General features: G+C 39.6%; 3 protein-coding genes and 1 long non-coding RNA gene across 8 annotated transcripts; 3 read left to right on the forward strand and 1 right to left on the reverse strand.

Moving 5' to 3' along the window:
* Nucleotides 1–410: 410 nt before the first annotated feature.
* Nucleotides 411–37,262, forward strand: grik1a (glutamate receptor, ionotropic, kainate 1a). Of its 3 annotated transcripts, XM_022209658.2 has the most exons (17): nt 411–838; nt 12,125–12,292; nt 12,967–13,224; nt 15,268–15,449; nt 16,197–16,250; nt 16,449–16,619; nt 16,977–17,120; nt 20,146–20,253; nt 24,089–24,205; nt 24,990–25,193; nt 25,585–25,808; nt 26,397–26,515; nt 29,500–29,717; nt 31,071–31,296; nt 33,470–33,720; nt 34,481–34,652; nt 36,728–36,847. In XM_022209658.2, the coding sequence occupies exons 1-16, from the start codon at nt 757–759 to the stop codon at nt 34,604–34,606; spliced, it is 2,652 nt and encodes an 883-aa protein (XP_022065350.1). In that variant the 5' UTR covers nt 411–756; the 3' UTR covers nt 34,607–34,652; nt 36,728–36,847. The 3 variants fall into 3 exon arrangements, with proteins under 3 accessions (XP_022065350.1, XP_022065341.1, XP_022065331.1); XM_022209649.2 differs by having other exon boundaries at nt 34,481–36,846; XM_022209639.2 differs by lacking the exon at nt 34,481–34,652 and having other exon boundaries at nt 412–838; nt 36,728–37,262.
* An 11,801-nt stretch (nt 37,263–49,063) lies between these two features.
* map3k7cl (map3k7 C-terminal like) lies at nt 49,064–60,659 on the forward strand. Its single transcript, XM_022209628.2, has 5 exons — nt 49,064–49,414; nt 50,338–50,419; nt 53,145–53,203; nt 54,640–54,755; nt 58,915–60,659. Exons 2-5 carry the CDS (start codon nt 50,344–50,346, stop codon nt 59,093–59,095), a joined length of 432 nt encoding a protein of 143 aa, XP_022065320.1. The 5' UTR covers nt 49,064–49,414; nt 50,338–50,343; the 3' UTR covers nt 59,096–60,659.
* On the reverse strand, nt 57,951–60,751 carry LOC127530559 (uncharacterized). The gene is made up of 2 exons (XR_007937131.1): nt 60,672–60,751; nt 57,951–59,622 (listed from the first exon to the last, which is right to left on the reverse strand). It is a non-coding gene; the product is annotated as an uncharacterized LOC127530559 (long non-coding RNA).
* A 160-nt stretch (nt 60,752–60,911) lies between these two features.
* On the forward strand, nt 60,912–67,605 carry bach1b (BTB and CNC homology 1, basic leucine zipper transcription factor 1 b). Of its 3 annotated transcripts, none has more exons than XM_022209608.2 (6): nt 60,912–61,080; nt 61,194–61,445; nt 62,134–63,531; nt 65,260–65,466; nt 65,556–65,687; nt 65,763–67,605. In XM_022209608.2, the coding sequence occupies exons 2-6, from the start codon at nt 61,194–61,196 to the stop codon at nt 65,889–65,891; spliced, it is 2,118 nt and encodes a 705-aa protein (XP_022065300.2). In that variant the 5' UTR covers nt 60,912–61,080; the 3' UTR covers nt 65,892–67,605. The 3 variants fall into 3 exon arrangements, with proteins under 3 accessions (XP_022065300.2, XP_051793597.1, XP_022065292.2); XM_051937637.1 differs by having other exon boundaries at nt 65,556–65,648; XM_022209600.2 differs by having other exon boundaries at nt 65,556–67,605.
* Nucleotides 67,606–72,089: the final 4,484 nt, after the last annotated feature.

Here is a 72,089-nt window from a genome sequence, read left to right on the forward strand (position 1 = left end):
GATAACTGGAATTAGACCGTGCGTACCTTCAGCGTAAAAGCTGGTCTGTTTGGGTCAACTTTGGCAAAACAGGTTCCCATTGTTTTGAGATTTTTTAAAAATTATTTTTAAAATATTTTATTATTTAATGTATTCCTAAATAGGTAACGTAGTTTCTGTTCTAGGTGAAGTGTAAGAAAAGTCAAAGTAGTGTTAAAATAATTAGGATGGACAGTGTAAACCTATCTGTGTGCATATGAGCCTATACCTGTTACAAATATTTTTCTGGCAGCAGGCTCGTGAAGAAAAAGGAATTTCATATATAAAGTAGCACATCTGTTCACGATGCTTTAAAAGTTAGTTGGACGCTCTTGCGCAAATGGATTTTATTTTGAAAATACGTCCTGGACGTTGATTCAATTTCGGTTTGTTTGACACCAACTCCTGCGCTTTCACTCCCTCCAGTTTCTGCCTCCTTGGAGGCGCACAGGCTGGTGGTCACTCTGGCTCACTCCTTTCCCCGCAACCAGTTTTTGTTTATTTAGAAGATGTAACCTCGATTAATTTTGCACAGCAAAACTGGATACGCGTGACTCGCAGTCAACATTTTTCGTTTCTTTTGCGCTACGGAGTGATGCGAAGTGGATGGAACGCACTGGGAATAAAACTTGGGTTGCGCACTGGCGTGGCACGTCAGTTGTGTCCGCGCTTGGATAGATAGAGGCTGTTTCTTTCTGTCATGGTCTCAACATTCGCGGTGAGTTCGTCTGGAGCACTATGGAGGGAAGAAAGAGACTTTTCTGCTGTATTCTCTTCGCGGCGCAGCTTTGCCTGAGCTCGGCACAGGTCCTCAGAATCGGTAAGCGCAACAGCTGTTTACGCACGTGTTGTTGGCGTTTCCTTGCGTGTCTGTGTTGGCTGGACGGAGTCGGAACCGAGAGTGTAGCTGTATGAGCGTGGGCCACATCTTCAGTAACACATAGGAGAACATCTTAGTTGTGTAAATGCATAATATAACCTATTCTGAATCTGTGGGAAGCAACCTACAGTTGAGCTTTAAATTTCGTCTCCCCTTAGTGGGATTTTGTGCCTTTACATCATGTGAGAGTGATTGGGGGATTATTCTTCTTATTAAGTCTGTCAGTGAGGTTCAGTCAGCACAGAGGAAAAGATTACTTCCATCTAATGACAAAATAGACTTTGACAACTTCTGTCATTTAGCTTAAGAGATAAATTTGCCATCTGTCAGCTCTTTCTGAGTCCACACATTCAGAGTTGTGAGGTTTTACCACTATGCAGAAAGCAAAGGTAGTTAAAAGAATTTAATGATTCAAGTTCAGTGTTCCCTCTGAGTCAATAATTAAAACTCTCACCTCCATCAATTCATCATCCTGAACATGGGCTTGCTGGTAATCACAATTATATTAAAATGTCTTGAAAGATGCTGTTGATAAAGGGAAAGTTAAATTAGTTTGAATATTATAATTTGGGCCAAAACCATCCTGTGAACTTTCCCGATATTGTGCCATTAAATGATTTGTTTGGAGCTGTTTAAAAAAATCCCTAAAAGTAATAGATTATTGATTCCTCCCTGTATACTCTTTCGACCCCCACACAATCCTGTCGGGGGCATTTCCATTCAAAATATGCGCCCCGATCATCTTCAATCCCACTGTCATCGGCCCGGTGGAGGTAAGAGGAGTCAGAGAGCTCCACCTAGATTTGATTAGACAGGAGGAGGCTGGTGAGCACTGAGGGCTGTGTTCATTATCTGAGCATCTTACTTTCAGGCTTTCAAAGAGACCAGAGTCGAACAGTAATATGTGGATCTAATTGACTGAATAAATTGAGAAATGGTGTCAGTGCTACCTGCTCTCAACTTGGAAAATGTAGGCAGTAGGCTACAGTAGGTCTACATATGGTTCTCATCCTGGATTGGATGAGCAACACTTTGTACATCTGGGAATATACTTCATATTACTTGCAGTTATATTTCAAAATGTGACGCCTTTTTGCAGTAGAAGACTTGATTTTGTGTTTGTGATTTCAATTTATTTTACTCTTTCCATGTTACATACAGTAATACATGTGATAAGGTGTCATGTGTCACTTACAAAACCATCAGTGTATTTATAAAATGCTCAATTATGTTGTATCTCACCGCTTCACAAGTCAATATGAAGCCATTATGAATCTATAAAAAACTGTTGAATATTGGAAGTGTTTTTTCAAAGCTGTTATATAGCCCTGAAATTACATTTCCTCCTTCTCTATTATTCAGAATCCAGAATCTATGAGTCTATAAATATTGTTCATTTCACATTTTAACTGCCGGACACCAGATGTCTCCTGCTTCACTGAAATATCCACTCTTGTATGTGCTCTGATGTTGGAAGTTTCCTCATGCCGCTTGTGTAAGTTACATATTGGATTCCGACTTGCTTTCGAACCAGAATCCTGCTTGTAGGTTACAATCAATTTCAATTTGACACGAGCACAGAGAAACTTTCGTCCCCTTCTGAAGATGACAGTGAAAACAGCGTTTCTAATGTCAAAACTCCACACAGCGTACATCGGTCTACAAAGTAAAGGTCACACACTTTAAAAAAGGTGAAGAAACAATAAATAACACACATTTTTGAGTGAAGTGGAGGTTTAAAGAGCTTGCTACAAGGACAAGGAGTGGATATACATTAGCCAAAGGAATTATAACTGTTGACTCCAAATATTTTTAAATAAGAATGTTACAATGGAGACTTATTACTCCACCAAGGAGTTATGTCAGCATTGGCGTATGCTTGTCCGTCTGTTTGTCTGTTAGCAACAATACTCAAAAACAGACTAACTTATTTGGATGAAATTTTCAGGGAAGGTCAGAAACGACACAAGGACCAACTGATTAGATTTTGGCAGTGATGCGGCTTATAGTCTGGATATACGGATTTGTTAAAGATTTCTGTATCATTGCGAGATAGCAATATGCCATCACTGTAACCATGACTACAAGTGAACACTACGTCAGCTGCCTGCTGGCGCTCATATGATTATGATCCAACTACAACGACGTCAAACGTTATATTGTTATCCATCATAAACGATACAAGGAACAACTGATCAAATTGTGGGAGTCTTTCAAAAGCCCATCAATTCCCGCCGCCGCTACATATTTAAGCCACGTGAATTGGTATCTGTACATAATGTGCACATGCATAACATACGCCTGTGCTCAGCCCAAAGCTATTCTGTTTGTGGTTGCATCTATATTAAATGGCCACATTCTATGTTGCCGTGATTTCTGCCACAAATATTTAAAAGACTGCGCTCAGAGTACTTTTTTTTGTATAAAAAGTGTTATTTTTCACAGTTGTGCTGCACATCATTTGAATAAGCTAATAAAAATAAATCTTTAGGCACTGATTTTAGATATCAGTATTGGAGGGTGGACAGTTTTGATGAAGATGACACAAAATGTGAACAAAAAATGTATGAAAAAGATATTTTAAAAAAAGCCAAATACTAAATTGTGCCCAGTTAATATTGATATTTTCAATGCTAACCTAAAATCCTGTGTCTGTATGCAAACTGCACATTTTTAGGGATTCTGAATATCGCTCCTATAGTGATCGAGTCAAATTTGACACAAAATTTGACTCGAACACAATAGATGGAGAGAGTTAAAGGTTGTATTTTGTATATTATCCACAAAGTCTTCATGTATACTGACCTATGTAGCATTTATTCATTTTATGCACATGTAGCGGTTTTATGATATGGAGTTTAACCCTGGGTCTCACATTAATATGCAGCACCATTCAATACCAGTACTTCAGCTCGGACACCTTGAACAACACAAATCTGGAAATTCACAATTTAAAAGGATTTACATGCAGAGGAGACGCTATCAAAGTGTGCGTTTGTGTGTCCATGTAGCTGCATGTGTGTATGCAAGAGACAGAGTAATCTGAAAACCGCAAAGTTTGGCTCCAGGTGTTGCTTTCTGTTAAATCGATTTGCTTAAGTTAAGCTGGAGCTGTAATCTAGGTTTATTCAAAAAAAAAAAAAAAAAAGGATATCTGTGTAATTTTATTCATTAGTTCCTTTTTCTCTGAGAAATTAGGTGAGCTATTAGGAAAATGAATGAATCTCTCCTCTGCTAAAATTGCCAGAGTTTTGGAAAGTTAGTTTCACTTTTGTGGAAGATATATACACGGATATACTGTGGAATTGCCTTCTTCGGGAGCGTAATCGTTTATCATGCTGGCAGAAACCCAGCACTTTTGGCTGGCAGAAGGAAGGGGGAGCTGGTGCTTGTCATGGAATTACATGACTGACCTTATTTATTTGTAAGTATTGATCCCACAGTCTCATGAGGCTCTTCTTGTGATGTGCAGACTGAGTTCAGAATGGACCTTTCTTTCCAGTCCTTTCTTTGTTCATAGTGGCACCTGTGTCTGCACCATTTGTGAGCACAAAACAAGCAATTTTGGAACCTGAGAGAGACTCAACCTGAAAGGAAGCTGCTGTTGGTATGAGTGCAAAGTGCTTTTGTTACAAAAACTTGTGTCAAAAATGTCAAAGTACAACCAAGGTTTTCTCTTTTTATGTCATTTTAGGGACTATTCAAAAAGCATCTGGTTCTTGTATAGTAATGTGCTATAAATGTGTCAAACAGTGTCGGCTAAGCATCTTATAATCTCTGCTTGCTGCGTTAGTGTTGCTATTGATTTCCGACCTGAATGCATGATATGTTTAAAATGATTGGAGTTTTAAAACTGCTTCCTTCTTCGCATCGCTACTTATGCGAGTGCACATTGAGAGGCTCTTGATGTAGTACATGATAACTTTCATCAGCTCCTTGTCCTTTTGCTGCCCTTGCAGTCATTTCCAGTTTTTCCTATCTGTCCTTGTCTCCGTCTCAACACCCTTGATTGCATTTTTGCCTTGTTTGGCCACTCCTCCTTTGATTTTTCTACACAGAACAAATTGTTTCCTATGCATTTTCCCAGCTGGAACAACAGTGTGCAGTGAAATGTTTGACACCTGGAACCCTTTTCTGCTCTCCCAGATGCATTTCCTCCAGCTTGTTGCTACATAACCTGTCCAAAATGCTCAGCAATCCCTGTTTTCAGAAATGCACTAATGGCAGTAGTTTCTGTCACTGTGAGGAAAAAACAAAGAACACTCCTGCTTGTACAATTTGGCGATCTCTCAGAGCTTTTAGAAAGATCCACAGTGCTTCTATCTCAGGTACTGAGTGGCAGTTTGATGTGTAACTGTCTTTGGCTGAAAAGTAGTGCTAAATAATGGATGACTCAGTCTGCTTTTTGGGTGATAAACATCCAAAAGTCAAAGTTGAAAGTGTGAAAACCAGTTAAACATGGCGGTATGGTAATTAGTAACTGCCTGTTAATGTACCCTTATCATCAATTAATTATTACACTTTGAATAAGTTATGCTGAAATGTAGCATTTTGTGGAAATGTGGCAGCAAAGGCAATGTGTGACTTTGATGTCCTGCAGCACAGCAAAATTATATCCCCTTTGTGCTTTACAGACAGATTATGCATTAAATCTTGCATAGCTTTACACAAACATCACAGAGGTCATGTTGTCAACAGATCAGAAGTCTCTATGAGAAATGCATAATGTTGTGGGAATTAACCAAACCATAGATAGATAGATAGATAGATAGATAGATAGATAGATAGATAGATAGATAGATAGATAGATAGATAGATAGATGCTAGATCTATGCTATTATACAGCAGAAATATCACATTTTCACCACTTTTAAATAATACAAATCTTACCCAACCATTAATTACCTCTAAAGACATTGGAAAAACTTACATTTTAGATTTCCAGCCATCCTCAATTTGGTCATAATGAGCTGCCTTGTGTATTAAGCAGTCTCAGTGCATCTTGAGTGCGATTGAATTTTATGCAGATAAAATCTACCTGCAAACCCCTGAAACATATTAAATGGCATCCATTTGCAGTGTCTTACATGCCAGATGGATGTGCTTTCCTGGGGCAAATTATTCCTCATTATTTGGGGGCTAAATGAATGCTTTTAGTACCCTGAGGTACATTAATTCATTTGCGAGGAAAAACATCTTGTTAAAAGAAAATACAATTTTTATGACTGCACCAGTAGAGTTCAAGCTGCTCCGAAAGAAAGGATGACAAATGACTAATGTAAAACATAATTATTTGTAATTAAATAGTGAAGTGAAGGATGGATGGTGTGAAGCTCTCTGTGCACACACAGAAACGCGGATATCTTCATCCCTACGGTGGGTTGTTGAAGAGATTGATCAGGTCTGCGTCGCAGGGTGGCACAAAGCTCAGATTGATTCTTTAACTTATTGTTTTCCTCCATCTGGAGGCAGATGAATCTCTTATCCATCCATCATACCGCACCAAAGATATACATTTTCATGGTAAACTTTTTTCATTCACAGCTGATGAAACTTTAATATTAAGGCCCTGATGGTTCTTTGATTACTGTTTTGCTTCACTGGTAGTAAGGATGTTTTGTCTGTGTGTGTGTGCGCTTGAATGTTAATATGTAGTGTGAATGCATGGAAATGTGGTGTAGACAAATTATTATCCCTTTAGCAAGCATAGAATACCAATCGTGGCTTTACAGATACTTCCCTATGAGAAATCAGAGGGAGTGGCATGTATCAGCCATTGATCATGATAGCCGACTTACACAGCCAGGTATTAAGGTTCATTTACATTGTGCACACGATCTGCTAATCTTTACACACTTTACACAGCTTCTCAGGCTACGATAATCTGACCTGCACTTAGGACCGAGTGCATATAAAGTCTTGATACATTTTCTCCCCGGCTTCCCATATTATATGTAAGGAACTATAAAATATCATCGTCCAGCTGCCTTGATGAGCCAATAATTCAGGATCCCTCAAACAACTCCCTGAACTTTTATCACTGCCTGTTTGAGGAATGACCAAATGCAATTTACTTCAAAGAGCTTATTCATACAACTCAAAGAATATGTAAGTAGGCCTTTCACTGAATTTGCTGACTTTCCGTGGTATGCATTGAAACCAACGGCTGGAATGGAACAACAAAATTGCCAAATAAATGATTGTCTAGACAGTTTTATTGCTGCTTGTGTTCCAGCAGTGTTTTAGGGCTCTGGCACATTTGGAAAAGAACGCTCATTGGCTTTTTGGATGAAATTTAGATTTAGACGATTAATGAGACGAGAGGTGGCACAACCGACCATTCTGCCAAACATTTGCATCTTTCAATAATCCAACTCGTCTCCACATGAGGAAATGGATTTAACGCTCCAATGATTTGGCTGTTGTTGTTGTTTTTTTATTCATTATTTATTTTGAAAACAAGGTTTCAAATATTTTAGGGCATTCTCAACTTCATCGTCAACATCATCTTAATTGTCTTTGGTCAAGGACGAACTTCCAGAGCTTTTGTTGCGAGTATCTCCAAACTAGGCTCTAAATTGTATTTATACTGAAAGTAAAAAGTCTGAGGGAAAAGACCACCCCTCACAACCAGTAGTGAAGTCCATTGGAGTGGTATGCATGCATGTATTCATTGAACTGGAGTTATATCCAGTAACTTTTATTTTCTTTGCTGTTTTTTTTCCTTTTTTTTTTGATAAATGATATATATATATATATATATATATATATGCATTTTAACAGTTCAGCTCTTTCCTATTCAACCAAGTAGTTCTGACCCACAGAAAATGTTTACACTGACTTTGTAGGAGTTTGAAGATTTTCTATTGTTGTCATTGAAAGGTGTTTTGATTGTATCAACATGCATATTTTAAAAACACAAACTAAGTGGATGTCCTGAGCAGCCAACAACAATATCAAGCTCAGCTGCTTCCGACAGGCACAGAGTCACAAGGCCCTGTTCTGTCCAATCATTTACTTCTTACTAAGTCCAGCCCACTTGGCATGCTTTATAAATGAGGCAGCGTTCATTCATTCTGCCCAATTCACCGGCCTCTACAGATCAGCAGATCATCTCCTCCTCCGAGAGCCCTCATGCAGGTTAAGAAACTCAGGAGATTTGTTCTTACCTTCTGACTGTGTCTGGACCGACCCATCCATCTTTAAAATAGGATTGTCGCGTTTAAAATCAAAGCGGGCCAGTCTTCCTGAAGGTGACAGTGCCAATCAGACCGGTGTTACTCAGAAAAAAAGTCCCGTTCGTCCTCTTTAGACAATTTTAAAATCCAGCAAGAGCTTCTAGCAGTCAAATCCAACCTCCAAGCATCACGGAATCCCAAATCCAGGTTTTCTCTGTTTGTTACCTGCTGTACAACTTCCGGGTTCAAGTCCGCTGTGGCCTCCCACCTGTGTGATGTCATAGCCGAGCCACCGTGACTCCTGCAGCTCCAACGTCCTCTGCTGCCACATCTGTAGCCACAAATTGGCAAGTAATGATATCAATCTATTTCTCTGAGTCAGGCTAGAAAGGAAAAGTCTTGGTGATGTTTAAGGTAGCTTTTGAAACTCATTTATAAAACTTCTGGCAAAGTAAAGTTGATCATCGACTTGTCACCTCCTCATGACCAAGAGACTCAGAGCACCAGCAGACCACTGACAATTCTTATTTATCTATTCATTTTGAGTGTGCTAGTTAAAGTTTTAAGCAGTCATAAACCTTGTTTTGGTGTCTTTCTAACCTCACAGAAGTGGGCAGCTATTGCATTCGCTGTGTTGGTGGAAAGCAGTACTTTTATAACTTCAGTGGGTCCCTGCTGTCAAACAAACTATTTAGCTGTTGTGTGTTCCAAAGACAAGGGCAGCTGGTTGGTCATCTTGGATAATTCTGACATTAGAGCACTCTTTTTCACACTTTTCAAAATAAGTTTTGGTCACACCTTTCTGAGCACACTGCAGCTACCACAGCCTGCACATTGAGGCATTTAGGGAACGTCGGTAAATTTAGTGTCTATCGATAAATAGATGTTCAGCAAGTGAGGTGGGAGTGCTACCAGTGGAAAAAGTTAGTCTGGAACCCTGCCATGTGCCATCTTTCTTCACCTGTGCAACCACACATCACACCTTGTGTTAATTAGAAAAGCAGGTTCAAGTGGCCGAGTGGTGCAGTGGCTTGCTCTGCCGCCTCACAGCTTGAAGGTCTTTGAGCATTCTGTGTGGAGTTCAGTGTGTGTCTATGAGCAGTTTGCATGCTCTCCCCATGCCTGAGTGAGTTTTACTGAGTGCTTGTGAATGTGAGTGTCACAATGGAAGTAATGGTCTTAACAGGGTCACACCTAGGTTACAGCCTGTCCTCAAACCAAAAACGACCACATAGGTCATCTGTACACGCCCGTATTACGACCGAGTGTTACGTTTTGACTATGCGACCTCTGGCAGTTGAGTAAATATCGACACTCCGGTGTCGCAGGTGAAACGTCACCATGAACAAACTTTTATCTTAACACTATCCCTATCCCTTTCCCTCACCCTAACCCTAACCATAACCCTAAACTCGTGCTGGGAAAGTGAGGGAAAAGCCGTTTCTCGAATTAAATCCCGTAATGCGTTCCTTTTCCCCGTAGGGGTGCTAACATAAATACGCTCTCATGGGTCGTATTCCGGTGCACGTTACATACGACCGATGCGGTCGTATGAATTTGAGGACTTGTTGCTAGGTTAACTAGGCTACTGTGGAAAAAAAAAAAATTTTCTTTCCACCTTAATTTGTCAGAGAGCAAGGCTATTGTGAGGCTCATTTTCATCCTTTGTGCTAAGCCACGCTTTTTCACTACGAACTGTAGCTTCACATAAAAAACTAATTAAATTGCTGATACAGTGTGGTTTATTATGTACTCGTTACAGTTCGGGTTGTTTTACAACATGCAAAACTATGTATTTGAACTTGATGATCTCTGCACATGTAGAAAAAATTTGGCATACATTCATTAAATCAAAGGTAGTTGCTAGAGGTACGGACCCGTACTTTCCATTTGCTAATCAGATACGCGAGATCTGGTCACGTGACTCCCGGTAGACGCTGGAGGTACGGACCCGTAGCATCGGTACTACAGGTACAGACCCTAAACCTGACCCTAACACTAACCCTAACCTTAACCTTTGCTTACCTTTCAACAGTTTGCAGTGGTTAGCAGCTTCTTGAATCGCGACACTCGCGTACGGGTCCGTGTCTGTCTGGCAAATGGAAAGTGCGGTACAGGTCCGTATCTGTAGACACTACCTAAATCAAATTCCAGTGTATCCCTCTCGTGACAGACTATTTTACTGCATCACGCTTCATTCACAGCAAATCCCAACATCTGAACCAGAAGTGGGACAAGAGTGAATGAATCCACAACTGCTGCACTTCTTCAGAGCAAACCAAAATAATCACAACCAGCGACCAGGATTTCCTGCTCTGCTGCTGTCAACATTTCAGAGTTGGTGAAAACTGTGGTATTTTTGAAAGACCATTTTGCTGGTGAAGTTTGTCCACTGCAATAAATCAGAGCCTGGAAAAAGACAGGAACACTTTGCTGGAACTGGACAAATAGTCCAAGAAAGTGAGCAAATTGTTTGAAATTACAGCTTCAGAAAGAAACCTTTTTCTGACCGCTCAGGAAAGTCTCCTGAAAAATGCTAGCTACAGGACTGACAATTACTTGTTCAATTAATTTTTTCTTTTGTCCCTGTCGTGACTGATGTGCCTTGACTCATCTTACAAAAGCCTGTTTTGAACTTCCACAAGGAGCTCAAAAGCCTTTTTATTTCCTGCCCTTTCACACTGTGGGAGCAATTATGCTACTTCCATTTCATCTGGCCTTTGAATCCACACTTCACATCTTCTGCGCCCAGATGACAGGATGTTGATGAGGAGTTTGAGGGCAATTTCAGAAGTCTGTCTGAACAGTATTGTTTCCTGAAAGATTGCTGACAGCTGGTCCATGCAGCGAGTTCTATGTGGCCTTGGGTCCCCACACTGTAAAAGTGAGAGCAGTGGAGGAACAGTTTGCTTCAGAAACTTCTTCCATCTGGGGAAGCAAAGTCTTGAGAATATATATATATATATATATATATATATATATATATATAAAAAACAAGTGATTGTTCATCCTCAAACACTTAATATTCATCTTCATTTGCATTCTTCTGTGAGATTTTTAAATTAATTATCTTCTTGGCATTGAAGTGACAAATATTATCTTTATTGTGGACATAACATATTTATGGCACTGTTTATGACAGAGAGGTTTGGCTGGAATAAAAACAACTATTATCATCCTCATTAAATCAGACTGCACAGAATATTGGGCGTAATTTCAGAATGTGCACACTGTTATGTGCTTTTGTACAACAAATATCCAATGTGTGCATGTTGCAGACCTCATGCCCATGCACAGCTTCTGTTATGTAAATTAAATCTGTTTTATCTGCTCTAATATCTTCTGCCTGTTTCCAGTTGCATAATATGACACCACCACTATCAAAAGATGGCATTATAAAAGGCATTATAGCTTGTATTACATGATTTCTTAGTGGCGGGTAAGCCTTTTCTCTAATAACTTTAGGCTTTCCAGGTTGTGAAAAATACTTTTAAATAGTTTTACCATCTATTAATTATAATTATTAGATGTTATTAACTGTTACCGATGCAGATCTGATGAATAAAGCCCTTAATTATAGCTTATTAACAAATGAGCATGCAGTAGCTTGAAAATGTGAGAATGTATTACTGAGAATATAATTATTCACATTAAATAAAAAGGATATTTCAACAAATGGGGTTTTCTAACAGTAACCCAGAATTTGTGTCGTACTGATGGCTTTTAGCTGATCTATACAGCATTATGAAGTTATCTCAGAAGCATTAATGAAGCTATTAGTGAGAACAAGCCCTTCACAAAGGGTACTTTTTATGAATTGGTGGCTATGATGTTAAATGAATAACATCCATAACACCTCATTGATTCCATTACGTTTGCTGCTCTGTTGGTAATTTCATGTATTTGATGAAGTGAAATTAAACAGTACAAGTTTCTTGGTGCAGTGTGGTTTGCATATGCGTCAGGATGATTTTAGTTAGTGCCATTTTTGAACTTTTGAAGCTTTCTGCTGATGGCCTTTGCATTTCTCCCCCATCTCCATGCTCAGGTGGCATCTTTGAGACCCGAGAGAGCGAGTTGGTGAGCATGGACGAGCTCGCTTTCAAATTTGCTGTGAATAACATAAACCGCAACAAGACCCTGATGCCCAACACCACTCTGACCTACGACATTCAGAGGATCAACCTCTTTGATGGATTCGAGGCTTCCAGGAGAGGTAGGAAATGATTGTAAGGTGGCTGTGTTTGTGCTATTATCGCAAGTGATGACATAATAATGCTCTAGCTGCAGCACTAATATGTCCATGTTAGGGTTTTTGGGTCCAGTAAGCATGACCGGTATACAGTCAGTCTGTGTTAAGTTCTTCAGTATTTCATGCATTTCTATTAAATTTCTGACCATTTGATTTTGTTTTAGTTTGAGGATTATTTTGTGATCTTTCTTTTCTTGTTAATGACAAATCAATTGATGCTATTGATGCCCCTTTCCCAATCATGGCCCAAGAATTGACCAGCCACTTTTCTAACGCTGAAAGCAACCATAGATCAAGCATAAATAAATTGTCACCATTTATCATACCGTAGTTTAACTTCACATGCCTTTTCTATAACAGCATACAGATCACAGAGTTAATCATTTGTTTTTGGTTAAATTAACCAATGATTTCCATTTGAAACTCTGTATTTACTGTTGTTTTGAGACTGTTCTAACCATCCCAATAAAAACAATCATATCATGCTTTTCTATCCAGTTACTCATCTTTGTTTTTAATCAGAAGCGGAAATGCAAAATGTTGCTTTCAGTTCCCCAAAGCAATGGAATTTGATTAAGAAACAATTTCACATCTACTGTCCTTCAACCATCTGTCTCTGTGCTCTTCATTTTCTCCAGTGTGTGACCAGCTCGCTCTCGGGGTGGTCGCAGTGTTCGGCCCTTCTCACAGCTCCTCGGTCAGTGCTGTTCAGTCCATCTGCAATGCTCTGGAAGTCCCTCACATACAGACACGCTGGAAACATCCGTCAGTGGACAACAAAGACACCTTCTTCATCAATCTGTACCCTGAGTACACCGCCATCGCCAGGGCCATCCTGGACGTAGTCACATTCTTCAAATGGAGGAAGCTGACGGTGGTGTATGAGGACAGCACAGGTAGAGCCCATTGATTGCATTAATCTGGCTGCCATTGTAACCTTTAAAGCTCATTCACAAATACTTAAAGGTGGAGTAAGCCATTTCTGAGGAGGTTTGTTGATATTTGAGAATGATTGATAACAGCCAAACAAACACACCCCTCCTTTTAGTGCTCCTTCAGAAGAGCCCCGTATTAATGGATGCGCACTGGCATAGCAACAAGGCGAGCAAAAAAGGATTGTTCCAGCCTCATGGGGATGAACAGGATGTCTCTTTCTCATCGCTGAGACAAAAACAAGCATTCTATTAACAAAAGCCATGAAACCAATCAGGATCTGAATCAGAAATACTTTATTGATCCCAGAGGGGAAATTGCTTATTTAGCTGTTGCTAACATTCAAAATCAGAAATATAAACAATACCAAATGTATAGAGAAAAAATGTACAAATGCGAAATGAAAATATAAACATAAATAGAAAAATATGACCTCAAATGTAAACATGAGTAGAAAAATATGTCTCAAAAATATAAACATAAGTAGAAACAGTATAAGCATAAATGTAAAATGTGATTTTCCTAAGAAAACAAAGGGCATTGTAGGGGGTAATAAATAGTGTGTTCTTGCACAGAAATACAGTTTTGTACCAAGTTATTGTACATCATTAGATATTAACTTAAACTGAGAGATGAGTTAACTCTGCATTTAAACATGATGAGTCCAGTCTATTGACTCAGAGAGTTTGACCCTCTGAGTGTGGGGTTATACAGTTAATAATAATATAATAATAATAACTTTATTTGTATAGCACCTTTCAGGAGAACATTCACAAAGTGCTTTGACAGATAGAACATAGTGATAAAAGAGAACTTTACTGGAAGCGCTTGTAATCAGAGCAGACAACCAGTGGACCAAGATAAGATATTCACTGAATGTGACTAAAACTGCATTGGATCAGAATGGCTTACTCCACCTTTAATTACTTACACACCTAATACATAGAAATGGACACAATAGAAGCAAGAATTGCTTGATTAGTCCCTCCTTCATGAGGATATAAAACAAATATGCACAAGGAAAGTAGTGTTACATTATAGTAGGATAGTTTTGGATTACAAAAATATTTCACCAAATATATTGGTATTGGTACAATTTATTTTATCCTTCACAAAATAGTTGACACAGGAAACTTTTCAGGAAGTTCAGGTGCAACAGAACAATTCAGTTCTAAAATATGTCACAGATTGTGTCATATTGTCTTTAAGAGAAAGAAAAAGCATTGTAAACCTTACCATTACATTACAATCACTAAAATAACACGTAATATTATGCTTCATATCCGTGTTATAATAGTGTATCATCCATCTTTCCAACTGAATAAGTTTAACATTTAAAAAAAACACTACTTTTTCCTCAATATCTTTTTGTTTTTCACTGCATTGCTGGTTATCAGCCTTCAAACTGCATGGCATTTGAAATGAAGAAGTGAGAGGGAGGAGAGGTCAAAAGTGCTGCCTTTTGTTTTCTGGACTATATTTTCATATGTCATGGTTGTAATTACAAAATACAGTTCTGTCTACCCGAGTCGCCTCCTTTGTGCTGGCCAGTGAACCCAATCTGTGACCGGGCATCAGTGGCTCATATCAAACAGCTGCCAATATTCATGTCCTCTGACTTCACACTGGGAAGAGCCAAACCAAAACACTGATGGCATCAAATCCTGTGGTTCCCCATATCGAGTTCCTGCCCATGACCCAGAGAATGTGAAATTCTGTTGTTAAAATGTCACAGATTATAGATTTTTTTTTACCGGTTATTTTCTGTCAGAAATGTACTTTCCTAAAATGTCACAAACACATTCGCACAATTACGTAACGTTGTGCACGCACATGCACAGGATACAGGAACGTGTTTGTGACAGAAGAATGACTCTTGTTTGAAAACAAAGACAAATCTTGTTCTGTATCTGACCTTGACCTCTGGCCTTTGCTTGGGGGAGGAGGAAATTAAAACATTTGTAGAACGGAAAATATGGTTTAATTTGCTTTTTTTTTTTTTTTAGGTCTGATGCGGATGCAGGAGCTGATCAAGGCTCCAGCAAAGTTCAACTTGAAGATCAAGATCCGCCAGCTCACCCCGGGTAACCAGGACGCTCGACCGCTGCTTAAGGAACTGAAAAAAGACAGAGAGTTCTTTATTATCTTTGACTGCTCCTATCGCATGGCTGCAGAGCTCCTGAAGCAGGTCTGTACTGGGATTCATCGAAGTTTCTGTGCAACAGTTTGCTCTTTTGTTCGAGAGATTTCACAGAACGTTTATGCATCCTGTGGGGGTAGAGCATTTGTTGAGACTTCTCCAAACAATGTCTTTTTATGTTGTGGAAAATAAATACTAGTTCATTTGTTTGCTAAGGATTCTATCATGTTTGAAAGTACGGCCATTAAAAGATATAATAAAGAGTTGAGTTTTTCTACCAGAAAGCATAAAACTTTCCTTATTATTCTAAATGACCTGCAACTTATTGTCTATCATGTTTTTTGTTTGTTTGTTTGTTTTTTGCAATTTGGACAAAGCCTATTTAGCTATGATGCTGTTGTACATTGATTCCAAAAATGGCTGATGAACTGAACAGATGAGAAAGTCTTGCACCATTAAAGAAGAAGAAAAATAATCTACAATATCCATTTCTGTTGTACCTGATACTTCACACTAAATTGATATTATTACCTAAATGATATTAAAGATACTGTACATGACCATTTTTTTCAACCTATAATTTGCCTTTATTCATATCTGAAGTAATCTTATTTGTTTATGACACCCTCAGTATAGAATATCATAGTAGAACTGTTTGACATATTAGATACACCAGACACGCTGTATTTTATCATATGAAACAAGCTGTAGCACTGAATAATTTGTCATATTTAAGATGAGTAATATGGCCTGGCATTTTAGTGTATTACTGTATTTCTTCTTTTGATGTTGCAGCTTTCATCGATGGGGATGATGACCGAGTACTACCATTTTTTCTTCACGACTTTGGTGAGTTTGAAAAATGCGCAGCTGAAATTGCAACGTAAAACTGGCTTTGTAAATTTACTGTGTATGTTAAATCATTTTTTTTATGAGAAAGTTGCACAATGAACTCCGGCTTAAACATCCAGGCTGCACATACTCACACACAAACACATTCTTCTCTCCGTCCTGCTGCTCATCTCCGTCTCGTCTCTCCTCTTGCAGGATTTGTTTGCGCTGGATTTGGAGCCGTACCGCTACAGCGGGGTCAACATGACGGGCTTCAGGTTGTTGAACATTGATGACCCGTGGGTGACCTCTACGATGGACAAATGGGCCATGGAGAGACTGCAAGGTCCCAAACAAGAGATGGGCCTGATGGACGGAGTCATGACTGTAAGCAGACAGACATCAGAGAGGCAGCGATGGCTATTTGTATGCTGCTTCCATCCAAGTGTAAACCACAAACATCTGGCAACCTGTAAATCTCTGGTGAACTTATATTGCAGCATAGTAAAAATGTAAATCCTTGGTTATTTTTATTCAGCTGTCATATCTGCATGATATGTTGTTTACTTGTTTGAGGGCAACATTTTCTTGGATTAACCATCATAGTTTCAACTTATTGCATTTCCATCTACAAAACATGCTCCCTCAGTTTCATAACTCAGCTGTTTACAGCCAATGTTTATTTGCTTTTGAGTGTAGCGTTCGGAAAAAAAAAAAAACCTCTTCTCGCTGCCTCTTCTGCAGACAGACGCAGCCTTGATGTATGACGCAGTGTTTATGGTCGCTGTTGCGTCTCAGCGAGCCACTCAGATGACCGTCAGCTCCCTGCAGTGCCATCGTCACAAACCGTGGCGTTTTGGACCGCGCTTCATGAACCTTTTCAAAGAGGTCAGTGTCATAAGTTGTTGTATTATATAGTTGTATATAAAAAACCTTGCAAAATGCCCAGCACGACCTGAGAAGCTCCTGTTGCGTTCAGCTTGACCACCATACATTCTTGATGATGCGTTTTGAAGGGAGCCTTTTTGAGCGCGAGATCCCTAAAATCTGTAATGCCTCTTTCGCAGACATGAAATTCACCAAAGCTGGATGTCAGATCATTTCATGTGATACGATCTTTTATGGGTCCCTACTGACGGGCCAGGCTCTGCCTCTGAAAGTGCACAACATGAAAATACATGGTATTTATGTACTTATAAGTTGAAAGGATGTGGCCCAGCCTGACTGTCAGACCAGATGCCTACAGACAGAAATGAGGCCTTTGATGCATGAGTGTTTTGATCTCTTAAGTCTTAAATCCAGCAGAGGACTGTTGCCTGCCATGGAGAAGGAACATTATCATTCAGTCCCCTCACTCATATTTTCATCTTCATGCCCCAACCCAACCCCCATCTTCTTGCCTTTTTCGGTTTCTTTGCATCTTAGTGTCTCTCTCCTCCTCAGCTTTTGGCTTTGTTTGCCGGTGCTCTTCCTTTGAAGCATCTGTCCTCCTGCGCTATTCATCACTCGATAATAGCCTTTTTGATTGCAAGAACCTGTAATATGTCTCACACAACACTCAATTAAAAATCATTTCTTACAACAGAGCGCAGACTATGAGGACACATCTTTCATTTCGGTGGCTGAAATTAAATCCCGGCCACTGTAACCTGCGTGTTCTCTCTCTCGCTCTCCCTCTGGCTATATTCATTGTGTTCCTGTGGACAAAACTAACTGATTTCTATTTTACATGTGCGGACACGCTTTTGTTATTCAGTGTGTACCATTTCCTGACACAGAAAGAAGGCAATATCCTGGATTTTAAATGTTAACATTGCGTGTAAATGCTCATTCCTACAACCGCAAAAAAGTTATTTCTCAAATTCAACTCATGAGTTAATAATGACTGCAGAAGATTTCTCTTCACTGAGATTATTATGCATGAAGAATTCCCAGTCATCAGGAACTTTTCTTACTTCTTGCTCTTCGTAGCGAGACAAAGATGTTATATTTTTTTTCCATTTTCACAGGAGAAATAAAACTTGGCATTGTTTGTGCTGCAGTATGACTGTGCTCACATTACTGCCCTCCAATTTTAGCATTTTAACAAACTCCTCTTCAGGACTTGTTTGCTCCAAAGAGGAGATCTGGCTTGCAGTTCTTCACAAATGTGTTTAAAGGCAGCTACTCTGTCTCAGCTAAACAACAACCCCAGTAATACCAATACCTAGCCTACAGCTCCAGTTTATATGAAATGTTCGCATACGTCTCCAAACCTTCCTAAAATAGGGTAGCTGCAAAATTATTGCGTGGTCTGATGAGCTATACATAATGCGGTTGCCCCACTGGGTCCATCGCTGGCTGAAGACTCCCCCTAGGCGCTACAGTCGAACCACAAAACACAGAAATGGAAAATTAGAATATTAACATTTTTATTTCCATTTGAACTCTAATTCTGAAGCAGCAACCCAAACATAATTAAAAATGTAATCAATAGAAAGCTTGCCTTTTGTGAAGTAATCTCCAAAAATGGATAATGAAAGTTTTCAATCCATTTTTTTTTATTTGATTCATTTTGGTGGTATCAACTGGACAAAGAACAGCAAAGCATTACACAGACCCATTTAAGAATTGTCAGCTGATGACTGATGCCACAGAGGGAAACCTTTTCCTCCCAGCAGATCACAAAAGTCAACATCCGAAGCACTTTGGACAGATAAAGTTGAAATTGAGCTCCGTGGAGCAGCATTTGTCAAGCATATAAGACTGCCTGTGGTACAGAAAACATTGCAAAGATAGAGGGAAGGACGGATTTCATGAAATATCAGCAATTTCTGGATGTAAATGTCATGCAGTCAATCAGGAAAGGGGAACAGAAAATAGTCTGGCTAAGAAATATAAGCTAAAGCTTTTGGAATGGCTCTCACAGTTTCCTGACTTGGAGAAAATAAAAATCTGTGGGTAGATCTTCCACATGCTGTGCCCACAAGACACACGAAAAATATCTCAGAACTTGAAATGATCTGCAAGAAAGAGTGTCTGGAGTACTAATTGCTGGCTCACTGACTGTCCAAATGATTGCAAATGCTGTAATTACAAAATAAAATAGAGATTAAAAAAAACAGCATTAACATTTGAGGTTGAGCTTATTTTGTGTGTTTACTGCAGGCGTTGTATTTACTTCTTATCCCTTCAAAAAGCAATAAAATACAGAGTTTGCCTCAAGGTGCAAACTACTTTATTTTCAGGTATACATCCTTTGCTTTCTCTCAGCAGCAGAACAAACAAGAAAACAATTAGTTTTTTTATTCATGCATGCTTAGGATATTTGAAATGAACCTTCTCTTTTTGTATTTCACATACAAATTTTAAGTTTTGTACTGTTGTGTAATTATTGTTCTACTTAGGGACAATTGATCCAAATTAGCTGATAGCTATCTCTGATGTGATTACTTCTGATCATGCACTGTCCCTGCAAAAAACAAATGATAAAATTGTCCAAAAATCTGGAGTGTTTTAAACAGTAGAGGAAAAAGAAAAGTACTGACGTTATTTTGTGCAGGATATTAAACTTTAAAATCCTTAGAGAAGCCTTTTTAAAAGCATTATTTGATGAAAAACATAGCATATGACGCATAGAAGAACAACTGTATAGACAGTATGAATCATCATGTAAATATAGTTACTTTAGCTGCTATGAACATATCAAAACTTTACCAAAGAACAACCTGTAGACACTCTCTATTATTTCCCCCGATGTCATCAAGCGAGTCTTTTAGCCGCCTGTCAACATGGACTTCCTCTCGCTGCCTGGATCTCCTTCGCTTCTCCTCCTGGGAGTCTGTTCTGGCGCTTCAATAATTCTTCGCCTATATACACGAAACTCAGATGGCCTCCCGCTTGTCTCTCTTTCTCTGCGTCTCCCTTTTTGTAGGCACAGTGGGATGGACTGACGGGGCACATTGTCCTTAATAAGACAGATGGCCTGAGGAGAGACTTTGATTTGGACATCATCAGCCTCAAAGAGGACGGCACTGCCAGGGTGAGCACAGAGGCCTGGAACAGCCAATTACACCACTCTCATGCTGCTTCCACGCCGCCTGATTTATTCCATTAAGGCGTGTCTGTGTCTGTGTGTGTGTGTGTGTGTGTGGAAAACAGAGAGAGAGCTACTTTAGAGATTTTGTTTCCTATAACCCATTCACACATTTATTATTTAGCTCAGATTTGTCCCGTCATGAATATTAACAATGCTGCAACAAGTGTTTGTTTCTCTCCACACTGTGCTTCTTGTTGCCCTCTTTGCAATTTCTGAAGGGTGTAGTGGAGGGCGGAAGTCGCCTCACGAAAAGGTGGATCAAGGTTTGTGCCAGCACCTTGTTTGGTCGAAGCGTTTGCTGTTTGCCCCTCCTTGACCTGTTCTCACTCTATATGCCGTGCACCTCCCTGCTCCTTGCCTTGTCAACCTTGTTTCCCTTCACTGATTTTGTGTACAGCAATGCCATGTATTTGACGTTTCAGTTTCCACCCTGTAAGGGTATTGCCACTCTTCTGACAGTTGTCAGAACTTTTTCAGGGGTAGCAGAAAAAAACCTTGAATTCCTTTGTTGAAACAGACGTAGCAGCGCCTCTATTAGAAATAAGACGTAAATCTCGCAATTTTACTTAATTTAATGTCACTCCATTTCCACAGCTGGAGGTTGTGAGTAGTTGGGAAGAAATAAGCAAACAGATCCTTCACTTTTGCAGAGACATGTCCGCTACTTAGCAGCTATTAGACTGCTGTCATGCTTTCACGGAAATCATACAGGATAGCAGGATTTAATTGCAGCCAAGAGGGATCCAGTGAGCGGAAGAGATGACAGCTTAAGTTGTGTTTGAAGACTTGCTACAAGGCAGGCAGACTTCCTTTGCTGGTGTTTGGCCCATGGGCCAGTGCACAAGCTAAATCTCACTCTAGTGGAGTTTTTAAAGATGTGCATCAAATCATCTTCGCCAAGCAAGTAAATCAAAATAACTTAAATGAAGCTGAATGTTTAGAGCAAAATTCGTGTCAAGTGGGTTCGCTTTTAAAGTTTTTTGAGTTTCACAACTCTTCGTTTAGTCTCACAACATATAGCCCCTGTAAATACTTAAATAACACTCCTTTGCCTCATACCTTTGCTTCTCAGCGTAAAACCGATCATTTGATGAGTGAAAGAACAAATGTTGAATTAATTCATCACCTCAAACGCAGTTTTTTTGTCAGAAGCTGGCAAACTTCTTTCTCTTCGTCTGCCTCAGTTGTCAGACAGACAGGTGTGTAGGCAGACAGCAGCTGTCAAGGTGCAGAAGCAGTGATTTCTGCTGTAATTTTAATTCTATTCAGTGCTTTTAGCCCTCAAAAGCCTCTCCTCAGTGGAAATACCACTATATGGTAAGCACATCACAAAAAACGCCTGACTTTATGGTCATGAAAAATGAATTATCAGTCCGTTGCAGTCGTGTTAGTTCTTGGGCACTGGAGTGTTAAATACACTCTGAAGAGGAGGATGAGACTAAACAAAGTAAAAGTCTCCTGAGAAATAAAGTATTTTCTCTTGAAGTTGTTGACTTCTCTGGAAATAACGTGGTTTTTTCCCCGTCAGCTCTCTTGGCCTGGCTTAGTAACGTCTCAGGCTCTGTGGTAACGGTTTTCCAGTCTGATTTGGTTCTGGGTGAGGATGAGCTTTTGGATTCACAGATAACATTTCACTCACAGCATATGAGAGAGAATTCCTGTCAGTTTTTATAGCACACTGTGTTGTTGGGAAGTGCTCTGGTACGCGTGATAAATTTGCAGGGTTATACACAGTAAATCCATGACTTAGGGGTTTAAAAGATGATGACTGTATGTGTTATGGTCGTCCCAGGCTATATATTCTAGCATAAATTTCATTGACTTTGTCAGATTACCTTATTACTTAAACTTCAAGCTGACTAATCATGCAGCTGATGTTCATAGTTCACAGTTCAACTACATGAGCCAGTTTCTGTGAAGTCACACAATCTGAGCCCAAAACGCTCTCCACACGTCCAAAAATATTGTTCTTACTCCGTCCATTAATCTTTGAGATTGAGGACAATACAATTAATTAAATCCAACCCCTTTCACAGAGTTCTTCATCTGCTCTGTCCAGAGATAAGACAGATTTATGGACTCCAGCACAGAGTGGACTCTTGCAAAAGTGCCACGGTGGAGATACAGAGTGCTTTTAGCAAGGTTATAAGTGAGCACATTTTCCATCTGCCTGACGGTGTTAGGGAATAATAAGGATGGAGCGTAATGAAGAGTGAAAAGCATGTTATCTTTTGGAATAGGTAATGCCACATAACCCTTCTCTGCGAAATACATTGTGAAAAATAAGGCTGTACCTTCTGTAGAGCTCGGTTTAATAAGAGGTACTGATGCGTTCACTACTACTCATCCTCTTATACACGGAATGAATGAACAGGCTATTGTTTCTGAATAGAAACACCAAAATGCATTACTTTTTGTTCGCAGAGTGAATTTGCCACAGAAGGAAAAGCTCGTCTCTGTCACTTGCATTAGCTCTATTAACAGTGAAGCGTAACAATTTAATGTCTTTAGCTTGATTGCATCACTGTCGCGAACTCTCCTGACCTTTGGTTGGCTCTTTTAACACTGAGTGGATTTGAAGGGTCATAATCCAGCTGCCAGGCGTCTGTCCTAATCTGATAACTGTCTGGATTATACCGCCTGCTCTGACAAATCAGACAGTCTCATTCACACCATGCTGTCCCCTGTCCTCCCTACACTCTCTGATTCCTTCCCTCTTCATTCATGCTCTCCCTGCTGATGTGATTTCCCTTTCTTCACCTTTGTATTCAAGTAGAGCTGTAACTAACAATTATTTTTATTGCGATTCAGTCTGAATTGTTGTGATACTATTACCTTACCTATAAAATGTCAGCAAATATACAAATACAAAATAATGACCAACTGTGACCAACAGGCAAAGAACCAACTATTTTTAGTTTATGAGCAATAAACCAACAAATCCTAATGTTTAATGTGGCTCCTGGGGGAAAAAAAAAGAATGTTAAAAAAAAGAAGTAAGTATTGCAGCTGTACTATTTTAGATACATCTGAAAATGAACTTCTTTCTGCTGCCACTAGTCTTTATTTCAGCTTTAAATGATGAGTAAATGCAAAGAGATCCAATCCAAAGCAGTAATTTATTATAATGAAATTCCTGGCTTCACATTTGTTGTGAAAAACAGCTTTTTTTTTCAGGCTGTACATTAAGTTCAATACCTGCGAGTTAGAAAAATTGCTGCACACAACAGGAACGATATTGGCTTCCTCCAGAGTGACTGCAAACATTTGCTTGATGCACAGAGTCTGTTTGGAACAAAACTCTTCTTCGTTTTCATATTCACTGTACATTACAGTTTTCAACACTTTGCCCAGAATCATCAGAGCAAAGCCTGAGCCAAGAGAAATGTCTTAGAGTAGTGAATAGAGCAAAAGGTTGAAAAGCAGCCAGGAGCGTCAGGTCTTTTAACCTTATACTTACTTCTTTTTCATTTTACTGTTCGCCGAATCAGAAAATGTGATTAATATGCAGCGTGTTGGAGCAGGTTCTAGTTTCCTGTTATGACTTGGAGACTAAATAAGCTTCTTTATTTGTTTTCTGAGATTAAAGAAATAATCAATGAGCTTATTTCCTTTCACAGCACAGGTGGCAGCGATCACAAACGATACATACATGGCCTTATTCAGAGCTTTCGCAGACGTAAACACTGCAATTTTGTTGGTCTGACTCCATCATGTGATTTTGGATCAAAGCAGCAAATGTGGTTCTCTAAATCTGAAGCCCTGTTTGCCTCTACAGATTGCTGTGTGGAACTCGTACAAGGGGATGAACCTGACGGAGAAGTCCAATCGAGACAAGAATAACAATGTGACAGACTCTCTGGCTAACAGGACTCTTATTGTCACCACAATACTGGTGAGGAGGAGGAAGGAGGAAGGTTAAACAGAGGACAGCATAGGGAGAAGGAGGGGAGTACATATGAGATGTGTAGAGCACAGATAGAGGGGACAATAAAAGGAAAACAGAATGAATGAATACAATGGTGTTCAGGAGAGGCTAGTGAGTTGAATAGTATTTTCTCTTATTGTCACACACAAAGTAGATCCACATTCATCCTCTTCTTAGAATACCTACATGTATACAATCAAAGAAAATTAAATTTACTTTGTATACTTACTCTCTACCAAGAGTCACCAGATTGAAAGTAAAAATCCTGCTTTTTTTATCCTCGCAGTTCCTTATTGTGCCTCTTTTCAGCAAATAAATTAAAGTCTTAGATATTCCCAGTGGGTCTTTCAGTTAGTTCCCCTCAAAATACCGCAAAGATGATTCATTCCACCATGACTGTATAACCCCTGGCTTTATTGACTGTTCTAAACTGGCTTTTTTGCTCTGAAAGCCAGTTAGCTGCTGTTGTTCTCGCCCCCTTCAGGAAGAAAACTTGCTGTCTGTGTCTATAATTGACAGTTTGGAGCTACCGATCACAATTTCAAATTCACAAAGCTGGACAGTTGTTGACTAGTTATGTGTGGCATCGTAGTTGGAAGTTTTCAGGAATGACAGATGTAAACATATTTATATCTTACCAACTTTCATTTTACACCCCTCAGTGGGACCTTAAATACTAAGAAAACATAATATAGTATGTCTTGAAAGCAAAAAATTATATGTTTTTTTTCTTTTTTTTCCCCTTACGCAGGAAAATCCTTATGTGATGGTAAAGAAGTCAGACAAGGAGCTGGTCGGTAATGACCGTTATGAGGGCTACTGTCTGGATCTTTTAAAAGAGCTCTCCAACATTTTGGGTTTTACGTATGAAGTCAGGCTGGTGGGGGATGGCAAATACGGAGCCCAGAATGACAAGGGGGAGTGGAACGGGATGGTCCGGGAGCTGATCGACCATGTGAGTTAACAGTTGAAAATATGCAACAAAAAAACAAAAAACACAACATGTTGTCCGCAAATTATTCAAGGCTCAATACTTTATCTATATATCCTCATTGTATTATTCACTTGTAGATTTCCACTGTTATTGTTCTGTACTGCTCAATTTTAACAGTTTATTTTCATAATGAGAAACAACGGTGAACGTTTATCTTTTATATTTCCGGAGATGTTGTCATCCAAGCATAGCATTAAAATTTAATGTATGAAAAGTGAGCAATATCCATCGATTGTGACTATAAGTTTCAAGCAAATCAGAGATTGTTGAGTAGACGTCGTCTGATGATTTGAGAGTGAAATAACCCAGTGCACCTGAAGTGTCTTCCTGTGTTTTGGGGTTTCTTTTTCAGGTTGCAGACCTTGCTGTAGCTCCTCTGACCATCACCTACGTTAGAGAGAAGGTCATCGACTTCTCCAAGCCCTTCATGACTTTAGGTATCAGCATCCTGTACCGGAAACCTAACGGCACCAACCCGGGCGTGTTCTCCTTTCTTAATCCTCTGTCTCCTGACATCTGGATGTATGTGCTGCTAGCCTGCACAGGAGTCAGCTGTGTGCTCTTTGTGATTGCCAGGTAAGAGGACGGATTGATGCTTGTGACAATGAGATGATATGTGATGTAATGAAGGAATATAATATAGGATATGTAGTAGACAATGACCTCCTACGCAACGATCCATTGGCCTGGTCAGCCAATGCAAGATTATGCTACCATTGCGCATTTTAAAACAAAGAATCATCACTGATGGATGAAATTCACTCGACAAGAGTCACAAATTGGCATAACTGCACTTCATCAACTCTCTGCTGCTCTAAAATAACCAAAATACATGCTTTTAGCTGTCAGCTGCCACATTGGATTTCACTGTGCTTGTTGAGTAGCTGGGAGTAATTGCAAACTCTCTTCACCTTTCTCTCAAGTAGTGTGTAATACCTCTGCCAACATGTTGCACCTAGCAACCCGTTAGTGAAATAGGTGTGTTGTGAGAGTCAAAATGCAAATCACAATAGAGTGTAGATTGCAGTGGAGAAGAACTGGAGGCATTCACTGATGTCAAGTGCATGACTAGTGTTCGCCAGTGCCTCAAGATTAGCTACAGTGCCATCCTTATTTGAATTTCCTTTCATCTCCCTTTCTTTCTGTTCTTGTATTGTCTTGCAGGTTTACTCCGTACGAGTGGTACAACCCACATCCATGCAATCCTTCCTCAACTCTGATACAAAACAATTTCACTTTACTCAACAGTTTCTGGTTTGGCGTTGGAGCTCTCATGCGGCAAGGTATTTCACCGACTGTCAAAGTAACTGCATCATCTATATTTTTATATTTGCAGTGAATACATTTACTAGTAGTATGAAAGAGAGTGAAGGTCCACCAAATTAGCAAAGTACTTGATTTATCCATGAGCCCAGCATTGATAGCTAGAGCTGTTTTTTGAGCTGATTCCTGTACTGTCAGGTCAACATCATTTGCCTGTGCCTCAGAAAACCATGAAGAATCACAGTTGAGAGATACTAGAACTATTTCATGATGCTAAAATACAACTTTTCAGATTTGGTCTGTTAGAGAAATAACTTCATTGCATTTTAAAAAGATCAGTGTTTGGCATAAGTCAGATTTTAGAAACATTATTGGTTTGTGTAATAATGACTGCTTAGGCAAAGGGATATTTGTTGCTGCAATTATAAACATGCCTTAAAAACACAATGCTAACTCTCAATTTGAAACAAAAAATCAGGAAAACAAGCAGTCTGTTTTCTTAAACTCAGACGTGTAAAGTCCAGACTTGGTTGTTCTGCAACCAGAGATCCTCCTTTGCTGATATTGTAACTACTCTGACTTTTAGAGGGCATTTTCACCTAACACGATGAATGTCATTTTGTGGCACTTGGTGAAACAAGAGAGCTGAAAAGCCTCGATAACATCCACTCCATGCTGTCTACCCAGCACGTAAACAGCAGGCAGAAGAGGTTGCCATTGAGCTGGTGAACACAGCTTGACAAATACTGGTTTTCATTGTGTTAGATGTCTTGACAAAACTTAACCATGACCAGAGATACACTTGATGGCTACAAATCAATGCTTTTCTTCTATATGTTGCTGTTTTAGCCTTGTTTTTGCACTAAAGAACCTTGTCAAATCCCTCTTATGTATGAACCTACTTTGCAATAAATTGTTCTGATTCTGATAATGCATATCATGATAGTGGTTATCAACTTTCTTCAAGTTTTCTCCACCATGTTCGGAGCTGTGTGAATTTATATGTTGAGGGATCGATAAAATTTTCCTCTCTTACTTTATGCAGAGTCCCATAAAAGAGGGCATCTGGTGCATCATTTGATACTTCTTCAGCACAAATGCGCCCAATAGTGTGACACCTGCTTTAGTATAAGGAGGCACAGATTGCTATAATAGAAAGCTATGAATAATAATGAGAAAAATAGTACAGTATTAAGTGTCATTACTGCAAATGATGTAGGAGAGGAATGCTGTTAGAGAATTGTTTAGAATAAAAGTTAATACATGTATTTTTACCGCTCAGTGCACTCTAAATGCAGCTGTCTATTTTAATATTAGAACTCTTTAACTTGAGACTTCAGACATTCAAATGTTCTACCCAAGAAGTGCTTTCAGGTTTGACAATAGTGCCTTAGTAAATGATACATGGAAATCAATTCAATTTTTGGCCAAATCAAAGTGAAATGAGTGTTATTGATTGAATATTCTCTGTGATAAATACCAACAGGCTAATCGATTTTCTAATCTGTGTTTTTTGAGCTACAGGACTTGGCAGAGAAGTGGAACCAAACATTAAAAAATATATTTTTTGTGTTTTCTGCATCACCAACTAGATGCATGCAGTTGTAATGTGATAGATACCCTTTGCCTGCTGTAACTGCACAGTTTTGTTGAGTGGAGTTATTAACATATAGCTAAACAGGTTTGCAGACATAACCGCAGCTGAGTCTGTATCACTCAGAAAAGTAAAAGAACTGGTGAACAAACTGTGAATATCATCTCCACCGGAGCTCATCAGCAGCACAGCATCAGTTATCATGGTGATCTAGAAGGTTCAAAGAGAGCCACCCTCATGACACTGAAAACTCACCTTACTGACCCATTAATCTCACTTTGTCGTACCCTGCCCTACACTATTGTAGGTTTAAAGGGCTGCTAATAACAAACACCACCAACTCTACACTGCAGCACTATCCAGTCCAGTCCATGCACAGCAACGACTTTACTGACACTGTTCACTCTGCTCTAAGCTGTTCAATTCAAAACATCAATATTCACCTCTTATTTTCTCTGAATGCCCTTTCCGTGTAGCCTGGATCCACTCCCTATAAACTGCAGCCAAACCCTGTTATAAGAATTATGTTTGACTTCATGGAGACTTGATCTCCCACAAGGCAGGAGATTTGGGCAGGATAAGTCGGACATGCCTGATTGGATGACCGGCAAACCTACTCACAATATCCGTCCACAGCAAAATGCCAACAGCACACTATATTTGTCAGATTTATTCGCTGCTCAGAAAGACGACTGAATTCATAAACAAAGGGACAAGAAATTGAAGCTTTCATTATGAATGGATACAAATTCTAATTTGACTTCTAACCTGTAAACCGTTTTGTTGAATAGTAGCTTTGTGTGTCCTGCTGCTCCTGTTTCACTTTCCATCATGTTATCAAAAACAAGCTCTGACTGATTTTATAGTTTTTGCACCGTAGGCTGTCACCATGTCATATTCTGCTTAATTGTGGCACATAACCTAGCTGGTTGGTGGTTTACAGTAAACATGACCAAGTTATGGTGCAAATTTGATTAATATTTCATTTTGTTTTTAGCATGATGTGCTGCTTCATTTTCTTGTCATTTAGCTTTCTTCAGTCTTTCAGATTTGTCTCTTCTAATTTGCAGTGTTATGTTTGCTTTTCACACCAATATATAGATATGTTTTAGCAACTTTCTGTGAGAAAAACAGCAGCGGTCTAGGAGAAAATAACGATGCTGCTTGAAGAGATGTACGCTTTATGATTTGGGGCAGAAGTCCATTTGGAGCTCTGGTGTGAATCACTCTTTTAAGATAACTCTTTGTGAACTGGAGCACCTTGCTTTAGAAGAATATAGTTGTTTTTTTTCCAGTTTTTTAAAAGAGGTTTTACACTTTGTACAAATACAAAAAGACACTTATCACGTTAGCTTATTCATTTCTGCATTATTACCAAACCTTCCATCATATCTGTCCCTTTGCTTTCAGGCTCAGAGCTGATGCCTAAGGCCCTGTCTACCCGTATAGTTGGGGGTATCTGGTGGTTCTTTACTTTGATCATCATCTCCTCCTATACGGCCAACTTAGCAGCCTTTCTGACTGTGGAACGAATGGACGCGCCCATCGACTCGGCAGACGACTTGGCCAAACAGACGAGGATTGAATATGGAGCTGTAAGAGACGGATCCACAATGACCTTCTTCAAGGTAAAGCCGATACAAAGTCCTGTATGTTCCGTTCAATTTAGCTGCAAATGAATAAAGTTCATGTCAAGTTGTTGATCCTATAGTGGCATGTTGTACACAATGGTAAGCTGAATAAGTATGAATTCTGTTGCAGATGTCAAGTGGAGGGCATTGCCAATATATTGTATCATTTTCTATACTAAAAACACACCTTTTCTGTGATTCATTTTTCAAGAAAGTGGTCTTCTTTTATTCAAGCCAACATCATAAAAATCATAAAAATGGATTCATCATCAGCAAAGCTGTAAAATTGTAAAATGTTTGCAGGCTGTAAATCCCCAAAAATCTGCATCTAATTATGCCATTTTAAATGCAACCCAAGTTGTTTTTTTAAACAGTCTTTCAAATAAAAAATGTTCTTCTTCTTTAATGGCTGTAATTATCAGTTTAAAAGTCAGAATATGCTGTGTTTCCGTACAGGTTTCTGAGTAAATAAATTGGGCGCAGTACTCGCAGTGTTGTGTGCTCAGTTCTGGAAAAAAAATGTAGTTTTCCCCCCATCTGGCCATCAGATTGAATTCAGAATAACACAACAGCTTATTTGTATTCTGTATTCTATGTCATGCTTTTAGATGTGAGCGTGAGCCAGTGATGCAGCACCTCCACTTCATAAAATCATGGCTATATTCCCTCAGCTGCTATCCCCTATCATCCTGTGTTTTTGCCAGGAATCCAATTTTTAAAAAGACAAAAAAACAAAGAAACAGAGAGAGGTAGAAGCAATTACTCTGATTGCAGGAATTGCAGGATGCATCAAGATTTAAGTATATGATTGGATGTGGAGAAGATGTATACCAGGACGACTTGTGTTTGTGTTTGGGGATGTCTGTGCTGAAGTTAGACATATGTTAACTTGTTAGTCCTCATTATATAATGCATCAGTGTGCCGGTGTCTTCAGACAGGGCTGTCACTTCCTGCGCCTCACAGCTACACGCTCTCCTTGCATCCTGTGGCTCAGCAGGGGTGATCCATGCAGGGCTTTATCCTCCCAGATTGCAGCCAGTGATTACGCTGCCTGGATAGGAGGAAGCAGGCTGTGTTGATGGCTTGAACAAATTGAATCAGCTGGAGGAGATTTAGAACACAGCTGTCCCATTTTCTCTGACTGAGCAAGGAGAAACAAACACACACATACACCGAGACACACTCTGAAAGATACATCCTGCTGTATATGTGTGCATGATAGTATTTCGAATCCAGTTAAGTACATCTATGGTGTGTAAATCTGCAGCCTCAGACACGCACAGCCTATAATATCCACACAAGTGCATTAAACTTCTGACAAACTTTTGCCTGTTTGGATCCTCCTTCAGAAATCAAAGATCTCCACCTATGAGAAGATGTGGGCCTTCATGAGCAGCAGGAAGAACACGGCTTTAGTCAAGAATAACAGGGAAGGCATCACTCGGGTCTTGACAACAGACTACGCCATGCTGATGGAGTCCACCAGCATCGAGTACATCAGCCAGAGGAACTGCAACCTCACACAGATCGGAGGCCTCATAGACTCCAAGGGCTATGGAGTGGGAACACCTATTGGTAAGAAAAATGACTTTCCTCCCACTGCCTTCATTGTAATTTAATAAAGAATGAAAAGCCCCAAAGAAAAGCCAGTCAAGACAAAAGGAAAATACATGTCTTTTTACTGTAATGGAACACAGATTTTTTTTTAAAAAAAAGCCTCTTATTTTATACCTAAAATGGGCCCAGAACTCTTCTATTTTTTGACTGGTACTTTTAACACAGAAAACCCATGCAAGCTTTCACACATTCATGACTCGTTCTCTATGATTGACTGCACACATTTAACCTTAGTGTTGGTCAAAACAAGCCCCAGAGAAGTAAATACTACGCAAATCACATTTACACAAGCACTGTTAGAAATGCACTGAAGGTCTTGTGTTGCTAGAATAGAATTTTAATAGAACCTTTCTAAATGGAGGCTTTTGATACCAATTTTATTTTATTTGGATTTTGAAACTTTAAGTGCAGAGCTGTGATCCTGTGTCCTCAGCATGCAAATGCATTTTCATCAAAAAGCTCTGCCAGCTGTTCAAATGGCAAATGCTCCTTTACGGTTTTCAGCCAGTTTTGTTGGACTGAGTACTTAAACTGGAAGCAAGTCAACCTGCTGGACCGTGTTTGTAGTCGGGCACCGTTGGATGTTTACTCAAGCAATACTTAACATCTTGCATCTCTCTGCTTTCTCTTTTCCTCTCAAGGTGTTCTTTACTCTTTTATCTTAATATATTCGACTTTTTATGTTTTACCATATCAAGAACATGCCTCACACCTGCATACGTTGCACATATACATGAGGGAAAGTTGCTTAAGACATACATTTAAATGTATGGGCCCAACAGCAGGATTAATGAAGGTATTCACCAGCAGAAGCTGCAGTGATTTCAAATTAAAGACTAAAATTATGTGCAAGGAAGCAAACAAATTCCAAAGTTCAAAGGTTCTTCAGCTGAGAGGCTCTTCTCTCCACAGACATTAGGAAGACATACAAATCTCTGTACTTTGCCTGCATTATAGGTTTCTATTTGTCATCCATCCCTTTTTACGGTATATTTTTAACAATATGTCCTTAGATATCTTGTTCCCTCTGGCTGTCTTACCCTGCCATTCTTGGCATGTTTTTTATGGCTGCACCACGGGTGGAAGGCAGATCCAAAATTCCTGCAATGCGAGACAATAAAGTGAAGCTTGAATCTTGACACACCTCCACCAGAGACTCAAGACTCCTTCATGTCAGCAGGACAACCTGATGAGCCTGTTGTCAGCTGCTCTCACTCTGCTGCCTTTAGAAAAGATCCTGCATTGTTGAAAATAATAACGCCCACTACAGGATGGAGGAACATCGGCTGCATAGATGATTAAGATAGATATATGGTAAAGTGGCACTTACCTGTGCTAGTACAGTCCAGTCTGACATTGTCTGTATTCAACCTCTTTTCCCTTCAGGTAAAAGCCACTAAAACTAGCAAGTCTGAACTAAATGCAGACATATAAAGGGTACCTGCACCTCTTAGATACTGTCGCTGAAAATTGTGATTATCCTTAATTTCGGACGCAAAGAGATGTTTTTTCCTGTGTCTCCATGGTTTCAATCTAGAGCAATTTATGTGATATAGCATTAAGACTGCTGAATAGATGTGAAGCAGGAAAAAATGATGCCATCCTCCACTCCAATATCTAGCTGCTAGACAAACTGTTTGGGACTGAATGTGCATCAGGACCATTTCTACCAATTACTGACTCATTTATCAGTTTGGCAGGATGTGTAGGGACTCGGTACAGGTTCAGGTTTAAGGTTAAACACATCCTTAAGAACTAATACACAGCCGAGTGGCACACCGCTTTAGGAGCCTTAGGCTGATAGCCTCAGGGCAGATGCAGCTGTGACTGGGCTGAGCTGACAAGCGAGTCTGTTCAGCTCCTTCCTCACCTGATCAACAGACTTCAATGCACTGCTGGATATTGTGTGTTTGTGCATGTGTGTTTGTGTGTGTGGTGGGGGGTGAAGTCAAAGCAATACCATTTAAAGAAAAGAATATGAATTGATGTGCATATCAAAGCCTAACTTGAAATGCATTTTAAATCAACACGTATTGCCTCATCAGGGCTGCATTGCCTTTTTTTTTTTTAATTCAGGCATTAAAAAGTAATTGCTCTGTGAGTGTACTGTGTTTCTATTCACCCTCACCAGGTTCCCCATACAGGGATAAAGTCACCATCGCCATCCTTCAGCTGCAGGAGGAAGGGAAGCTGCACATGATGAAGGAGAAGTGGTGGAGAGGAAACGGCTGTCCAGAGGAGGACAACAAGGAGGCCAATGCCTTGGGCGTGGAAAACATTGGTGGCATCTTCATCGTCCTGGCAGCCGGTCTGGTTCTCTCCGTCTTCGTGGCTATAGGAGAGTTCATCTACAAGGCCCGCAGGAACGCTGACATAGAGGAGGTGAGTGAGCCTGCTGCTCCTGCACTGTGTGAAGATGACAAATGACTGGAATAAAGGCTGCATTTGGCTCACAGCAGACTCTAAAATGAGCTCTGCGCATGAAAGTATCATTTAAAAAAGAATTACAGTCTAATTGTAGGTTGCTACAAGCAAGAGTTTTATAGGAATTTAGAGTGTTCATTCTTTTGTCCATTTTCAGAATGAGGAATGTCGTGTTCAGCTTTTCTTTACTAGTTACAGAGTCGGGTTTTTTTTTAAGAATAGAAGTTATTGTTCAACTGTATTTGCTCAGTTTTAATTAATTTGCTCAAAATAATACTTGCACTTGCAGGCGGTGTGTTTGCGAGAAAATCATTGCTTGGATTTATAACTTATCAGTGTCTCCCAGTCCTCAGCAGTAAACAATGAGCTCAACAGAGTAAAGAAGTGCTGAATTGTCAGCTCCAGACGACAGACAACTGAACCATTCATTCGCTGTTGCTGGTGTAACTCAATTATTTCTTATATCCCAGAATATGTCATCAGTACTGGATAATCCCTGAACATACATGCTTTGGTTCTTGTTTTTAGCGACAAAAAGACAACGCCATGAAAGAGGAACAATATCACATGCATGATTACTTTGTTTACTTTTGTCTTATTTTTGAGTTCTTCACATTTCTCTTTTTCACGTTTTCATTCAGTTATCAGATTTTCTTTCTAGTCTGTTTATTTCTTTTGTGTTTTCTCTTCTATCCCCCCCCTTTTTTCTTTGCATCAGGCCTTTTGTTTCTTTTATGGGGTTCAATCCCGTCAGTTTCAGCGTCGCGGCTCCACCTCCTCCTCTGGCACCTCTTTGTCTACCGATCTGGAGAGCGGCAGGCTGCTGGGGGATGACACAGAGTAGCCGTGGCAGCACATTTACTACATCACATACTCACTCTAGATGATAGGTTTGTAACCAGTCATCCCTCCCACTGCCCTTGTTGAAAATATCCCAGCATACCTTGCACCTTCACCTGCAGTTTCACCCAATCCCAATTACTCGACTTTCAAAGCTTGACCCTCTGGATTTACCTGACAAATGTCTGTTTTGTCTTGTGGTTGTGTTCAGCTGCGATGTCAGTGAACTTTCCGGTACAACTTCAGGCCACAATAGACTGCCAGCTTTATTCTTGTTATTGTGAAACCACTGATACATTCAGGCAATGTGGTTTCACACAGAGTTCCTCTTAACACTCAGCCATAGAGTTTCAATAACTGGGTCTTTTTCTTCAGTAAAACAGAAAATTTTTGGGACTGGCAAGCTTGAATACATCTTATCTTAATTATAAGTGACCTCTCATTTGCGTGCTCTCATATGTGAGGAGCACTTATCTGATTGAAGCCTACAAATATGGACTTTTATGATAGAAACACTTAAGACATTAGGAAAGTGTGAGTGGTGTATTCTTGTCCAAAATTATGAAATTCTGTGTAATTTTCAAATTGCAGCATCTTATTTCACTCTGTATAAAAAGTTATGTGTGGTGTTAAGCTGTTTTCTTGCATCTGGTTAAGTAGTTTTCCAATAGAAGTTTTGGTCTCAGCAGACAAGTGTGTGTGTTCTTAGGATGCCTTTTGGGAAATCAAAAGATAGGAAAAGTTATTTGAATATTTTCCTTCTCATTAACCTCGTTGGTGGACTGGTTTGGTTGACTGAAATTCGATTAACAGTGATTGAACAACGTGTCGAGTTAAGATGTCCCCTGACACGAACCGAGGGCCAAAAGTAAAGTTGTAGCATCATAAATAACCTTTGGTGACTGCAGAACATTTTAACTGAAGTAATGATGGATGGGACCACAGAGGAATATACATTTCAAGGGCTTTTCTGCTCCCCTGCACTGACCTTGTCATCTAGATCCATCTGTCTCTGAAGTACAACCCAAGAAATATTAGGAAATATTCAGTTAGGTATGGCAATTATTAGGTACAAAAAATAACCGATGCCACTTGCACTGAAGGGCATAAAATCAGTTCACATAACGAATGCATATTATATAAACCCTTTAGTAAAGATACCTGATTTTGTGTTGTGTGTCTATGTCTGTGTGTGCAAAGGTGAAATACACTCAGAGTGCTACGTGACAGGAGTCTGTAACTCTGCGATATGACAAGTAAATTAATTTCAACTTCATACTTGATTTAGTTCCAGTCAGGCATGGTTATATTTTTACAATGTCCTACTAAGTCCAAAGCATATATAACTTCAGTCTGTGGTTTTTCGCAGCCTGTAAGGGCAGAATTGGGAACACGGTAGGCTTTTTCCACTGATGCTGAGTGTTACTGGTATTCGTGGGAAACCCTGCATGAAGCCACATTTGGTTGAGAAGTCTTAGGTAAAGTCTAAAGATAAAAGGAGGCGATCTTCGGGTGTCTTTGGCTCTAAAGACCCAACAGATAAACCGAAAACTTTGTGCTGCAAATGATGATTTGCAAAATAAATTTTGTGAAACACACCATCCAAAGGGGAGCAAAAATAAACGGCAAATAAGCATGATTGAAGATTAATGTGTTCAATGCAATGTAATATTCAGCAAATTTCCTGGGGCTTTTCATTTCAGACGGCCTTCTCTTTGATAATTTCAAATTATTACTATATTATGAATTCATAGCTTCCTGCAGTAGGATTCTGCACAGCAGACCCTGCCCTTCATCTCTTGTCTGTGTAATTGGATTTTATGATGAGACAACAGGGTCTTTTACAACTCCTTTAGATACATTTACACTTCATGTGTGGTTTGTCATTTCTGCCCAGCTAACTTGAGGTTATTGGCTGCTTTCAGCTGCACCCAAACTCCCAGAAGCTGATTCCAGTAATTCCATAACCAGTGCAGTTACATAGCAGAGATATATTATTTTTATGTTAATACATTCACAGCCTTTAAACTCATTGCCAAAGTTCATAGCGATTGTACTGAATTTATTGGAAATAATCTTTATTGGTGTCTTAAACCAGGCTTTTAATTATTCATCTCTTTGGCAGTGCATGTCTTTTAGCGCCGTTATGGAGGAGTTGGGCATCTCCCTGCAGTGTTACAAAGGCATCCGGAGGAGGTCGCGGCCTCATGGCGGGGCGAGGTCGGCTTGCATCTTCTGTCAACCCAAACGTACCCCGAAGAGGGAAGGAGGGAGACGAGACGAGAGCACCTGAGCCTTGAAACAGAGACTGCTATTTGATCACTTCCCACTTTTCAGATTTGTCCGTGGGCCACCAACTGGTATGAAGTTGTTTCCTCCTCAACCCTGTCTTTAGACCGTCTGTGTGTGGATAGTACATCAAGCATTATAATGTAGATGTAGTTTACAGCATCGTAGCCTTGTACCAACAGTAACAATGTTTAAACAGGTCAAATCTCTCTCATAGTATTAACTCATCGCTGTTCCCTTCATGGCTGTAGTTTACTGTTATGAGCAGTTTGCACAGTTGAATCTGCACACTTTCTGGATCCTCCCATTGTGTAAATGTATGACAACTTCACTGGTTTTCAAAATAAAAAAGATTTTTGCATTTTTTTAAACCGTTGTGCGATTGGTTACTGTTGTTGCATTTCGCCAGCGGTGTTGTGTGTGCCGCATGTTTCTTTTTGTATGCCTACTGGCAGCCAGCAAAGTGTCTTCAGAGTGGATTACTGAGCCAAGCGTGGCCAGTGAAAAGAGATAACGACCTCTAAGGAAAAACGGGAACACACCTGCTGTTTTATACCCTTCAAGGACCAACATCACAGACATCAAACCAGACACACACTCACACAGACATGCATACTGTAGCCACATAGATATTTGTGATCATGAAACATTGCTGTCAATGCATCAGGTACAAGAAAAGGATATGATACAGGGAGAAGACAAGGACAAAATGAGAAGGAGTTTCTTTTTTCCTTTTTTAAATGCGTGAAATCCTCAGGAGGTCAAAGACAAAACACTACTTTCTTGTTCCCCTGGGAACAACAGTCTGGTTTTTCAATGAGCCCTTTATATTTGCAGCTCGCATTTGTCAAATCTGAAAGCCTGTGGGGAAATCTTGTCTCCCAGTAGTGACAGTGGATCCCAGTGGATGTGTGTGTTAAAAAAAAACAAAAACGAAATAACTTCTGCCGTGATGAGATTTGCTACTTTTTAAATACATTACAAACTTGACATGCATGTTATATAGCTAAGCCACCTGCAGCTATAATAAATTATGGAGCCTTTATGAAATAATGACCAATACATACATGAAATATTAGCAAAAATCCATCATTTTGAAAATACAGCAGATTACTATGAATATTCCTTATTAAAAGTCAATTGTGAGTCATACATGCTCATGTCAGCTTCATTTTAATGATATCGTCGGACTAATTTACACATTCAATGTCCCTTTTTTTCCACTCAGAAGCAGAATGCTCACCTGTCACATCTCCTCAGCACCATTATCACTCTGAGCATGAATACAGAGAGCATCCGTGACAGTTGTCATTGAATGACTCACACAGCCCTACCAGAGCTCGTGCTGTAGAATGCCAACTCCACACACAAAATCTTCAGTTAAATATCCTTCAACAGCACCATTCAAGCAGTTGTGATGACATTAATATGTTTATTGACATTTTCACTGTGTTTTGCATTTTATCAACATTAGGGTTTCCGATTGAAACCCTAGGGTTTCTTTTTCTTCTTCTTCACTTTTTTCCCGTCTTTTCAAACTCCACTTTGGCAGCCTAAACATACCCCAAAACGCGTCAAACTTTGCATGCACATCAGGACTGACGAAAAAGTTGATATTTTATGGTAGTTACGCACGTGTGGCAAAATGGCTCCATAGCGCCCCCTGTATAATTTTTAAAATGTGGTCAGTAGGCCAACTGCCACAACGTAGCATCTACAGCCACAATATTTGGGGAGCATATGCAGCACATCAGTACACACGAAAAAGTCAATCACGGCCACGCCCTAAACCCAACAGGAAGTCAGCCATCTTGAATTAGCTGTAAACTACACAGGGTATGTCCAAGAGACCTCAAATTTGGCCAGTATATGCAACAGTCCTTCCTGATGAAAAGTTGTACAAATGCTCTGCAAAAGTCTTAGGGCGTGGTCATGGCGACTCCCGAAAATATTGATCCTTCGCCATGAAACAGGAAGTGTTGTCTAACTCTCCTGTACATGCTCCAATCTTCCTGAAATTTTACACATATCATCGGAGTCCCGCCCTGACAACATCCATGTAGTTATATACATTCACAGTCATAGCGCCACCTTGTGGTATCAGATTTCATGTTCACTGCCCTGAACATGCTCCAATCTGTCTCAGACTTTACATGTATGATCAATGTCCCGCCCTGATCACATTCGCATGCTGATTTAAAGCCATAGTCATAGCGCCGCCTGGTGGATGGAAGGAAATGCTCTAAAACTAGCCTGTACATGCTCTGATCTGCTTGAAACTTTACATGTTTGATCAGAGACCAATCCTGATCACATCCATAGGCCAAAATACACTCTCAGTTGCAGCGCCACCTGGTGGATGGATAGGAAAAGCTCTATGACTAGCCTGTACATGCTCCAATCTGCTTGAAATTTTACATGTGTGATCAGAGTCCAACCTTCATCACGTTCACAGTACGACATGCACTCTCGAAAGAAACGCCACCTGGTGGACATGCATGGACTCGCCAACCAGCAAAGATGCGAGGACCCGTCCAACGCTGCTTGCAGCTTGAATTGTTTTTACTTTCTCACTCCATTAAGAGGTTGCTATCTGTTTCAGGAGCCCGGCCAGATGGTTTATCGGCCCTGGCTCATGGCAGCAGTGTCGCTAATGGACTGAAGAGTAAAATAACAACAACAAGTGTGAGAAAAAGCCCACAGCTGAGTGGCAAGTGTGGAGGTACAGAACACCTGGCACAGTGTGGAAAGCAGGAGTTCATAATGCAAACTGCTGTTTTTTTTAATCACCTGTTGAAAATGGAGAAAAGGAATGACATAAAAATGAGCCTCCAAACCTTTGGCCTCACGTAGATCAGGTGTGTTTGTTTACAGTATTTCCAAGCTTCTGTTGAAGAGCAGCGACGGGACTTCGTTCTAAATATTGGCAGCCATCAACTATGTGCTGAAAATCAGGCTGCTGCATTGAGCAGCAAAGCCAAGAGCAGGGTCAAATGCTAAATAAGAGGAAGCTGGCACTGGAGACACCCAGGAGAAGCTTCCTCCTCTGCGTCCTCACCCCACCCCACCTTCATGCCAAACGTCCGTGACCTAGGCCAAGATCAATAATGCAGATTAATGGGAAGGACTGTAAAAAGAGACGATGGATCCTGCCAAGGAGGAAGCTTTGACCACTGATGGCCTCCAACTGGAGCGGCAGCATCTGATCAAGTCAAACGTCGATGGCTGTCAGTTCACTCACGACAGATTTTTAGATCGTGTCATTGGAATTGTGGAAATCTGGATGAGTCGCAGCAAAAACAGTCGAGGTACGGCAGTATTTGTAGATAGATAGATAGATAGATAGATAGATAGATACTTTATTAATCCCGAGGTAAATTCAACGGACCTTAAACCTTACTGATTTGTTTCACTGGCAAGACTGCTGAAAAAAATGCATATAAAAGGAATACTGCTGAGCTGATACACTGATTGAATGGGTGAAGTCTCGGTATAATCCATCCCTGCAGCGTAAATCTGAGCAAGATTTATATGTTTTTTTGAATGAGGAAACCAACCAGTTTTACACTTTTGTATAAACCACATTAGCAGATAGCATCTTGTCACCCAAGTGACTATTTCTTTAGTGAAAACAAAAGCATTACTCACCCACATTTACACAGCATGCATATCAAACGAAGCACTTGGGGGAAATGCAGAATGTGTTAGTCATAATTCTGCTTATCTCACATGTGTGACAGATCACATTTTAGTATATAAACCGGCCCATTACCACCTCTGTAAGTTACATGCAACATCAGAATGTGCTGAACCTGGAGCCGGCCAGCTGCTTGTATTAATCAGAAAGCCCACTTCCCTTTATGACACCAAGCAAATAGTCATAAATGCTCTTATCGGCCTTTCTAATAGTGTGGACGTTACAATCAGATTCTTGGTGGTGTAAACTGTTACATTTCATCTTTATCACATCCAGCGATCATTTCTTTTTCACTGGCCTCGTTTATACCAGCCGGACAGCTTGTTGCATAATGAAATTCAAAGCACTCTAACGACCAGGGAGATCTCGCACTCCGTTTGCTTATATTTACATATATTTTGTTTTCCCACTACAGGCAAACAGGCATGATGAATGTATGGCCCTGCTGGGGCACAGAGCTGGTCTGAGATCAGGCAACTTCCAGGCTCTGCTGTAAAGTCTGGAGAGGGAACATTTTATTCCGTTTTATCTCAACGTGACAAATAAAGGCTCTTTTCATTAAAGTGCAATCTGCAGATGGCAAGAATGTGTTAATTTCTTTGCTAAAAGGTGTTAATAAAACATGCAAAGCCACATGTTTTGTTACAGACAGCTTAGACTGTGAGCTGTGGCAGGGCTCTCTCCTCCCTCGGCCTTGCTCTCTCTCTCTTTTTGCAGGTGTGTGCTGTGCTGATGAGTCCAGGTGTGTGTCATCTGTCATCAGCAAATCATGTGCAGGTGGAGGCCAGCTAATCAGGTCCCGACGTCCTTTAAGAACTGTCGTCAGTCCTCGTTTGATGCTGGACGTTGCTTTTGGTTACCTGACTCCTCCGGCTCCTTGGTCTGCTCCTGGTCTTTCGTGGATTCTGCTGGGTCAAGGAAAATCATCTGTTGTTAGCCCCTGTCCCCCAGAGGCAGCAATGTCCCCCAGCCTTGGTGTTATCAGACACAGGTTATGCTAATCTCCCTAGGTTAGCATAGTGGCTGTGTTAGCTCCTTGTAGTCAAGAGCACTTTGGGATGAGCTTTTGGGTTTTAATGCAGAGTTCTGGTTGCTTAGTTTTTGTTGATTAGTTTTCCCTTGTTATTTTGTTCTCCTGCCTTGGTGTTACCAACAGTGGGTTAACCTTAGCTTTTGGGTTTGTTCACATTTGTGCAAAAAAATTTTCATAGTTACATTGGTGCAAAAAATTAAACATGATTATGACATGAAGAGTCGCTCATCAGAACAGATCCTTACTGTCATCCTCAGGTACCCGTCAATCAGTGAGGGGTGGATTCCACCCCTCACTGAAAATTTAAAAAATAATAATAATAATAGCAAAAGAGCAAGCAAAAATGGTTGTCATCATTTTTCCCAGAACAGAATAGTGCATAAAGGATGAGTGCAAGCAAAAGAATAAAGTGACTGGTAAATGGAAGTTATTTAATTGTTCATAATTCCAACAGCTGAGGGGAAGAAATTGATTTTGTGGGGGAAGGTTCTGGTCCGTATGGACCGTAGCTCAACACTTGCCGACGCATCAGTGTTGCCGGACCCATCACTAATACAAATTGTTTTTTGGGTCCGAGCACCTACAGTGCAGAAGGACCCTATTAGATTGCAAAGAATTCTTCTTCTTATTATTGTTCACTTTTCTCCCAGCAGATGAATTGCATTTTTGGTGTTCTTATCATACCCCAAAACGCTTGAAACTCTGCACACACATCAGGACTTGTGAAAAAATTTGGTATTTTATGGGAATTGTGCATGTGTGTGCCAAAATGGCTCCATAGCGCCCCCTGCAAAATTGAAAATTTGGTCATTAGATCAACTAATGAACTAAAGTTTATCAGTGTATAACAGCTATAATCATTGGTAGTCAGTGTCAGTTTATATCAATTCATCATATATTAAATATTAACCGGTTTTTACACATGAAAAATACCCTTTAAAATGATAAGTCAATAGAAAACGTATGATTTGGTGTAAAATTAAAGCTCAAAAATATATTTTAACTGTGGAAAATTACTGTATTCAATGAAATGGTTCTTTTGTGTTACTTTACATATTTTTGGGACACCAGCTGCCAGAATATTACGTGTTTTGTTTTTTTGGTTTTTTTACAGTGAAGTGGTAAGGCATTAACTTCTCAGGGAAAGACAGAATAAACAGTCGATGGAGCACCTTAAGTTTTTCATCTTAACATTCATGATCAATATTATTGTCAAGACTGACTTCTAATGCCACGATTTTACCAGCCAACGTGATGACATTTCAAACACGAAAGAGCAATAAATGACATAAATTGTTTATAAATGACTTGAGTCAGAGGTTGTGCTGTGACATTTCTCCCGGTGGACTGTATGCACTGGTTTGTGTGCAACCTAGGAAAACTGGACCAAGCTTTCCTTAATCTCCTCATGTAATGAGTTTTCCTTTTTTTTTTTTTTGGTATTCAGATTAATTCTGGGATTGGGCCCAGTCCAATGCAATAGCGTTTGGTTGTCTCTAATCTCCTAACCCTATAATTCTTAATCAAAACCGAAGGCAGCATTTTTTTTTTTTTTATCATTATCTAATCCATCATGAATGAGGCCATGGATTACAACTCTGACCTTGGCATTCTGCTCAGCTGAGCAAGACTCTTGTCTTTCTTACTAACCTGAGATGCCCTCAGCTGACTAATGTGCTGCTGTTGTGAAGTTGTTGTCTTCACCTGTGTTCTCGTCCTTGTTGGTTTCACTCAAAGTCTTTGCCTCAGTGATCTTGAAACATGCAGCTTTTAACCTTGGTGTTGCTGTCAAGGCGAGGGGAGAAAGGGGGAGAAAATAAGGGATAGTGGCATCTGTCTGCTAGTGTGGTCAGTAAGAAGGTCAGAGATTATACATGAACACCTCTTGCACAGATGAGGAGAGGGAGAGATTTAGAGAAAAATCCAGAGAAACGAAGGAGGACAGAAAACTAAAGGAGCCTGTTGTTGACATCTCTAAAAATGGCCAATATATTGTCCTTGCATGCTCATTTTTATTCAAAAATAAGCTCACAAAACACAAAGAATCTCAGCCGAATTTAGATGGAATAATTTTAACCACCACTGTATAAAATCAGCTGCATTATTAGAATAAATTGTACAGCAAAAAAAGCTTGTTTCTTAACTATATAGATCCTTCAAACCTGTCAAGTCTGGTTCATGTATATGAGGCTCTCAACTGTACATACAAGTACAGAAGAATCAAATATAAACTATGACTGCAGCATAAGAGAGTGGCAGACATCTGAGTGTGTCCCATCCATCACAATGAAATGAACAGTCTCTGGGGCTGATAAGGCAGGTCTGTGTCAACAGCCTGTCAATGAAGACAAACGAGGAGGAGGAAGACTCTTAGAGGTGCACAGCATCATTTATCTCCCTCTCTGCCTTTCTGTTTCTCTCGCTGTCTGACTTTCTCTTCCACCTTCTGAAGCCCTGGCAGTAAATAATTCAGAGCGAATGCTGTCATCTGCTGGTGTGCAGGTGAAGTGGCCCGATGGATATAAAGCCTTTGGCCATCATAACATGGGAAAACCTTGAACAGAAATTCTTGCAGAGAACCACGTGTTCTAATTTATGAGCTTTTGGTCTTTTAAACCCATCTTCACGAGCTTATGGTCAGTTTGGCAGATTATAATTATCATGGGCCGATTAGGAATTCTGATCATGCAACCAGATGGAAGCCAGCTTGTGATCTGTTGCGCAGTTTTCTAGTTACACTTTAAACTAAATTTACTTCACTAAGCCAGCCCTCTGGACTCAAGTAAGCTGTGTTCCTATTGGCTGTTCAGGTGGCTGCTAGGTATTATCAGGAACACCTGAGCAGCTCAGTGCCTTCCTGTTTTATTAGGCTGCAGTAAACATTTCCTCTGCTTCTCTTCACCACTAAACTGGGTTTGGGTCTGTTGCTTTAGTTTGTTCTTTAGGCGTTGGCTTGCAGCTTGCAGCAGTAAAATCCTCTTTAATGTGTTTCTTGGTGTGTTTTAGGGCTTTGTTCTGGATAGTTGTCTTGGTAAATGTGGTTCTTTAGCCACAGTTAGCACATGGTGCTAATGCAGGGGTGTCAAACTCCGTTCCTGGAGGGCCACTATCCTGCATGTTTTAGATGTTTCCCTCTTCAACACACCTGATTCAAATGATCAGGCTCGTTATCAGGCTTCTGCTGAGCTTGATGATAAGCTGATCATTTGAATCAGGTGTGTTGGAAGAGGGAAACATCTAAAACATGCAGGATAGTGGCCCTCCAGGAACTGAGTTTGACACCCCTGTGCTAATGTGTGCAGTGATTAGTGGGTTTGGTGCAGCTGAGTTGTGTCTTTATCTTGGCTGTAGTGAGTCTTTAGAGGTTTTTGGTCAGACACATTCTGTATTCTTGTCTATGAACCAATGTTGGTTGTCCAGAAGGTAAGAGTTCCTGTCCTGATTCTCTGTTTAAAGAGCTCCTCTGGTAGGCTGCAGGAGACTTTAGCGTTTGTGTTGTGCTAGTTTGGTTTTTGTACGGTTTCATTTGGACGACTATCTTGAGGCCCCTCCATGTGGTTTAGTGAGGTTTTCTGTAACAGTTCTACAAAGCAACCTGCAGCAGAAGAGAGTTTTTAGGAAGTTCTGGAGACCAGACTTTGGAGCAGGAGAAACATCTGTCAGTAGTTTGAGCTGCAGAAGGTGAGCTTCAGAGTAGAAATGAGAAGGAAACCTTCTTGACCCGTGTGTTGAGGTCATGTACCAAGAGTTTGAGCAGATTGTGAAGAGATTGTAGTTCTTCGGTCTGAAAGCACAAGAAGAGTCGACTCATTAAAGGAGAAAACGGGAGATAATGTTGGTTCTTCTGTCACTCTGCAGTTTCCTTAGACTGAATATAAAGTGTATTTTAAATGACTTACTGTGTGAGCCCAAGACTTCAATAAACTCCCTCCATCCCCTGGACAACACATTTTATTTATTGATCAAGTATTTTTTTTATGTTTTTGGGTTTTAATCATAGTTGTAGCATAGTTTTTTCTTGGTGCTTGTTTAGTTTTGTCCTATGTGTGAAAGGTGCTAAACAAATAAAGCTGAATTGATAAACTGAATAACTGACTAACTCATGATTGTGACAACAGAAGTATTTTTATTGTGATTTAAGAGTTTGTTTCATTTTTAAGGTTGGGGTTAAAATCTTCACAGAAAAAAAAAAGATTAAAGAAATAAACTACATTAAAAAAGCAATTATATCAAAGGAAAAATATTTAATACAATTAAACTTTTAAAAAGAAAATTAAACATCAAATACAATTAAATTATACTAAACAGACAAAATATTTAATTACATAAACAGAAGATACAAAAGATGTATTTATGAAATTGAACATTTTTCAAGAAAAATATTAAACAAAGATTAAATATTTCAGGTAATCAAACATTTAAAAATACAATTAAACAAGATGAATATTAAACATTTAAAAAAATACAAAACATTTAGACTATTAAACCTTTAAAAAGACAAAACATTTAATTAAAAAAATAAATGTTTAATTAGAAAATGAAATCTTAAAGACAATATAACTTGAATTAGGAATTAAACAGAAAACACAATGAAGCATTTAAAAATAAAATTAAACATTAAAATGGAGTAAAACATTTAAAAAGAAAAGCCTTAACAAAGATTTAATCAAAAAAAATTAAACATTGTGAAAGAAAAGGAAATTTTTCAAACAAGCCAATAAAACATTTGAAAAAACAACAATTAAACATTAAAAAGACAAAACATTTCAAAATCAAATCAGACATTAGAAAAGAATAAAAGGTGGGAAAAGAGCAAAACTAAACATTTAAGAAGAATCAAACTCAAGACAAAACATTTGAAAAGAAACCAGTTAGACTTTAGAGGATCAAATTAAACAGAAGAGACAATAAAACGATCAAAAAGAGCAAAACAGATGAAGGTCTTAAAGCGTTTTCTGGTATGAAATGAAAACATCGTTGTTTCTTCAAACATTTCCTCTTTCTATATTTTTGGTTTGATTATGGACAGATTTACTAAGAACTCATTTCAGAAAACTGCTTTCCAGATAAAGTCTACTAGTAGTTGAAGGCACTGATCAAACTAATGTTACCTTCTGATCTCCACAAACTTTACTGTTCAGTGAAGAGAATCAAAGTTTGTTCAGGATTTCTAAAGAACTCACAGGTGAAGGTCTGAGAAGAACTCAGATGGATCGTCTAAATGTGAAATCAAGTTTTAAGGCTTCTGTTAACCACAAAGTTCAAACTATCAGAGAAATACTGAGAAGCTTTCAAGATTTCAGCCCTCAGACTGTCTCAAAGTTCAAACCAACAGAGATCTACTGTGGGACTTAGAAAATTTCAGCCCTCAGACTGTGTGAAAGCTCAGGTCCTGAGGACTTGGGAGGTCTGGAGGCTTTGGAAAGTCTTGGAACTGAGGGTTCAACCCTCCAGCACAAAGGCTGAAGTCCAACCCCCTAGGAAAAAGAGTTGAGTCGAGACTCGAGTTAAAAAAAACATTGAAAATGTCAAAAAATAGATGATAAATGCGCAAAAAAAGTAGAATTAGTATCTGAGCAAGTAGCTCAGGGGGTAAGAAGAGAACCTACCAAGTGGAAGGTAGGAGGTTCAAGACCTACCATTGGCATTTTTCTTTCTTTGTCAGGATTTTGAAAAAAATTTAAGAAGGTTCTGGTCTTGAACCAGCAACCTGCAGCTCTATACACAAATCCTTAACTCACTGAGCTACAGATCCCATAAAAACATATAATTTCGTCGTCCCTTTGTCATTATAGTTTCCAAGTGACCACATGGGTGGAGTCAAGGCGGAGTCTGGGTGGAATCAGGGCAGAGAATAGGCGGGGCCGTCCACCAGACCTTCCCCCGCCCGCGGTGGCGGAGACGGTGGAGACTCCAGACGGTTTCGCATTGACTGTTTAAAGACAGCAAGGTGAATGTTTTAGAGTGGTTAGAGCAAAATGCCATCCAATTGAGAATTTGTGACAGCACATTAAAAGAAATTGTTCACTAAAGATACCTTTGCAACCTGGCAGTAATTGAGCAATTTTGCAAGGTGAAATAAGGTGAAATTGCAGCATTAAGATGTGCAAGGTTGGTTGAGACCTGTCCAAACAGGTTTAAAACAGCAATTACAGCCAAAGATGCATCTACTAAATATGGACCTGAAGGGAGTGAATTCTTATACAGACACTTATTTTATACTTTGTCTTTTTTAATTGACATTAATTTGTAGAAATCTATGTTTATTTTGATATGAAAGAATTTCTAAAAAAAACAAAATCTTTTTTTTTTTTTTTTTAAAAGGGCTAATTTTATTGGCCATAATTCAATGTTGAAAAGCAATGGAGGGAAAAACTTCCAAGGAGGGTGAATACTTATATAGACACTGTTTAAACCACTGTATAACATATACTTTATATTGTGCACTATAACAAGTTTCTGTAGTTTTTACAGTAATATTACTGTAAAATGACCAAATATCTACTGTAGAACCTGTTTACAGTAAGTTGCTGTAGATCTGCTTGTCACAGTAATGTCATGCTTGCTGTGACAAAAAAATACAGTACCCTATTACTGTGATTGCATTTACAGTAGGATCACTTTTACTGTGATCAAAAATACAGTACCCTATTACTGTGATTGCATTTACAGTAGGATCACTTTTACTGTGATCAAAAATACAGTACCCTATTACTGTGATTGCATTTACAGTAGGATCACTTTTACTGTGATCAAAAATACAGTACTCTATTACTGTGATTGCATTTACAGTAGCATCATTTTTACTGTGATCAAAAATACAGTACCATATTACTGCAATTGCATTTACAGTAGGAACATTTTTACTGTGATCAAAAATACAGTACAGTACCATCGTACTGTGATTGCATTTACAGTAGGATCATTTTTACTGTAGCAACTTTTACAGTAAGAATTATCTTACTGTAAATGGTACATAGGTACTGTGATTAAGTTTACAGTAAGCTTACTGTAAAACATTCTACAGCAACTTACTGTACTTGCCAGTTGCTGCCAGTAAGTTACTGTATATTTTACGATCAGCTTTTTTACTGTGTGAGAACATCCCAAAGTAAAACAAGTGGGTTTGACTAATTGCATCCTCCAAAATCTACCACCCAGAGAATATACACACTGTGATGTCTTGTTTTGTTCCATAATAGCTATTATAGCATGAGATGTTCATTCTGAACAACTGCCTCATTGCACAGCTATTGCAAAGCCAACGACCATCCCAGCGGTATGACCGTGTCACTCAAAACAGTGCTGCAGCTATGGGCATTTTTGCGGGCTAAAGTCATGTCATCTGAGACATTTAATTGGGCCCGGGCCGCCACAGGGGGACAGCGGACGGCATTCCTCCACCGCCTGCGCCCTGTGTTGCTCTCCGCCGTGTGGTTGAAGTCCGTGGATAACAAGTACATACCTCCGCAAACTTGAGCAGCTGGAGTCCTTCTGACTGACACTAGCGTAGTTTAGTCTTTATGGTGGGAAACGTGTGCCTAACTGAACACAAAACAATCTGGTCTCAAGATAGAAGGGGAGGTCAGCTCTTGGAGAGATAGTTGTGCCATCTTTGCTGGATTTGCGCCGGAGCGCAGCGCCTGAGACACAAGCGTACTTTCTCTGAAGAGACTTCAACACTTGTCCGACGGGAAACTAACAACAATCAGCACTGAGGACGTACACTACCGTCTGATTATTACTTCTTTTACTACAAGGAATTTTCTGTGGTCTTGTTCGTGCTACTTCAGGTAACAATGACCAGCTGGCACAGACTGTTCAGCAGTGCACGCAGGAGACAGTCAATATTTAAGGAAAACACGATCCTCTATTACATTGTGCAATATATACTTACAATATGTGCATGGTCTGTTTTATTTAACACACTAATGATGCCATGCTGCGATGCATTACATGTTTTGATGAGGCTTTACATCAAAATGTCTCTTCCCCAACTGAGGGGCATTTTTTAAGCTGCTTATTTTCTGTAGAAGGTCACTGAGTTATGCTGTGTGAGAGAGTGAGTTTAGCAGGGTTAAAGCAGGCAAATGCCCTGATATAAAAAGCCTGTACCTTCACTGGAAGGGGGGCATGCACAATCCAGACCTCAGAGCCAGTCTGTCAAAGCTCTCTAATTATTTAATCCCACTGCAACTCTAAATGCATGATGAAACTGGTGGCTGTGTCTGTGTCTGCGTGTGTGTGTGGATATTCATAAAGCTCCACAGGAGTGGTTTCATCACATGCTTTATCAAAGGGTCTGCAGACTTTCATTCCAACTCCACACTACACCTGCTGAGTTCAGTATTTCGTTCCTCCTGCTGGTTAAAGTCACATTGATGTACTAAGTTAGAATAAGTTGGACTGATTACAAACTGTACGCACATCAAATCAGGGCTGAACTGCTGACTAATCTGCTAACAAACACTTGGGAAAATAAATTCTCTTTACAATTTTTCAGATCGTCTTCAAATGTAAGTTTGAAATCAAATAACAGAAAAAAAGAAAAAAGCAGGAAATCAACACCTTAAAGAAGCAGGAACAGTGTTTTCCCCTCATAATAATGAATTAATCTCCTATTAGACTGTAAAAATTGCTGTCAGTTTTCAATTGACTGATTAATTTTGGCATTGTGACATTGTCTTTCATGAGGTCCTTTGAATTGTGCTAACAGGGATAAATGATCACCTCAACCAGAAGAGTGTCTCCTGATAAATCTGAAGTTAGAATCGCCTTCAGCCTCGATGACACATCAGGTAAAAACACACACACACGCACTTTAGCTATCTGTGTATACTTCACATACACCTGTGTTTCAGTATTTCAAAATGATGGCAACAACTTATTTTGAGTTGAGTTACCCCGATTACTCAACTGATCATTTAACACCACATGAAGCCCGGACTTTCTACTCTCACTGTGTTTCCAGTATGTGTGGAACATGTGCACGGCATTCTTCCCACCAAAACAGAGCAGGCACAATCTGCCCCGCACCCTCACACCCTATCACTTTAACTGTGTTCATTCTTCTACACTGTAACTGAGACAGGTGCTCACTCTATTTCTGTAGGACCACAGCATAATAAAAACAAACCACACACACGTGTGCGCAGCTGTGCAAAATGCACCCACACAAGCTGTTGTTTAATCTCCGATCAAAACATGCACAACTGATCCTCACGCACACGTACTCGGAGATCTCGCCTACCTACGGTGCTAGGTGCTGCCTGTCAGGATGTTTTACTGCAGTGGGGCCAGGCCTTGGGACAGCAGCTTCAGCTATGCAATGGCAGAGTCAGGTTTCCCCTCTAATACTAACAGTGTCCTGCTGCCTGATTCACTGTTCAGCTTTTAGAACACTGGCCTATATTTATAAGCAGTTAACACTTCCAGTCCTACTCCACCCATCTCTGATCCCCCCTTGTCTTTCTCTTGTGAGATGAAGTGCTATAGTAGGAACCACACACTCAGATCTGACCCTGAGCAGAGATTCTTTGAACTCTCTGATATTCTGCCTGTTATTTGCACATTATAGTATGATTTTTTTTAATTGCTAATTTTTCATATATGTCATTTTTATGTCTTGTTTTATTTTCTCCCCACATAAAAAATCAACCTCAACGATCACAGTGGTTTGCAAAGGGCCCTGTTTTAATCTAAGTTATAGCTGAGGAGTGTTTCAGGGACAATCTGACCTTACCTCCAAAATCACACTTTAGATATTCCCTGGGCGATCATGTTGTTGTCTCTTTGAACTCATGTTTCTCAGCAGGGGAACTTTGCTCCGTCTGGGGATCATCCTTTAGGCCCTTCATGACTTCATGCCCAGCATAGTTATAAGCCCACACCGTGTCGATTCTAAGCATGAGAACTGTATTTATTCCACATCATAATTGGCCCCCTGGCTGTAGGCTGGCCCACTAATACTCCTCCTTTTAGAAGGTTGCATCATCCCAGGATTCTCCACATGTGTTCCACAACTCCAGCGGGACATTACTATCAAGGCAGAGGCCGGTGCAGACAACCTGTCTGTATCTGTCTGGCTGCCTGTCTGTCTGTGTGAATCCCTCGCTGTCTATACATCTGGCCTGGCTATTTGTCTGTCTGCTACATAGTTGTCCTTCTGTATTCTTATCCGGCATGTCTTTCAACCTGACAGCTCATTACTGCCGTTCAGTAAGAGGACATGGCTCATTTATAAGTGCAGCTCTGTGTTGCTATGTTGTGGTGTCATACAAGAGGCCACTATAGTGTTTCATTTTGGGCCGTTTTATGAGGTGAAGAAAAGCATTAAAACAAGCGAATGTGGGACAAGTCGCTTAGCTGTACGTCAGTGGCACACAGCGAACTACATTATGTGTATTATATTTTAACGGACACATTATGCTGATTAAATAAACCAAGCTGAAATTATCTTTGCTTTTCATAAGGGCTAGGAATACTTGTCTACTTTACAGACAGTCGGGTTTGCATGTCAAAATCAACTCGCAGTGAGTTTAAGCTCAAAGTTAAACCTAAACATTTAGATGTTTATTGAATAAAAACTACACATTTCATATTAGCCTTGAACAGTAGTGGTTAAAAGAATAAATTGTTGCTTGTTTGTCTTCCTGGTTTGATTTTATTTAAGCGCATAGAGCCAACTGTATTTTCGCTGTCAGTTCCCAAACTAAGGGCTTCTTGCAATGTTGGCAAATGTTTTCAAGGCAGTCTTTGCACCCAGTGGCATCGCCGCATGATTTGAATCACAGTTTGACAAAATAATTGGCCTAAATTAAATTTCAAGACTCTGTTGTCTAATTATTGCATAGTATATTAATGAAAGATAATCAGGACCATCTGGAAAGAAGAAATTAATCTAAAAATCAGTGGTACAATAGAAACTAGAGAAACTAAGTGCATTTCTTACAGGACTGTGATAAAAAATAAATTTCTAGAATATTTCAATCCAGTGCTTCCTCAGACCTGTACTTCACATTTTTCAAGTAGAAAAAAAAAGTCTGTTTTACATCAGAATTTTCATTGTTATATATTTGAATACTAAGCATTTTTTTTTATAAATACCTAAAACCACCTCCGGCATATACAACATTAGCTCTGTAAATTAGCTTTACAACATTCTGAAGAGGACTATTCCATACAATGAGTACTATTACTTTTAACACATTGGACTTTGTGTGCAATTTAGGTATTTTTATAGTTACAGTTTGCGGTTATTTTTTACTCAAGTCCAGTACAACATACATGATAAATGTCCAGCAGCATATATAGTTTGTTATAATACACAAACATAAACTACTAAAAAACAAAATAGTACAGAACATGTTTGATGTGAATAACTGATATACAGTATTTAATTTCATTGTAACAAACTGTGTTATGCTGTAATTGCAATATTAATTGTTGTTTTTTCTTTTAGTAGTGCCACTGTTATATCTTTCTTAATCAGTTGTAGCTGATAAATGTGTTCTGTTGGAACAGATGTAAAAGATGTGGAGGACCTCTCTCAGACTTTTCCGGATCTTGAGCAGCGATTACAGGTACACAGGAAACATACTGCTGCATCTAACTACACTGAATATACAATGTGTTGTTTGACCGTGGAATAGATTAGAGATGGTAATAACTTTAACTCCACAGTGATGATAAAAAAAAAAACAGCATTACCTGCCATTTAAAGGGAAAATCTTCATTAGAAATTGATATGTGTGGCTCTGTTTTGTGGTTTGTGGTATTATTTTTGTAGATAGCCATCAATCTTTTAGCATTTTTATACATGGTTTGATTCCAAATGTTCTTGCTCTGTTAATCTTACTGCTGTTATCATTACTGAATACTTCTTACTCACTTCTGAATGCCAAAACACTTCTTGCAGAGAAACTGTTCTGGGAATCACTAACTGAAGTAGAAAGCACACCAGAAATTCACAGTAAAATAAATGGATAAAATATAAATCCCATTAAAAAATAAACGTCCTCCTGGAATAAGCTGGACATCACAGGCTAATAAATAAAACAGAGTATCTGAGGGTGGGATTTTCCTTTAAAGCTCCATTGTGTTCAGGGTGGTAGCTGAATCTTTAAAGAGGTAGAAGCTTGGCTTTAGTTTATCAGTGTTTTTACTCTGTGCGCTCACTCGGCTATTAGTGTTGTCATTGAATTATCCTTCAACCAGTGCCACTGCCAGGGTCACATAAACTGCATGTTGGTTTAGAGTATCAAAAGAAAACAGTCGTAGCAGGCCAGTGAATGATAGCGTTCGAACATGCTGGACGTCGCATGAAGTGGAAGCTTACAGCATTCTCTCTGGTTCGCATTTCTCCAAGGTTTAAAATTTGTTGTTTGCGCAATGTGGAGCACAAATGACCATATTACAAACTGTAATTGGATTAAATCTGATCGTGCAAGTGACCTTGGCATGACTTGGACATGCCATCTGATCTGGTGTCAGGTCTCCTACTAGCGAGCCTTCCACCTTTAGAAATAAAGCCCCCACAGGACCAGTGCAAGTCAATGTCTTTCTGGCTGTTCTCAAGTGTTGCATGCTGTACCAGTAGTGGTATAAAGGGAATCTACTAGAGCTGCAAAAATAAACTGAACTACAGATATGAATTATTGTCCATTTTAAAGCAGAACCTTTAAAAGATGTCTGACTCAGGCTTTTGAAATCTGATTTTTAATTAAATTTATTAGATTTTTGGACTGTTTAGCGCATAAAATAAGAATGTTGAACATGGCATCTTGGACAAATTTTACTACCCTGTCTTATTTTGTAAACTGACTGAATATTGAAGGGAGAAACTAATACACAGATTAATTGATAATTACTATAATAGTTAATTCTAGATCTAGAAGCATTCATAAAACTGATTTGAAAATAAAAATAACAAGTGAAGGTTTAATCATACTGGAGTATTGTTCGTGCCACAAAACACTCTTCATTTGTCACAGAGCTGTTCCTCTCTGACCTCTTGCAGCCAGTGCCACCTTGTGTTTCTCTGAGAGAGAGCGTTCAGGTGTACAAGGAGCACTGCAGGATGGCGAGAGAGTTCCACCAAGTCAAACACGAGATTGCTGTGCTGGAGGACCGCAAGTAAGGCCTGAAAGGAATTACTATTATACTGGTTATACTGATCTGATTAACACTTGTTAAAATACACCAATGCAGGCCATTGTGGTGCACTAGTAGCATGTTTATGTCCAAATCAAAGGAGTCTGTGTTCAGATTATGTCACTGTCACTGCTTAGAGCTGCAAAAAACATACAGCTTTGTATCGTACTAATAGCTTTGTCTGTAGTTTGCTCGGGGAAAGAAGTGTTCTTATAAGCCGAAATTAAATGATTTAAATTATATTTAAATGTCAAATCACTGTGAAACTATAAACAAGAAAACTAATCAGGGTGTTTATAATATTAAACATAATCATAATAACAGTAATTCTAATTACTTATTGTCACACAAACATATGTTTGGAAGTAATGCTTGCAAGGTTTTTAACTTTAATTCCCACTGGCACCACATTTACTCAAAATGCAAACACTTGTAGAACTGCAAGGAGTTCTGGACCAAATTGTCCACCAGGTGGCGCATGTTAACAATGTGTGTGCAGCATTTAGAACACAAACAGAACATTTTCCTGTAAAATGATATTTGAGCATCTGCTAAGGTATGGCTTCAATTTCAATTGTTTGTTTTAATCATTCCAATCATTTATTTAAAACTGGAAACAAGACCGAGCTTGTTTGATATATATATATATATATATATATGATGTGGGGATTGCACTGTGCTTTTTGTTTCTTTATTTAATTCTGAATCATATTCGGGAAATCTAGCATGTTTGCTGGGGTGAATACTGCACTACTTGGAGCCCTCGTCAGGTCTAATTGAATGAGCTCTAATGCAAGCTTCAATGCGCCAACAGTGTGCACCGTATATACTTGCACAGAAACAGGGTTGTATGTCATATACACACAGTGCACACTGTCCCCAGTGTCCTCAGCAGCTGTGGGGAGTCTTAGCAGAGGGATTTTCAAGGCCCTTGCTATTACCCCACCGCCACACCTACACACACACGTACACACACACACAGACATGCACTGACACCACCTACACCACTTCACAGTTCCTAAATAGAGAACAGCAGGCAGACTCTGATGGGATGAGTGTAGCCTTGAATCTAGTTAAGAACATGATGAGTCAAACTGGTACAAACTCCTGCTTCTTCACGCTGACAGTCATGCCAAGATTTACTCATAAGTTGGACGCAGATTTGTAGTAATCAGACACACAATAATCCACAACAGTATCACAAGATGTACTAAAAATACTCTGAAATTTGCTAAAAAAAAAAAATCACTTATCGGATTTTTTATTTTTTTTTTAATATAAGACTGCTGATTCGATTTTCATGGAATAGAGGATGTTTTCAAATTTTCTGCTGTCTGTCTCCGCCATTAACAGACTTGCGTCACAAAATGAAAGTTTTGATGCTTCTCATATGGGGAAGTTGATGCGCAGAAAAACAGGAGAGTTTCAGACATACGGTGAAGTGTCGCAAGGATGACTGCGGGAATGACACTTTAACACACAAACAAGAAATTTTCCACAATACACTGCTGCCTTTGGTTAGTATTGGTCAATTACAAACTGTAGTAGTCACATGTCTAGTTCTTTCAACTCATTCCACCAGTGTGGCATTCACAGAAAATTTCAGCATTGTTCAAAGGGAAATACACACTTAAAAAAAAAACTTTCTCACACTGCTATTAGCCCTGAGCCTGTTACTGATACTATCTTGATACCAAAAGATTACACAAGAAACACTCACTGTGAAAGAGCTGTTAAAACAAGACAAACAGGTTGAAGACTTATGTCAGGAAACACGGTATTTGAGATTGTGTCATATCTGCTGACATCTTTCATAAACTTCATGGACACAAAAGAAAAACAAATGTGATAGTGTAATGCTTTTTAAATGACAGTATTTAAGAAAAAGGCATTTTGTACAGTTACTATGAGACTTAGTCTGGATTCTCTGGTTTCCTGAAGGATTCTATTGAAAAAGTTCTCTTCCTCTTTTTTCAGGCTCTTGCTGTCTCAAAAAAAAAAAAGCACGCATACACATGCTAACACATGCATGTACATTTGCATGCTTCAGCAGAAAAACAGCCATTCTGCACAAAAGCTGTGAATCTGAATCACTAATCCTTCACTGTGAATCACAGAATTTTGCATTAAGCTGAAATGTTGTAGTTTTAAAAAAATCTGCATTTTCATTGTGGTTGTGCAGAACAAAAACAATCAAATGAGGTATCAAATCACTGTTAAATAACCTGTTTTTATCCAAAAATCATAAATAAAGTTGTGCTTGCAAATTTTGTGGGAATTACCAGCTTTTGAAATCATTGGGAAATGTGTAACTAAAATGAAAATAGATTGTGGTTGCATAGGTACACATCATACTTTCCACCAAACTCTTTTGTCTGTTACTCATGAATCTGATATTTCAGGAAATGACTCACATGAACCTGGTTTCAAATGTAATCCATGAACACAAAGGAAAGGCCCACGACTGAAATCCAAAAGATTTGGTGTCAACTATTGACCTCACATCGATAGACTCTTCATTAAACATAGGGGTGATTGCAACACTAAGGCATACATCTGTAAAATAACAGAAAATGTACTGGCAGCACATTATGGGGACTAAGTTTTCTATTAATTAACAGTTCAAATAATAATAAAGCTTATAGTAATAATAAATAGATGCTTGCTTATATTTGAAGCTATGGTGCATCTAGGACATTTCCTGTTTTCTGAATATACATGACACTTTCATTTTTTTCATGGTATATCGCCAAGATATACAGTACAGTGCTCCGTAAAAAAAATGTCTTTTCACATATTTTTAAATCAGTTTTGCTATAAACAAGAGAAGAGAGGAAAAAGAAACAGGCAGAGATTTGGACTATTAAATGACATTACATTCTTTCATAATTATCCCATTAAAGCTCCACACACAACCTGTATTGTCAAACACAAAAATAACATTTGCTGTTTGTTTACGCTGCTGTTCTGTGACTTGGCACTGACCAACTGTAATGCAACACTGACACTCACATACTCTCACTGCACGCATGCATGTGCATGTGCGTATGCTTACAATACCATTCAAAGTCCGAAGGCTGATCATTGTTTGCCAGAGAAAGTCAGGTCACTCTGCCTAAACCAGCACTAAATGTTTCAGTTCAGTGAGCTTTATAGGGTAAAACAGCTCAGATAGGCACAATTTTTAGTTTAATATGTGATGTTATTAATGCTGCCATGTTCATGACTCCAAGCCCACATGGACTTACAAGACACCAGAAATGCTATTGGAGTGGTAAAGCATGCAAGATTTAAACATAACGTCTTATATTTAATATTACAATGCAAAAAAAAAACCAACAAACTTTGTCCTATTGCTCAAACATGATCAAATCTGCCACAGAAACATTTCCTCTCTTAAAATCAACTCACGTTTTTTATTGTCATCTCTCATGAGGAACTCTTCTGATAGGAGGGGCATTTTACTGTAAAGTGTAGCCCTTCAATGATCATATAATAGGCAATGAAACATTTTTGTCACCTCATCTAGACAGAGCATTTTCTCTTCAAACCTGCCAGACTCTGTAGTAATGGTAATATCCCTGAATCTGACTGAGAACACAGAGATCCGTAATATTTATCAAAATTATTTTACACATAAGGTGTAGAGCTTCACTGTAGATGCTTCAGTTAAAATGTTTGTAATCCAGTTTTCCAGATTTGTACCATACATTTAAAAAAAACAAAACATCTTTTCATATATTGGAACAACAATTTGCCTTTAGTTTCTTTAATAACACTGTAAACCCCATTTGACTCCACAAAATGTTGCATTTACTGATTGTAAAAGGGTTAGTTTTGTTTTCAAACAGCATGCACGTCAGCCTTCCTGAGAGTCTGCATTGTTTCCATGGTTATTTTGGCTTCCTCCCACATTCTAGAAACAAAGCAGCTGTAGACTATAAATTGCTCATATGTATGAATGTGATTGATTGTCTGCAAATCTGCCTTTCCTTGAACTGGGAACCTATTACGGCCATCTCCCTGCTTTAGTGCATGCTGGGACAGTCTCCAGCTCTTCACACCACCTGATACAGATTAAGTCATACTAAGAAAGAAAATTAACAAATTACTGGCTGTTAAAATCTTCATCTTCTTTTAGGCGTAAGTTGCTGGCAGAGCTGGTGGAGGATGAGAAGGTTGCCATGGAGATTGCCCGTCTAGAGGAGGAGTTTCGGCGTCTAACCGAGGAGAACCGAACCTTGGTGACTGTCCACAACGAGCGCGCTCAGCAGCTGGAGAGGCTCTGCCCGACTGGTCGAACGAGGCAAGACTCCTCGTGACCTCTGACCTCCGCAGAACCTGAGACCACCTGACTTTTAGCTGACACCAGGCCAGGAAACCCAAGCAAAAGGCTCAGCTAGTGCTCATTCTACACAACTGCAGTCTGGGAATCAGCTAATTACACAGAAAGGTGCTGTGTTTATTCATGTCTGAGTCATTCGCTTGAACCACAGACGTTTGCAGACGTCATCATCGAGAGAAGTTGTTAGTGATTCTACAGAGCTGTGACACAGTGCAATTTCTTAGGGTGCTGTTTTGTTTTCATGTGATCTTGCGGAGCCTTCGTGGTCGTTATTGCAATACCTAGCACGTTGTATTCATCCAATGTCCGCTGTGGGAATGTGACCAGATATTTTCATGTTTGTCTCAGGTCCTGTGGAGACTCGAATCTTTTACCTGAGATCTGTCGAGCTAGCCAGAGGTGGTACGATGCGGTCCAAATGTTGCATTTTATCGAGTGTTTTAACTTCCTCTCCCTCTCTCTCGCCCCAGCACACAGATGAGTGTTTAACACAGCGTCTGGGATCTGGAAATTATAACCGTTTATGAGGAACACAAAAAGAAGAAGGGTGATTATTCATTTCACAGTATCTGCTGCGACAAAACACTGTAAGAGTTGTACATTTTTTTTCTGATGTAGTGAATGTAGTATAGTGTGTACATGTAGACAGGGAAGCATACGACAACATAAACTGTAGCTTATTGTCCTCATCAAATAATAAAATGCATTTGATTTTAAAACCAGCATCAGTTCCGTAGTTTCATTTCTCCAAGCCAACGCTGTTGTGTTTGTTGTGCTACGTCTTTACTGCTACCAGGCTTACAAAGAAAAAGGAACTAGACAGTTTTTTTTCATGACGAGATTAGTTCATTCTGGAATTATGAAACAGTCACCTGATTGGCCAGTTTGACTCTGATAGGCTTCCCTCTTCCTCCAAATCATGTGACACTGGCAACAGTGCTTTGTAGAGATGATTATCTGGTTTGGCTACACTCTGTTGTGTTGTTTTTCTTTATGCAAAACCCATTTACAAAGACAATAATTACACCTTTTCTCCCAGTGTTAAGTTATATGTTACTTATTTACATTATTATCCATGTGTTTATTATACATGACTGGCCAATAACAGTTGCTGACACCTCAAACAACATAAATTCTCTAATATCTTTATATTATGGATATATTATATCTATATATGACAACTTTATAATTCATGTAGGCATCAGATATGCAGGTATATTAAATGTGCTGATTCACTTATACCTCTGCCAGCGAGGCATTTCTCTCTCTATTTGTTCCAGAAACGCACAATGACTTGTTTTGCTACCTGTAAAAACAAGACATGAGATAAGTAGGACCTACTGGAAATGATTAACCTTTAGATTAACATTACAGCCTCCTCCTTGCAACAGGTCGGTGACATTTGTTCTTGTTTTTTTGTTAGTGCACAACTTCTTTTCAGATTTCTTTCTCCACGTTGCAATTAGATCAGAAAGATTCAGGCAACTTTTAGATCAAAAGACACAGACAATATATTCTTTTAAACAATCAGGTATGTATTCTTCTACCCTCACCTTAATCTCCAAATGATATTCAGTCTGTAAACGGATTTTCTGGGAAAAGCCTGTTAGTTTACCAGACAGATCCAAGGGTGGGATTGGTATGGACGGGAAAACTGCTTGCTCATCCTTTATCAGCAGGAGTGCGTGAGTCAGCGCTGCTCTGTTACACCCAGAATTGTTGCAACACACACACTCACACACAGAAACACAGGCGCACACACACTCTCCCTCCTCTCACATACTCACACACAGGCCATATGACTGAGTCAAGCTCAGTTTTTAGTTTGTAGCCGAGTTGAGATAAGGCTTTCTGGGAAACACAGCCTGGTTGGACGGCATTCCATTTAGAAATAGCCATGTCTGCTCAGCAGCTGGGACTTTCTTTGACACCCTGAGAAACTTGGATACAACAGTTTGTAAGGTAGGCATGTTTTAGTTGGTGTTTTGAAGTCGTACTTTTAAAGTCTGAACTGTACTGTGATACAGGGGCATTGGTTAACAGGGGCTGGATGTGTGTGTTTTGTGAACATATAGATGACCCTGATGGCCATGTCTGCCCCCCGGTCGTCTGTGTTTACATTCGAGTCTACATTGCATTCCTCCCATGTGCTGCGCTGCCTGGACGAGCAGCGTTGCCGGGATGTGTTGTGTGATGTTACGGTGGTGGTGGAGGGTCAGAGCTTCAGAGCACACAGCTCCGTACTTGCTTCCTGTAGCGAGTACTTCGCCCAGAGGATCTCGTCTTCCCTCACTCAGCGCGGAACCGTGATAATTCTGCCACAAGAGGTGAGATGTCACCTCACAATGCCGTAACACACACTAGTGACACACAAGCTCTGCTGCCTCACAACAAACAAGGAATGTGTTTGAAAGCGAAGTGAGAAAAGTGACAAAGTGTTATTTCCTCAACAAGTGTTTATGGTGCCTTAGGTGCGGATTTTTTTTTAATTTCTTTTTTATTGCTACTGGCTCTAATCTTGACCCGTCACATTGAAAAGACTAATATAAAAAATATCTGTTATCAGTAGAGACATCCAAATTGGATCGATCATAAAATAAAATACATGAATTTCTTGTCAAAAAAATGTAAGAACCCTCAAACTTGTTTAGTGTTTATTAGTCTTGTTCATAGAAAGTACTCTGTTACTTGTATAGAACTGTTGATTAAATTGGCAAGCCTGTTTCCATAGATGTCACATTAGCACTTTTTTCCCCATTAATTTCCCCCTTTTTGTATGTGATTTTAGAAACTGTAAAACCATTGAGGCTAAATTTTCATGGTCACATGTATTGGTTGCTAAGGCACTACAATCCTCAGCTTTATTTACTACAGCAGGTCAGTGGTTTCTCCACCATTTTCTGGCCAAAAACATTTTTAAAAATGTACTGTAGCTCAAGCCGATCGCTTTTCCCATCCTTGAGAACACACTAGAAAGTTGAAAGTGCTCATGTATGTCATCTTCCTCTGTTACAGGTGACAGTTGCTGGCTTTGAGCCATTGCTGAAGTTTGCCTACACATCCAAACTGCACCTTGGAAAAGACAATGCCTTAGAAATACGAAACTCAGCTTCCATTCTTGGTTTCAGAGACCTAGACGAGGCCTGCTTTGATTTCCTCCTCCCGAAGTTCCTCAACAAGGCCCAGAAAAAGAGATGCAAGAGCCAGTTATCAAAAGAAAAATGTGGCACAGACACTGACGATGTATTCTTGGATGAGAAAGAAGTAAAACCAGTGGCTGACTCACCACCTCCACAGGAAGTGGCTTGGGACTGTAACAAATCTGTGAAGAACAAAATGGGAAGTCAGAACAGCACAGACACTGTTACACCTGTAGCTGAAGGAACAAAGGAGCATTTTGTGCAGTGTCCAAAGTATCGAAAGTTCCAACTAGCTTGTGGGAAGGAAGCTTGTGTCCCAGAGAAAAGTCTATCTGCTTCTGTGAAGGCAACTGGGGGCGACTCTGTTCTCTCCTGCTCCAGCAGGGCAAACAGTAAGAATGAAACTGACGTTGAATTCTATGACATCTCAAATGCCTGCAGACAGAGCAAAGGAGTGGCTGATGACCCACAGAAAACTGAAATACACGTCAGGGAAACAGAGAATTGTGTGGGCAGAATGGAAGTTGATATGGTTAAGAAAGACACAAACGACAGACAGGGAAAATGGGATGAGAAGGTGAGAGAGAACGGTGCTGCAAAGATGGAAGAAGAGATGAAGCTTGTCAGTGGAATCAGATCTTCAGACATAACCAGTGTGAAAGCAGTCTGCTCAGAACCAAGCACAAGGCCTAGTGACATGTCAGCAGGGTTAATATTGAACCATTGCCCTCAGAGGGCCTTAAATGAGGGCCCAGCCATCACTAGTTCACTGGAGCACGAGCAGTTTGTCGTGGACTTTAAAGAAGACAAGAAAGCAAAGGACCCTGATGTGTCAGTCCTTTTTCACAGAAAGGCAGAGGAAGAAAAAGAACTTGGGGGTAAAGAGACCAACAAGGCTTGGCAAAGAGGGAAAAGAGGACCAACAGGCACTATGGAAGGAGTGACCCTGTCATTAAATACTACCAGAGAAAGTGAGGCGCTTGAGCACATGAACTTCCAGGACTCTGAAGCAGGATGTTCTTCTGATGCAGGGAGCAGATGGGCACAGAGCACATCTTCAGATTGGCTGAAGCGGCACAGCAACCTCAGCTCCACAGAAACCAACTGCCCCTTTTTGCAGGATCTGGACCAAAGGAAATGTTTACCAAGGCTGTCTGAGTGTGAGGGGGCATCTCAGTCAGGTCTTTCCTCCCTAAACTCAGGGGAGGATGGAGACTCAGGGACAGAAACGGAGGGAGACAGCGAGTCCTCCACCAGGGAGAGAGCGAGGCAGGTGAGCAGGAAAACTATGACTCAAGACTGCCAATGTTCTGCAGCTCTGCTCTCCTATTTGTTTTTCCTGCTGCCTCCTAACTGCAGAGTTCATGTTGTACTGAAATTAGCCCGTTTAGCAGCGTCACTGTAGATTACCTCACTTTATTTGTTTTAGATAAGAACTTTAGGTACATTTTGTCACACACAAGTGAACGTTGGCAGTAGGTGGGTTTGCAACAGCACCAAGTTAATTAGTCACCCAGCAGAGATGATATGTGTGTGTGTTTCCATGCGTGTACACTGTTGCTGTGTGTGCGTCTCGCTAATTGGTTCAGAGTTCAATTCAGCTGAACTTCATGACTCAGTCTGTTGAGTTACTAATGACTGTAGGTCAGACAACAGGTTTGAGAAATGTATCTTTTTACTGTCCAGATTTATCATTTGGATTCGACAAAAAAGTACTGTGTACAGAAAAAACAAAGGTCATTTTAGAGGAAATGCATTTCTTTTATTTACTCTAGATAAAACATAGCGAGATTTAAATTGCTCTGATGAATTGCTCAGTGTACATTTCCTGTCACACATTAGCAGCAACAAGTTTTCCGAGTTAACAATTAACAGCTTAGTAAAAATATAACTGTCTGAACTCTGTGTCCATTTGGCTTTGCTGGCTTTATTTCCCTTGGTGCACTGATAGCAAGTTCCACACTGACTTTTGATTGAATATTTCTCAGTTTCATTCAGTGAATTCTATTTCATTAAATGAGAGTTTTAAGAAATATATGTGGACAATGATATCTCAAGAAGCAACCAAATTTTTCCCTATACTAACCCTTTGAAGTAGATATAAGTGTGCTACCTCTGCAGGATATTAGAATGCCTTTAGTCTTACTAATTAGACAAAGTATAGATTTTCATTAGTTTGTACCGCACAGTCACAATTCCATGTTCCTGAGAGCTTGGCACACACACATATATATATATATATATATACATATATATATATATATATATATATATATATACACACACACTGGGCTTTGCAAAAGTTCTGTTACACGGTTTCATGATCTTTAGAGATGTTTACATGTCGGAGTGAAAAATTCCATTAAATAAACTGAAAGTTCTACCTTATAGGCAAGTGTCCTTAATACAATTTTTTTCTCCGGTGAAGTTGTATCAAGATGGAAGTCAAAAGAGTTGAGATATCTGCTCTCCTTCATGCTGGCCACAACAAGTCTGACAGAGCCAAACAGCTGAACATCAGCCGGATGACCGTCCACAGAGTCGCGGAGAGGCTCAAGAAGGGTGAAGATCTTTCAGTGACCTTTCAAGAATGGTGAAGACCTGAAAGATCTTCACCATTCTTTAGCCTCTCCGCGACTCTGTGGACGGTCATCCGGCTGATGTTCAGCACAAAGGAGAGCAGATATCTCAACTCTTTGGACTTCCATCTTGATACAACTTTACCGGAGAAAAAAATTTGTATTAAGGACACCTGCCTATAAGGTAGAACTTTCAGTTTATTCAATGGAATTTTTCACTCCGACATGTAAACGTCTCTAAAGATCATGAAACCGTGTAACAGAACTTTTGCAAAGCCCGGTATATATATATATATATATATATATATATATATATATATATATATTCAGAAATATGTCACTGCGGATGCTGCTTCACTGATGCTGATACTCTCTTAGATGTCTGTTTGTATGACCATTATTTCTTTTTGGGGTTTCCTTAGATGCAGTTGCCCTATCCTGTAGACTGGATAGTGGATCTGAGTCGAAATGACTTCCAGCAGCTGCTGAAACAACGGGTCTTTACACGCGAACAGCTGGACTTTGTTCATGATATGAGGAGGCGCAGCAAAAACCGTCTCGCAGCTCAGAGATGCCGCAAGAGAAAGCTAGACTGCATATATAATCTGCAGTGTGAAATCAACAAGCTGGTGAGTAAAATCATTGCATTTTTCATAAAGCAACCTTTTGGTTATAGTTGTTTTAATCAGATTGTGTGTTATGCATGTGAATGTCACAGAAGACAGAGAGGGAGAAGCTGATCGTGGAGAAGAGCCAGCTAAGCCAGCTGAAGATGAAAACATGTCACAGTGTCTCTGCCTTATGCCAGAAGGTCTGCAACGAAGCAAATCTACAGCCAGAGCAGCTTCAGGTGCTATCCAAATACACCTCCCCAGACTGCCCTCTGTCCTCCTTCTTTTCTAACATAGACACACTTCTTTCACAGCATGGGATGCCTCTCCAACCCCAGGGATCGCTCTCGGTCTGTTCTGTGGACCTTGATAAGTATATGGCATCTGAGGAGGCTCCGTCCAGCTCCGGCAGGAACACACTCACAGGACATCATCCACTTTAGATATATCTCCAGCACACATGCTGTGTCAAAACCCACAGGAACTTTGTGCCTGGGGTTAGGATTTCGAACTGCACTGTTGCTCGTATCATACAGGATTTCTGGACATTACGATGCAGCCCGAGTACAGGCTACAGTATAAAGCCTTGACACAAGATCTCATCACCATGTACCAATGCATTTACAATGAGAAGGCCGTAATCAGCAGATGTTTTAATTTGCTTGCTACCTTTTCAATTTAAGATTTATAGTGAGGGGTCGGAAATGCATTTCTGATGTTCAAAACCATTTATTTTACCTTTCCCCTGATTACAAATCTTCTACAGAGTTCTGCAGCAAATGTTTTTAGCATTACAAATGGCTTATTACAGTTTGTTATCTATTTTAGGGGGAAACAAATCTGCACACTTTGAGAATGTTATAATTTTGACAATGACAAATTCATAGGTTTGAATCAAAGAGAACAATGTTTTTTATAACTAACATATTTCACTGCTTGATTACCTCAGGATAACTAAAAAATTAATCCTTATATGTATATTAATTGCTTTAAAAAGCATTTTATATGGTTTGATATCGAACAATTCTCAGGAATTTGGATCAAGCATGTTCCTGTAAACAGGAAGATTGAGCATACATTACCTCTTGCAGACAGTGTTTGTTCTGCCTCTCTCCAACAGAGTGCAACACACCACAGCATTTTGCACCAAAACCACACAACTCAACTTGACAAAGTGTGCCGTGTTTACCTTTTGGTTTAATGTCTGGCTCTCTTTTGTTTCTTTTCTGACTGTCATTGTGGTCTCTTCTTTTCAGCTGATCACAGTGACGCAGCTCTTTTAAGTTGCACACACCTCAGAGTTTTGTTTTGACTCACTAAAACAGACCTCACAAATTAACTTAAATATATATATAATAGTCCTGTCTAAAGAAACTGCACTTTAGCAAAGTTTTAATCCATGAACAAAGCACAAGTTTAGGAGAAAAGCTGTCTTTAATGGAAATTTTTTTGAAAACTCCAGACTGCTGGACTTTTCTAACTTTTATTGGATGGAAATAGTGCATGCTGTCCACAAACTTGTTATCTTAATTACCTTTATCTAAATTGCTGACCAAGGACCAAGTAAACAAGTCCCTTTTGGATGTAGTGCAAGCAGAATTATGCTCATATTGTGTGCCTGCTGTACCTGTACCTGTTTTCTATTTGCTTTGTGCATTCTAATCATTACTCTATATTTTTTGTTGCAGGTTTTAAGTTGACTTTTGCCTTTTTTATAAACTCTGCTTCTTGTAAATATTTGACACTCAGGACTCTTTACAGAAAACCAGCTTTGCAACTTCTATCCTTGACTCCCCTGATCAACCTTTGCTGTATTTTATGTTCACTTATTTATACAGGTGTTTTCAGTCATCATAATCATCCCAGTGCAGATGGTCTTTAAATAATTTGTGTAAATATGAAATGATTTTGTGATTTAGATTTTATGACAAAATGCTCACCACATTTTATTTTTAATAACACTGGCCTTTGAGGGAGCTGAGTTGTCTAGTTGTGGTTAATGACAAAAGAATGTTCAATCCCCCACTAAGCTGACTGCAGGGTGCATCTATTTGATATCACTGGTGCTTATTGCCCTCTAGTGGCAGTGCATGCACAGTCAGGCAACTGACAGCATGCTGTGTGTACTGCTGTGTACAATACACAAAAAAAGCTTTTCTTCTCTGTTCATTTGTTTTTAATGCACAAAAATGACTGCATCTTCCTCCAATCTCATCCAAAAATGACTCCTGCATTTTCAGGCCAAATGTGACCAAACAAACAAAAATGTTCCAGCCAGTAAAATATGTTCGTTTCCAACATCCTAACCTGGCAATAGCCAGATTAATAATTGTGTAGTACTTGATAGTACTCCACAATATCAATCTGGGACCGCTCCATGTAAATCCGTTCGGAGGAAAGAGGCACGGATTGGACAACGCAACAGTATGTCCCGCCTCTGACAGGTTTGTTTTTAGCCAATCGCGGGATCTTCACAACGAGCGGAGCCAATTGGTAGATTAAACTCTTACCGAAACCCGTAGGTAAAAAAGCACAAACATCTTTACCATCCAGAAATGCGCAAAGCGCCTCTCGTTGTTCTTCCTTCAAAGAAGCGATAGAAGATTCAGCTAAAACTGACTTAATAGCAGCATCTACACAATCGTTGTCCTCCGTTGCCATGTTTGTTTTGATCTACTGGCGCTTGGTGTCGTCTTCACACCCGGATATCCCGCCCCACACACGAATACTGCTGCGTGATTGGCCCGTGCCAACTTGGCTCTGTACGAACAGTGAATGCGGGAGCGGTACAAGATGGTTTCTTGAGAGATTTGTGAACTCAAATATCGCGAGAAATCAACTTGCTGGCAAGGTTACCAACATCCTCCACTGATGAAGACATCCTTAATGCAATGCACTGTTATTGAAAAACCATCAGTAATGTTAATGAGATGTAAAATCTGTCAGTGTTCAGTGTGAGTGATGAATAGCCGAGCTCATAAGGTCTTCGAGGACTCATCTTTCAACCTGGACAGATATATTAATGATTTAATACTGCGCTTCATCTCTCATGTTTCTCCCTCCTGAATCTTAGTCACTCACTCCCACTTAGTCTCACCTCTGTTCCCTTTTAATGCACTTTCCGAGTTTCTCTTTGTTTTCACTTTTTCTTCAGCGCTCCTAGCTCTCCAATTTTCTCTCTCTGGAGGCTATGTTAATTAAAGGAGACTGTTATTTCATCTCTCAACTTTCTTTTATGTGAGCAAATGTAGCATAATGTTCTGCAGATGATTGCAAAACTACAGTAACATTTGTTAATCACACTCATTTCGGTCATTCTCACAGGCTACATGCACCTATCAACATGAGAGAATTAAAGAAAGTCAATCCAGAGGGCACAAAGGCCAAGCAGGTCAACTTGGCCCTGATAGATTGGGTGGAAACTGAGAGTCGATGACTTCTAAGGAGCTTAAAGGTGAGAAAATCACCCTAATGGAGGAGACCTTTAGCCTGGGAAAGCATGTGTTGATGTTCATGCGATATGATCTGGTCATTCCTGGTTGGCTGCACCTCCATTAACATGTGTGTGCTTATGTATGTTGACTTAACAGTGTGTTTTGTAGTATTTTTGCAGCATTTCTACATCTTGGGAAACACACACATTTCTAATAATATGACAGCGTAAAATCCCATAAAAGTTCTGATAGCATAATTAGAAATTTAAAAAAGCTTAGGAAAAAATAACAATCCAAAATAAATTGTGCGATTTTGTTTGAGGTTTAAAGTTTTAATGTGCAGTGTGGCATATCTGACAACAGATGGCTCCACTGTAACAATTCCTGACAGTGAGATCTAGTAGAGAGACACTTGATAAAAATCAGATAAAGTCTCTTCCATCATCTGAGCACTTGTAGCTGAATTATGTAACATGCCACAAGACTCTGCTGGTCTCCATGTGATTAAGCAGGCTGAATGTGTTCTCATTTAATAGAGTTAGCACTTTTAATTTGTGTGAATTCTGTGTGTTTTTCTGAAGGCAGTTGAGGTGAGCCTTTCAGCGTTTCAGTCTCTGTTTACCTGCAGGCCCTCCTGATGAGTCGGTGGTGACCTTTTGTTGCTGTAAGATTTAAGTACTGCATCTGTGCCATTACATTTTCTCCTCGTACTAACCGCTTCTCCCTCTCTTTCTCTCTCTCTCCGTCTCAGAGAATATGTGAGGATTTTCTGTAGGTGGTTCTTTGGCAGAGTCTGAGAACTACAGAGAGCATGATATGTTGGTCTCATAATCTCAGTAATGAATAGTTAAATCAGTGCCAGCTGTCATCACAGGATGAATTAATAGACAAACTGCGAGAGTTTGCTCCACAAAATTAATCCAAAATAAAATGAAATTCTTATTTTGTTTTATTTTTAACAACATATTTAAACATTTAAATAAAATCCTCAAAGAATGACACATTTTTAGAACTTTACAGGGAAAGTGAAACCATATACTTCATTTGTGTCAGTTATTTATTAGATAAAGCTCGATGACTTTAGGATGACAAAATTCTTCCAGAGTATTTTTTAGATCATTTCATGGCTTGTTGGTAGTGATGTCTTAACATGAGATAAAAGCAGACGACCAAATCTAATCCCCTCAGGCAGAGAATAATCCACAGTCATGTGGCTATCTAATGAGAACCTGAGAGTCCTGGATCAACACACACACACACACACACACACACACACACACACACACACACACACACACACACACACACACACACACACACACACACACACACACACACACACACACACACACACACACACACACACACACACACACACACACACACACACACACACACACACACACACACACACACACACACACACACACACACACGTCAGTTTAAACTAATAAAAGCTGGAAGTTGATTCACTCTCTTTACTGTGATGAACTACTAAAGTACCACAGTAGTTATGAGGCAGAAAAACATTTGTTCCAGGTTAAATGGCATGAATCTACTTTGATGCCACAATATATGGTATAAGTGTGTGTTAAAGGGGCTAAGCCAATGCTTCAAGTCACTAAGAACCTCCAACCCAGAATCATAAAAACGTAATTGGCGCACTTCCTAACTGTATTAATGAATGAAAGTCCAACTCGTTTTCACTTGCCTTGCACAGTGTCTTTATTGGTCTCCCAAAAAATTACAAAAGTGCACAAATTCCCATTCACAAGTTTCAGTGTTCAGCGGTCCAGGTTTTAGCGATCAAAAACTGATTTGTCCCTTCCAGCTGAAAATCCTACCTAGCCACAAGGGTTCCTACCTTATATAGGTAAAATTGACAATCAATTACAAGTGAAACCTACTGACACCAATATAATAAAAGCAATTTCAAATCTGCTCCTACATACCAGCCTCTAATTGTCATGGCAGGCAGACAATTCAATACATTGAAAACAACCATTCTTGAACCAAACAAAGTTTCACTGGTCTCTCAAGAACACTGTTTTTAGTTGGCAGTTTGACAGAACGCACTTAGCCTTTGCATCAGGAAAGATCTCCAACAGTTTGCCAGGAAGCTGAGGAATACATGATAACAACAATATCTCTGACAGTTAGATTTCGTTTTCTTTGGTTCCACTTCCGTCTTTCTTGCAACAGTGGCAGGTATTCATGAATCCATCGCTTCCAAAACAAGTCTGAAATGTATTGAACTTGTCTCCAACGACGCTTCACGAACATGTCAGAAGATTTAAAGAGTCCAGGTGGTAAGGTTGGTTTTCCCTTCAAAATGAGGAGGTGGTTTGGAGTAAGATGTTCCAGGTCATTTGGGTCATCAGGCAATTTAGTGATTAGATGATCATTGAGAATGGCTTCTACTTCACACATAACAGTCTGGAGTCCATCATCACCCAGTCTTTTGCTGGTGCAAAACTGAGCGCAGCACACGCTTTACCGTGCGTATCATACGTTCCCAGGCTCCACCATGATGAGATCCTGCTGGTGTATTGAATCTCCACTTGACTCCATTTGAAATCAAAGCACCTTGAATGCGCTCATGATTCAATTCAGCAAGAGCATTTCTCAGTTCTCTTTCTGCTCCAATGAAATTTGTTCCATTGTCTGATCTTCTACTGACCACCTGTCCTCTCCTGCTGATAAAACTTTGTATTGCATTTATGCAGGCATATGTTTCTAATGAGTTTGCCACCTCCAGATGGAGTGCTCGACTGACCATGCAGGTAAATATTACTCTACACCGTTTACAGGTTGTCCTGCCTCTCTGCATCTCCACAGGTCCAAAATAATCCACTCCACTCAATGAACCATGTGTGATGAAATTTACAGAGACGTCCTTTCTGACCTCTGGATCGTCAGAATTCACCTGAACATTGTGCTTACTTGATAGGCAATCTGTGATGGACTTCTGTAGAAAACTAGGACTGTTAAGCCAGCTTTGACTTTTCAGAAAGTCTGGCACCTTCATCCCTCCTGAAGCAGCAACCGCTGGATTCTCTTTGGAGCCAACGTGTCTCCACTGAGAAGGGTTTGAGACTTCTCAGATTGTGGAAATCCCATTTGCCACAAACGTGTGGAAGCGTTTATCCTCATTATTCATGCATTTCAAGATTGACGTGCTATCTGTCCAAAACACAAACTTGTCCA

This window comes from Acanthochromis polyacanthus, chromosome 17, assembly GCF_021347895.1.
Source record: "Acanthochromis polyacanthus isolate Apoly-LR-REF ecotype Palm Island chromosome 17, KAUST_Apoly_ChrSc, whole genome shotgun sequence".
NCBI classification, from domain to species: domain Eukaryota; kingdom Metazoa; phylum Chordata; class Actinopteri; family Pomacentridae; genus Acanthochromis; species Acanthochromis polyacanthus.

Coding starts and splice junctions, on each gene's coding strand:
- grik1a (XM_022209639.2), top strand. CDS start 757: ATGGAGGGAAGAAAGAGACTTTTCTGCTGTATTCTCTTCGCGGCGCAG. Junction 16,620..16,976: donor TGATGGACGGAGTCATGACT/GTAAGCAGACAG, acceptor CCTCTTCTGCAG/ACAGACGCAGCCTTGATGTA. Junction 24,206..24,989: donor TTATTGTCACCACAATACTG/GTGAGGAGGAGG, acceptor CCCCTTACGCAG/GAAAATCCTTATGTGATGGT.
- map3k7cl (XM_022209628.2), top strand. CDS start 50,344: ATGATCACCTCAACCAGAAGAGTGTCTCCTGATAAATCTGAAGTTAGA. Junction 50,420..53,144: donor CAGCCTCGATGACACATCAG/GTAAAAACACAC, acceptor CTGTTGGAACAG/ATGTAAAAGATGTGGAGGAC. Junction 53,204..54,639: donor ATCTTGAGCAGCGATTACAG/GTACACAGGAAA, acceptor GACCTCTTGCAG/CCAGTGCCACCTTGTGTTTC.
- bach1b (XM_022209600.2), top strand. CDS start 61,194: ATGACCCTGATGGCCATGTCTGCCCCCCGGTCGTCTGTGTTTACATTC. Junction 63,532..65,259: donor CCAGGGAGAGAGCGAGGCAG/GTGAGCAGGAAA, acceptor GGGTTTCCTTAG/ATGCAGTTGCCCTATCCTGT. Junction 65,467..65,555: donor AGTGTGAAATCAACAAGCTG/GTGAGTAAAATC, acceptor TGAATGTCACAG/AAGACAGAGAGGGAGAAGCT.